Source organism: Rhinoraja longicauda, chromosome 22 (genome assembly GCF_053455715.1).
Source record: "Rhinoraja longicauda isolate Sanriku21f chromosome 22, sRhiLon1.1, whole genome shotgun sequence".
Taxonomy (NCBI): domain Eukaryota; kingdom Metazoa; phylum Chordata; class Chondrichthyes; order Rajiformes; family Arhynchobatidae; genus Rhinoraja; species Rhinoraja longicauda.
The window spans coordinates 6,422,492-6,481,433 of record NC_135974.1 but is presented as its reverse complement, the minus strand read 5'-3'; the positions used below and the strand labels follow the sequence as shown (position 1 = coordinate 6,481,433).

Genomic DNA, 58,942 nt, shown 5'->3' with positions numbered 1-58,942 from the left:
GTTGCCGGACACTTTAATTCTCCTTCCCATTCCCACACAGACCTTTCCATCCTAGGTCTCCTCCATTGTCAGAGTGAGGCTAAACGCAAATTGGAGGAACAGCATCTCATATTTCGCCTGGGCTGCTTACAGCCCAGTGGTAGGATTGTATTGATTTCTCTAACTTCAAGTAACCCTGGCATTCCCACTCCCTCCTTCACCCAAGTCGCACCAGTTTCTCGGTTTCACCCAACAAATAGCTGACAATGGCCTGTTTCCTTTATCATCGTTACTTTTTTTGCATATCTTTCATTCATTGTTCTTTATCACTCTACACCGTCTATATCTCGTTTCACTCATCCCTAACGTCGGAAGAAGGAAGTGTCTCGATCCTAAACGTCACCCATTCCTTCTCTCCAGAGATGCTGCCTGTCCCACTGAGTTACTCCAGCACTTTGTGTCGACCAAAGATACTAGAGGAACAAGATGGACCACTCCGTTGAAATCGCCTATACTGAAGTGTAGTACGCAAAGGAGCGTAACGTACGCCATTTTAGTAGGCAAACCCGCCGTTCGCCATGCCTCTCGCAGTGTTTTGGGGGAACAGTACGTGTGATGATACCATTAAAATGCAGAATATATCTCATCTATCAATTCACAGATTTTTGTTAATTTTCTGCAAATTTCTGCCTACTAAAATGGCGCCATGACATACCACGGTTTTTAGGGTGGAGTGGTCTATCTTGCTCCTCTAGTATCTTTGGTGTCGACCTTCTCAAGGCGCCTGGGTCCAGGTGCGCGCGCGCGCAGGGCGGCTGACGTCACGCAGCGGCGGAGGGGGTCACGAGGGGAGCGGGCACGCGGGTGGGAGACGTCAGCGCCGCCGCGAAGGTTCTGGCGCCGGTGTGGTCGCCGGTGGAGAGGATGAAGATCTGGACCTCGGAGCACGTCTTTAAGTGAGTGCGCGGAGCTCGTCGGGCCGCGCCCGCCCGCCTGCGCCTTTGGTCAGGCCTGGTTCGGAAGCCACAGCACAGGGCAGCAACGGCGGCGGGATCACCCGGCCATAGGGCAGGGGAGCGCCGGTCACCCGGCCAAGGGGCAGCGGCGGGCCGGTCACCCGGCCATGGGGCAGCGGCGGGCCGGTCATCCGGCCATAGGGCAGGGCCGGGCCGGGCTCGAGAGTGCTAATGACTGGTAGAGTCGAGGTAGAGGACGGTGTCCTGGCGCTTGTGGAGAGCGAGGCTGGGTTGAAGTTGCCCTCCTTGGGTGCTCACCCTGTGGCTGTGGTGAAGGTGAACGCGGCCTCTCCACCCCCCCCCCCCCCCATCCCCGTCTCCTGCTCCCCCCCCCCCCCCCCCCATCCCCGTCTCCTGCTGCCCTCTACAGAGGACGAGCCATGCATACAGTCGGTGTTTGACACACGTTGCGGTTTGAGATTGCTGGGCAGTTGAGTTATTTTTTCACTGTCAGGGGGAAAAAAACACGGGTCAGAATGTCCTACTCTTCGAGGCTACCCCATATTTCTGTTAAATTTGCCTGCACAGAAGTGCATCATATTATCGAGAGTACATTCATAACATAGGTCGTCCTGGTCTCCAATTGGCATAGCCCTTTCGAATACAGCCTCAACGCTCCTTTCACCTGAGAAATCCAGCACTTGTTAACACGCTGTGTGCAAAACCTCTCCCTATTAGGATGTAGAAACAAGAACTGCAGATGTTGGTTAATTCCGAAAATAGATACAAAACGCTGGATTAACTCACCGGTCAGGCAGCATCTCTGGAGAAAAATGATGGGAGGCGTTTTGGGTCGATCCTTTTTCACCAGTGATGTTGCCTGTCCCGCTGAGTTACTTCAGCACTTTGCGTCTATTAGGGTATTGGATGTTGTGATGTTTTCCACAGATTAGGAACTTTGATATTCGTGCCTTGTGCATTCAATGCATATAATTTATCAAAATATATAGTTCCTGAAAATCATTCTCCATTAAGAGCTGGTGGTATTGAAACAGGAGAGATGCATTTGATTGGATATACACTTTTCCTAGTGTAGGCTGTTTTGACTTTATAGTGAATGCAAAATGTTGATTATCTTCATTGATATGGAAAATGTTTTTTTATTCTGGCACTACAAAGGCAGGTATCTCGTATCTCCAAATTGTAGTGAATATCCCATTTGTACTTACTCCAGGAGGTGTGTACAACAATTTGTGTGTTTACCTGATACAAACAAGTAGTCCTGGTGACGATTGTGGTGAAATAGATGATGTACATTGTTGTATTGAGAGATTATACCTTTCATTCTGGTATGAATGTGGAACTACTTTAGATTGTCATTCCATTTTAAAGCTTTTAAGGCCTCTGCTGTACATTTGGAATTTGAGGGTGTATGTTTAAAATTTCTAGGTGCAGGCCGATCTGCAGATTTCCTCAGCAAAACATGACTCTCCCAGTGATTGGCTTGGTTTGAAATTATTTTTCATACTTTTTGAGTGTATGAATAAATTACTTTCTAATATTGTTAATGTCATTGAATCATGGAGCCATGTTTCCATTCAAAGAGTGAACGGAAACAGGCTCTTTGACCTATTTTATCCATGCAGGACAATCCATTTTGCCTGCATTTGGCCAATATCTGTCTAAACCCTTCCTATTCATATATCTGAACAAATGCCAAATATGCATGGGATGGTGTAGATGCATATGGGCCAGCTGCAGGCAAATGGGACTAGCCCAGTTACCAACTTTGTTGGCATGGACAACGTAAACCATAGTGCCTGTTTCTGTCCTGTATCGATACTATGACATATTAACAATATTAGAACATCATTTATTCTTGCACTCGTAAGTATCAAAATAATTTCATACTGAAGCCAATCACAGATTGGTATTTCGTGTTTTGCTGAGGATAATCTGTGGATTGAAATGAGTTTAGGAATTTAAAATTATACACATGCAAAATTACAAATTTGCATTCCAAATTTTATGTAATGCACATCCAATTGCAGCTAGAAGAATTCTGAATGTAAGGAACATGTGTTTAATGATTAAAGAGTAATGTTTGTAAGAATGGGTGCACTTATTAAACAATTGTTAAGCAATCCTATGAATTCCACATTTTATTCATTTTGTGTCACAGGTATTTTCATATTCTTATGGCGATTGACATTGATGTGCAGATAGCAGTTTGGTTTTCTCTTTCCTGCTTTATATTGAGAATGGTAAATGTCTGTGGGATGTTTATTACTTCTGCATTTTTCTATCTTGCTTGGAGACAAATACTGAAAGAATAGTTATTGGTGATTTCTTACTCATTCCATGATTAATGAGAGCCAAAAGTCTCCAAAAGTAGCCAGCTCCTGTGATTAACAGATTAAATTTTTGTTTGTGTGAGGAGGAACTGCAGATACTGGTTTAAATTGAAGACAGACACAAAAGGCTGGAGTAACTCAGTGGATAAGGCAGCATCTCTAGAAACATGGAATAGGTGACATTTCGGGTCTCGACCCTTCTTCAGACTGAGAGTCAGGGGGAAAGGGGAATGAGAGATACAGATGGCATTTAGGAGAAATGAATGGAAGATATGTAAAACGCAACGATAATCAAGGAAATGTGGGGTACACAGTAGGCCATAGTTGGCTGTGGGAAAGGTGATAACGATTATACTGAGGAACTCAACAGAAGGATAGTAAACTAGTACAACTACGAGGGTGGGGGAGGGACATTGAGAGAGGGGATGCAAAGGTTACTTGAGTCATAGAAATAAATATTCACACCGCTAGGTTGTAAGCTGCCCAAACGAAATATGAGATGCTGTTCCTCCAATTTACTTTTGGCCTCACTTTGACAAAGGAGGAGGCCCAGGACAGAAAGGTCAGTATGGAAAGGGGATTTAGTGTTTGACACAGGGAAATCACGTAGGCTGAGGCTGACTGAGCAAAGGTGTTCAGTGAAGCGATTGGCAAGCGTTCAACCATTGGACAGAGATCATCACATTTCCAATCACTTTCTGTGAAGTATTTATGAACGAATGATGACAATCTGGTTAACCTAATAAAAATAATCATAGCTATTCTAAATACTAAAGGATCCTTTACATTGAACTCCCCTGAAAACAGGCTCCTTTGTTAGCAAATAACTTATTGTCTGGTTGACCTTTTGTTAGGCATTTATTGAATTTTTACATCTTCTAATGAGATGTTAGAAGTGCTACGTTATGTAACATTTATTGTTCAACTCAAAGTTCATTACTGCTTTTTTATTTTCAAGTGTGAGAATAATCTGCTTTTAGAATTTTTTTAATGTTTGGCTTGTTCCTCGTAGACTATACTATCTTGTGAGATTTTAATGTAAGATGATCAGACTTTTTTCAAGATGTTTGGCTCATTTGCTCATCCTTCAATTATGCTTTTAAAAAAACAGCAATGTTTTTGTAAAGTGGTGGCATGAACACTGAACAGTCTTGATGAGGTGAATGTGGAGATCATGTTTTCACCTATGGGAGTCAAATATTGACCACTGTTTAAACAGGGTTAACTCATTTAGGATAGAACTGATGAGTTTTTGTTTCATCTTTGAGGGTCAAGGGGCTATGAGTCTGAATTTCTTCCAAAAAGAGCAGAAAAGGAGATAATTTCACTGTTTTTTAGATAGACTATAGGCGAGAAGTTGAAAGGCTTCTGATGTAGTCAGGAATTTGGAGTTGAGGTTAAAATCTCATCAGCCTTGATCTTGGTGGCAGAGTAGGCTCTGGGCCAAGTGGCCTAGTCATAGAATTTGGAATAGGCCCTTTGGCCCAACTTGCCCGCATCAACCAACATGTCCCATCTATATGTCTCACCTGCCTGCATTTGGCCCATATCCTTCTAAATCTGTCCTATCCATGTACCTGTCTAAATGTCTCTTAAAACATTGCAATAGTACATGCCTCAGCTATGTCCACCCACCATCCCTTGTGTGAAAAAGTTACCCCTCGAGTTCCTATTAAATCATTCTCCCCTCATCTTAAACCTATGTTCTCTGTTAAATCCAAGGAAGATGCATATAAATTGGCCTTAGGAAGCAGTAAACCGGAGGACTGGGAGAAATTTAGAATTGAACTAAGGAGGACAAAGGGGTTAATTAAGGGGAAATAGAGCATGAAAGAAACCTTGCGGGAAAAAACTGGCTGTAAAAGTTTCTATAGATATGTGGAGGAAAAGATTAGTGAAGGCAAATGTAGGTCCGTTACAGTCAGAAACGGGTGAATTTATGATGGGAAACCAGGAAATGGTAGACCAGTTAAACAAGTACTTTGTGTCTTCCTTAGTGAAGACAGAATCAATCTCCCAGAAATACTTGGGGATCGAGTGGGAGGGAGGGACTGAAGGAAATCCACATTAGTCAAGAAATGGTGTTAGGTAAACTGTTGGGACTAAAGTCAGATAAATCCCCAGGGCCTGATGGTCTACATCTTAGAGTACTCAAGGAGATGGCCCTAGAAATTGTGGATGCATTGGTGATCATTTTCCAATGTTCTATAGACTCAGGATCAGTTCCTGTGGACTAGAGGGTAGCTAATACAACCCCACTTTTTAAGAAAGGAGGGAGAGAGAAAACAGGGAATTATAGACCAGTTAGCCTGACATCGGTAGTCCTCAGCCCACCTGCCCAACCGATCAAGACCCTGCTGCAACTTTTGACAACAATTTTCAATATCTACAATACCAGCCAATTTTGTGTCATCTGCATACTTGCTAATCATGCCATGTAGGTTGTCATCCAAATCATTGGTATAGATGACAAAGAGCAATGGGCCCAGCACCGAGGCACACCACTAGTTCCAAGCCTCACACTCTGCTTCCTTCCATGATACCAATTTTCTATCCATTCAGCTATCTCATCTTGGATCCCATGGGATCTAACATCACAAGGCAGCCTACCATGCAGAACCTTGTTGAATGCTTTACTCCAGCTTCTAATTTGTATTATCCCGTTCCCCACTCCCCCACAAAATGTTGGGGGGGGGGGGGGGGGGTTGTTCTCTGACATTGAGTCCAGTTGAAGTTCGCTTTCGGTTGGTGTCGTTTTTTGTTTCATCAATTTGCTAATTTACCCTAAATATTGCACATTACTTCTACAGGAATTCTATAGTACATTGTAAAGCAAATTACTATGCCATGACTTCAATCTGTACAAAAGACAAAAGACTTGGGCCCAATTCATATTTTGGCCTTTGCTAATCTACCGTTGGAATTCTTTTTTGCCAGTTATTTTTGTTCCACTGTCATACCTATTATTGGCTAGATTTGATTTTTTGGCGAGATTATTTGCCATATTAAAGCTAATTTTTAGTTTTAATTTTGAAATTAAGTTGGTTAAATTGTGCATTTTAACGTGGTTATAAACTAATGATGTTGGTTGTATGATAACATTCATCATCTTTACTGAACCCTGTAATTTAAAGGGATTTCTGTTCTGTAATACAATACTGTACCAAAAAATCTAAAGCCAGTTTTGAAATTGGTATCCAGTAATCTGCACAATGGAAGTGAAGGGATTCTTCTCATTGTGCAATGTTACGCTTGTGCACTTAGTATTGAAACCTATCTAACAAACAGTTAGGAGGAGAAGGTAATGTATTTTTGAGTGATTTGTACTGAAATGGTGAATTAATTTGGATGAATTAACCTGTAAGAATTATGGCTCACTGGGAGGTAAAATTCCCTCCATTATTATTACACTTTTTGTTGTGTATTTAGTTTCTGAGTTTATTTGTATTTCTTTCTCCAGCCACCCATGGGAAACTGTATTTAAAGCTGCCATGCAAAAGTACCCAAATCCAATGAACCCCTGCGTTGTAGGCGTAGATGTTTTAGATCGGCATGTTGATGACCAGGGCAAATTGCATAGCCAGAGGCTGCTCAGTACAGAATGGGGGCTACCATCTGTTGTTAAATCAGTAAGTACTGTAATTCTGCTGAACCTATTATATTGTTACAGGTATTAAGGAGCAGACACTAAATTTTCCTTTTTGTTTTTAAGTATATGTTGGGTTTTGTATGTTTATTTTATGACACAGAATCAATCCATTTTTAAGGAAATTGCCTGCCTTCTCAAATGGCGCAAACATTGCTTCCAGCTAAAAGACGTTGAGCAATTTCCCATTCTGCTTTCATTGTGTTCTTTGACTGGCAAAAGATGGTGCAAACATCATTTTGAGTTATTGTCCCTCTTCTCTCTTCCAAAGCCTCCTATGGTTAGTTGTTTTTACAGCTGTTTAGGGACACAAGATCCAGAATGTTTTCTCAATGGTGGCAGAAGTTAATACAAAAAAAACAAGAATAGTTCAACTCGAGTGGTGTATTGTCATATGTCCTGAAATGGAACAATAAAATTATTACTTGTCATGACTGAAAGGGACATTCTGAACGAAGAGCTATGATTCAAATTGAGGAATTAAGTTAGGCAAAGCTTCTGCACACAAAGAGTTTGGGAGCTTGGAACTCTTCCACAAATAGAAATGATGTTAGGCTATTTATTAATTAAAAAAATTATGGTTTGTTTTTCATCAACCATAGGAATTTAGGGATCTTGAGTAAAGATCAGATGTTTATTCACTATTCAGCCATGATCTCGATGAAACTGGCTTGGAACTAAATGGCTTCCCCTATCTATGTTCTTTGGCAGATTTTTGTTTTACATTTAAATGTCTTAAATTTTTTGATAGTCTGACCACAGTTTCCTAATCTATCAAATTAGTATAACCCAGAATAGTCCAGACTTTCTCCCTGAGGTGTGCTGTAAATAGTTCTCATTCTCATCTTCCTTTACTGCTCTGGGTGGAAGATTTTTTATTATATAGTCTCAAATGGAGTACAGTGTACTTGATAATCCATTGCCATCGGGTCTTTGGTACCAGACATCAGGTTTTCCAGACTTTTGGATTTCCCTCCTGTTGAAACATGAATGTAGTTTTATTTTACTTTTTTTATGGTAGAATGATAAAATTTCTAGTCAACCCTATAATATTTAAGTAACCCCCAGTGAGTTTAAAAAGAGTTTAAAATAAATTCTAATGAGATTCAGCTTGTATGTTTCAGGTTATCAAAACTAGCTGAAACATGTAAGCACGTGGACCCCTGGCTCTGGCTACATCATTCACACTCCTGATCCCCAGCTTGTACTCTGGAGTAATCAATGAGCTACATCAGGATTTTGCAAGAATTAGATAATGGATTGAACTTGGATGAGAGGTTTTGCCATACCCCATTCTCAAAGATTCTATGATACTTTATTGTCACATGTACCTAGGTACAGTGAAATACTTTGATTTGCGTACGACCCAGTAAAATAACAATACAACAGACCACACCTAGACAATGCATGAGTGGCCGTGTTTCTGGCACCATCAAAGTAACAAAAAATCACCAAACTGTCGCATCTTCTGCCTGCCGGGTCCCCTTTCATTCTCTGCAATCTGTCCATACATTTACCTATTTCCACTCTTGAATTGTTTCACCACCTGTATAAATTTTTTCTCAACATTTTTAAACGTCTTTCTCTCATTGTTCTCGCTTTAAGAATTCAATATTCTTTTCACTTGTTCTACTATTCCTCATCTTGCCATCATTCTGTTATTATGTGGTTCAGCATAAATGTTTCTTTAGCACCTAAGATGCTGTGAGCACTCTTTCTGTGAGGTGTGCTGTGTTTACTTTAAATGTTCACTTTAATCTTTTGACACCATTTTTTGGAAGGGTTGAGAGTAGTGCATATCAAGCAGTGCTTTGTTTTACAGCAGTGCTTGTCAAATTAGTCAGTATCTTTGGATTTGGACAGAGAGTTATTTATTCACCTTAAGGATGTATTGAATTGCCACCTTTCTAAATACGGCAAATTCATACAACGAGACAGGCCAGAGATAAGCTTGGGGCAAGAATAAAAATATACCCAATAAATGTAATGTTTTCCCCAAATCTCCAGAACCATCTGCCTTTCACTTTGTACAGCTAATAGTGATTTAAAATAATGGCATCTGGACCTTACAATAGTTCCAAGATAAGCATTTCTGTCCTAGGTTTCCTCTAAATGCATATTGTAGGAATAGTGTCTTATATTTCGCTTGGACAGCATACAGCCAAGTGAAATGAGTGTTGATTTCTCTAACCAGGTAGCGTCGGCATTCCCTCTCTCTCTCTATCCCTCCCCCACCCAAGTCGCATTAGCTTCTCATTTTCACCCAACAAACAGCTAACAACAGCTGTTTCCTTTATCATCGTTACCTTTTTGCATATCTTTCATTTATTGTTCTTTATCTCTCTACATCATCGTCTATATCTCTCGTTTCCCTTCTTCCAAATCAGTCTTAAGAAGGGTCTCGACCCGAAACCTCACCCATTCCTTCCTTCCAGAGATATTGCCTGTCCCGCTGAGTTACTCCAGCCTTTTGTGTCTATCTTCGGTTTAAACCAGTGTCTGCAGTTCCTTCCTACACCAAAGAATTGAGAAGTCATTTTATTGATGGGGATGTATGTTGCATGTTAAAATCAGTAGCACAATAAAAGGTAGGATCAAAGTGAAATCCAGCAGATTTGAAAATTTAATATTTTCCTGCCTAAAGACCGAGCTTTAAATTAACTCAAAGTCTTGGCATTTGGGTTCTCCCATCTGCCATTGCCCTTCTTGCAATCCCTATGTCACTGGTTGCAGCTTGACTGTAATGAAATGTCAGTTAACAAGTTGTAAAGGAATTGTCTATAATTTACTAGGCACTTCTTGCCAAGAAACCTTGACAACCCTGCAGTTTGCTTTTATCTATCCAATTGGGTGGTCCTCGTGTTTAGGTTAATTGTGTACTTTGTATTGCTGGAACAAAGTGTTTCTGCATAAGATAGTATTATTCCTTTTACTTGTGTCTAAATTAAAACAACATTATTCTGCATTTTAGTATGGTTTGCAATGCATCAATGTATGGAAGTAAGCCACCCATCAGATACCAGTATACCATTATTAATGACTTAATACACTTTTCAGAGCAATGCATTAAGTTATCTTGAGATTTTTGATTATGGACTTTCAACCTTACCACCTTGAACTCTATAACAGAGAACCACCATGTAATGGTTATGAGGAAGATGAAAGTGTAAATGAGCTGACTGCAGTTTTGTTGCTTAGATTAATCAAACATGGAATGCATTAATCGATGTGGATTTTATTTGGTGTTTTATCTTAGCAAGAACATAGAATAGGTCAACTGTTTGTCAAACCAGCTATTGACATTGTTGGCCAAACCTGCCTGGTGGGGATAGTCACAAAAGGAATAAAAATGTTGATGAACTTAGTTTCTACTGCGGAATGCTTGTTGAAGGTTGCAATCACTGATATTGTCGGTTATGAAAGACCTCAGTTGTGCAACTCTGTTCAATTACACAATCCTTGACACGTGGAACAGCCAGCAAGAAATGGCACATGGTCATAATTCAGAGCCTTCAATGCTGCTCATTGACAGGGAGGACAGATCAGGTAACAAACACCAAGTCATTTGAAAATTCAGTTTCATGATAGGCAAAGGAAGAGGTGGAAATGTAAACTTTGACATTATCCTGCCCTGTGAAATATTTGATTTCTTATTATTGACGTTGCATTCCATGTTTGATCCAGAGACCAGAATCTAGTTCATTGCTCTAGTTCCAGACAAGAATTGAACCCAGTTGAATGTTATATTTCGAAATATAAGTTCATTGTCATATGCACAAGTCCAGTGAGGCATAGGTACAATGATAAATCTCACTTCCAGCAGCATCACAGGCACAGACTCAGAAAAACACAAACTAATTATATATAAATTACACAAAATTTTAAAGAAAAGGACTGGGCAAAAAAAACAAGACATTAGTGTAACACATAATTAGAAATAAAAAGTCCATCGTAATACAAGAGGTGGGATGTAATGATCTTTTGTCTGGGTTCCGTCAGGGTTGTGTAGGTCGGATCAAGAACTTGATAGTTGTAGGAAAGTAGTTATTCCTGAACCTGATGGTGTGGGACTTCAGGCTTCTGTACCTCCTCCATGGTAACAGTGAGAAGAAGGCATGGCCTGGGTGGTGAGGGTTCTTGATAAATGCTGCCTTCTTGAGGCAGTTTCAATGGAAGCGAGGTTGGAGGAGGTGCAAATGAACCTGCCTCACCTGAAAAGACTGTCGGGGTCCTTGGATGGAGTTGTGGGGGGAGGTAAAGGGACAGGTGTTGTATCTCCTGCGGTTGCAGGGGAAAGTACCTGGGGAGGGGGTGGTTTGGATGGGAAGGGATGAGTTGACCAGGGAGTTGCGGAGGGAAAGGTCTCTGCGGAAAGCAGAAAGGAGTGGAGATGGGAAGATGTGGCCAGTAGTGGGATCCCATTGGAAGTGGTGAAAGATTATATGCTATATGCGACGGTGGATGAGGTGGGGAAGATGAGGACCAGGGGGCTCCGTCCGTCTTGCGAATGGGGGGAGGGGGAGCAAGAGCGGAGCTGCGGGATATTGAGGAGACCCTAGTGAGAGCCTCATCTATAATGGAAGCGGGGAACCCCCATTTCCTAAAGAATGAGGACATCTCCAATGATCTAATATGGAAAACCTCATCCTGGGCGCAGATGCGGTGCAGACAGAGTAATTCGGAGTAGGGGATAGAATCTTTACAGCAAGCAGGGTGGGAAGAAGTGTATTCTAGATAGCTATGGGAGTCAGTAGGTTTGTAGTAGATGTTGCTCAATAGTCTGTATTATGTATGTGCTGAGCCCAGGGCAGGTCATCCAAAGTGTTAACACCCAGGAATTTTAAGCTGCTAGCGCACTCCAACATCGACCCATCAATAAAAACTGCCACGTTGTCTCCGTCCTGCCTCTTCCTGAAGTTCATCCATTTTTTAATTGGTTGTTGTTAATATACTACTTAGCATTTTATCAGATCATCTAATCATGTTTATGCATGGGTTGATTTATGTCAAATGATATGTTATTGTAGATGAAATTGAAATATGTACATCTGTAGAATGTGTCAAGGTTTTGGGTGAAGCAGAGGCGGTGTCAATGTTTAGATTTGTCGTTACACCCGTGGTGGAAAAGCTATACACTGTCACCCTTTTTAGCATGCATGTAGGAGATCAGGTTGACCAATTTCTTCAGTATGACTGGCATTGTGTTTACGATATAATCAGAATATAAACACAGCATTAAAAAACCCTTCTAATATATATTAATGATATTTCCGAGGGAGATTGAGGGAGTGGAGAGTCAGCGACTTCCCATATATCTTTTCCCAATATCATGTGTCTTTGAATTTACTGGGGAGCAAGATGTTTTGTGGTGCTGAGTGAGGGAATCAGTGCATTGATTTTTATGGGTGTCTTTAACTGCTGTGGAAGAAGGTCTGATTTTAAGGATCTGAAGAATTTAATAACAAAACAAAAGGTTAGAAATTCTGGCTTTCCACACCAAATCAATGGTCTTCTCTGCTTTGGCAAGTTAATGGTCAGCAACGATAGATCAACTGTGCCATGAATTCTGACTCTGGATCATGATTCCTTATAGCGTGGCTAATTTTACAGACTGCACTGTGTCATTTGGATCAAACCTGGATAATTCCAAAGGTCCCAGGAGTGAATAACTTGCTGCTTTGATTTTATGGTGTTATAACTACAAGATTGACTGGTGCTACTTCTGATTTTCCAGTTTATCGGTGCAACGAGGACACGGACGTACGTACAGGAACACTCCGTCGTAGATCCCTTGGAAAGGACCATGGAGCTTAGATCTGCAAATGTTAGTAAATCAGTCATTGTAGAAATGGCACAATATGCCTGTACATGTAATGAATGAGGAATAATTGAAATCGGGTCATCTGATATAGTCTGGTTTCAGAACCTCGGTTTATCTGTAATCAGTTCAAATCTTTACTATTCCAAATTACACCATGGGCTGCACTGAGTTTACAAGATGTAACATTTCGAGAACTCCTTTTAAAGGCTCAACAGAAATAATTTCTCAAATAATTTCTAATTTTCTTTTAAATCTTGCTTCTCGAACTCTGGCCTGTGAAATTGGTAGTACTGTGAAATTGCTAGGTTTCTTTTTCCATTAAAGATCGTAGATCTCTAGAGCACTAAGCAATTAGTCATAAATCATATTTTAAATACATTAGCTTGAAAAGATTGGGGATATATTTTCAAGCTAGGGTGGTGCACAACTTGGAGTAGAATCTACAGGCGTTTATGTTACCATGCACTAACTGCTGTTGTCTTAATATAAATACTGGGTTAGGACATTGTTATTGGTGTAGCCCAGGTAAATAACTGCAATGCCTTTTGTAGATGATGCACACAGGAGCCAAGATGTATCATTGTATTATTGGAGGAAATTAATTTTGGATGGCGGCTTTGTCGTGGATGGTTGCAAACTTTAGTGGAGTTGTGGTGACTAGTCTATTTGAGTTTCAACTCTGGCAAACTCCCAGCATGTTGTTAGAGGATTTGATGATGTCAGTGCCATCAAATAACATCGGTAGCTGGTTCAATGGTCTCATGTGAAGATGGTCAATGCCAGGCATGTCTGTGGCAACCATCTACTTTTTAGCCTGTACCTGAATGCCATCTAGGACTGCTTCATTTGCTATGGAGAGGTGAATGGAAGTTAACGTTCTAATTTCTGACTTCATGATGGAAAGAAGATTATTGATTGAGTAGATGAAGATTTTGGATTTTGTAGATGAAGATGGTTGGACCGAGGACTAAGGAACCCTAACAGTAATCTCCAGGGGCTGGTATGATTTGTAACCAGCATCCGTCTTCCTTTGTGCTGGAAATTATTCCAATGACTGTTATTATTCCAGTTGATGCTCATTGACTTCAGTTTTAACAGAACTCCTTGTCAGATTTAATCTAATAAATCTAATACTCCATTGAGGGCATTCACTTTGATGTAACCTCTTGAATTCAGTTGGTGGTGATGAGGTCTGGAGCTGAGTGATCCTGATGAAGCCCAAACTAAGCTTTGGTGAGCAGTTTATTGGTGAATAAGTGCTACTTGTTAGTGCTCAACAGGTCCTGCCATCGCTGAGAATAGTCTGCCTGGCCAGTTATTTGCCAGATTGAATTCTTTCTGTTTTCGTAAACAGGCAATACCTGCATCGTTTTTCAGATTGCCTGGTGGGTATACTGGTGTTATAACTGAATCTGAGTAGTCGGTTCCTAGCATGGCTGATTCTTTGTGCAAAGTTTCAACACTACATGTGGGATGTTTTCTGATCCTTTGCCCAGGCTGTATAGTACATTCAGCCATTTTTACCGTCAATTGAAGCAAATTGCATTGGCTGAAAGTAATTTCCTGTGATAGTGGCGATTTCAAGAAGATGGATTATATGCTCGGCACTTCTAGCTGAATGCGAATGCAAATCTTCAGCTTAGAGGATGGTAATGTAGTTGTAGTCACTGTTCATGACTAGAAGGAACAGATTAGCAGACTCCAAGCCGATCTAGTGTTTGTGAGATCACGTGGTTCTGTCCATTGCATTCTGGTTTTGCTGTTTTATACTTCGTCCTGTGTTTCAGCTTCACTAGGTTCATCCTTATTAGAACCCCTGGTGCTGCATGTGGTGTGATCTCTTCCTCGAGCCAGGATTGATCTCTTAGTAGAATGAGGGATATGCCAGTCCACATAGCTATAGTTTATGATGGTGTATGTCAGCTGATGGTGTACAACTCCATGGTGCTTGGTAAATGCCTAATTTTAAGGTGCAGTATCTGTTCCATTTAGCTGAAGTGTGTGCCACGTAGTATCATGCAAAATATCGATCCATTGTGAAGCTAGACAAGAGGATTGCAATTATTATTTCTGGTTTTGTTCACTACTTACAGCACACCCAATCTGTCAGTTATGTCCTTCAGGACTCGGCCAACTCACTTAGTGGTGTTGCTACCGATCATGTTTTCAAGATGAACTCTTGCTTCTCTGTGATTCCAAACAATATTCAATATGGAGGATTGCTGTTCAACATGGAGTATGACTGGCTGTTATTTGACTAAAGGTTGGACATTAGCTTTTCAATGGTTAAAAAAGGATGTTGCAAGCTCGACTCAGCTGAGAACGACCTTGTTATATTGCATTCAGTGTCCGGACCACTAAGTGTTCACTATGTGTATAGTTTGTATTTTGACCTGTTGGTCTTGATAAAACTGAGACATTTCAATGAGCATTTAAAAAACAACCACATTGGAGGGTGTCCCTGGAGCCTTACATAGGTAAGGTGAGGTAAATCCATCAAATTTCCCACTCCTGACAGTGCAGATCGCTGTTCTAGCAATTTAACTACACCATGGGCGGCATGGTGGCGCAGCGGTAGAGTTGCTGCTTTACAGTGCTTGCAGCCCCACAGCCCCGGGTTCAATCTCGACTATGGGTGCTGCCTGTACGGTGTTTGTATGTTCTCCCCGTGACCGCATGGTTTTTTTTCGAGATCTTCAGTTTCCTCCCACACTCCAAAGAGGTACAGGTTTGTAGGTTAATTGGCTTGGGTTTGTATACTTGGTATAAGTGTAAATTGTCCCTAATGTGTGTAGGATTGTGTTAATGTGCGGGGATCGCTAGTCGGTGCGTCCTAGGTGGGCCAAAGGGCCTGTATCCACGCTATATCTCTAAACTAAAAACTAAACCATCACCCTACTTTAATAATGTGTAGTATAGCATCAGTACGACATCTATGTGGCACAGTTTGATATGTATGGCTCACCTGAGCATTGCATTCTGATTTCTAATTTAAGGCTAGCAACCCCTGCTGTACGAGTCCTCCTTACATGGCATCGTGTCTATGCTTGTAAAGAATGGATTTGTAACTGTCTCTGCTGGCACACTAAAGCCCGCTTACATACAGTTGGGTGTAATGTGAACTATCAATAGACAATAGAAAATAGGTGCAGGAGAAGGCCATTCGGCCCTTCGAGCCAGCACCGCCATTCAATGTGATCATGGCTGATCATTCTCAATCAGTACCCCGTTCCTGCCTTCTCCCCATACCCCCTGACTCCGCTATCCTTAAGAGCTCTATCTAGCTCTCTCTTGAATGTATTCAGAGAATTGGCCTCCACTGCCCTCTGAGGCAGAGAATTCCACAGATTCACAACTCTCTGACTAAAAAAGTTTTTCCTCATCTCTGTTCTAAATGGCCTACCCCTTATTCTTAAAATGTGGCCCCTGGTTCTGGACTCCCCCAACATTGGGAACATGTTTCCTGCCTCTAACGTGTCCAACCCCTTAATAATTTTATACGTTTCGATAAGATCCCCTCTCATCCTTCTAAATTCCAGTGTATACAAACCTAGTCGCTCCAGTCTTTCAACATATGACAGTCCCGCCATTCCGGGAATTAACCTAGTAAACCTACGCTGCACGCCAGGGTCAGCGAAGTGTTTTGCTCATTGAATATTCAGTTTCTCAACTTTCAATGGGGTATTAATGGTGCTCAATAAGAAAGGAAAACTGAAGCAATCAGTAGTTTACGCAGGAACTACATAAAGGGAAACACTCTAATGTTTCCAATCAAAGACTATTCGACCTATATTTTACAATTCCAGCTTCTACAGATTTTTAAATTTCACTTATTAGTGACCATGTAACTTGAGACCAATGCTACTTAATTATGGTTGCAGAACAAATGCATGTTCTGTAAAGCATTTCAATCCTGTTTCTTATTTTGCAGATAACACTAACAAATTTGGTGTCAGTAGATGAGCGGTTGGAGTATAAACCGCACCCACAGGATCCTGAAAAGTAGGTAGAAATATTTCTGTAAAGATTATACATGTGTGTAACCCTTGCAAAAGATTAATCTTGGGCTACCTCTCTGTTAGCAGCAATCTGCCTGCTGTGCTTTGCAGACACCATGTGTACTTTTGCAACAACTTGGTAGAGGGCATGAATTGGATCTAATTATCAACCTGTGGTATTGATAACTGGTATTACATTTCATACTGGTCACTGTTGTGTAGGAAAATAACTGCAGATGCTGGTTCAAATCGAAGGTTTCACAAAATGCTGGAGTGATGGAATGGGTGACGTTTCGGGTCAAGACCCTTCTTCAGACTGATGTCAGGGGAGGGTGCGGGACAAAGATAGGATGTAGTGGGAGACAGGAAGACAGTAGGAAAACTGGGAAAGGGAGGGACAGAGGAACAATCTGAAGTTAGAGAAATCAATGTTCATACCGCTGGGGTGTAAGCTGCCCAAGCAAAATATGAGATGCTGTTCCTCCAATTTGCGGTGGGCCACAATATGACAATGGAGGAGGCCCATGACAGAAAGGTCATACTGGGAGTGGGAGGGGGAGTTGAAGTGCTGAGCCACCAGGAGATCAGGTTGGTTAAGGCGGACTGAGCGAAGGTATTGAGGGAAACGATTGCCGAGCCTGCGTTTGTTCTCGCCGATGTAGAGAAGTTGATATCTGGAACTCGACTCCATCCAAGGACCCAAACAGTCTTTCATTCCCCCCTCGACTCCATCCAAGGACCCAAACAGTCTTTCATCCACAAACAGAACTGTCCTGGCAGACCCATTGTTTTAGCCTGTTCATTTCACACCAAATTAATTTTCCACCTACCCCGACTCCATCCTATCCCCCCCGGTCAAATCCCTCCCTACCTATGTCCAAGACATCTCACATGCTCTCCGTCTCCTCAATAACTTCCGGTTCCCCACTCCCTCATCTTTACCATGGATACCATGTATTTAACAGCATCTCATATTTCGCTTGGGCAGCTTACACTCCAGCGGTATGAACATTGATTTCTCTAACTTCAGATCATTCCTCTGTCCCTCCTTTTCCCCTCCCCCTTCCCAGTTCTCCCACTATCTTCCTGTCTCCCACTACATCCTATCTTTGTCCCGCCCCCTCCCCTGACATCAGTCTGAAGAAGGGTCTCTACCCGAAACGTCACCCATTCCCTCTCTCCTTAGATGCTGCCTGACCCACTGAGTTACTCCAGCATTTTGGGATACCTTCATACTGGTCACTGGTCTTTTTTTCTAATAGGCCTAGTAATTCACAAATGCAGTTAGACAGGCAGTTTGCAAATCTATTGTGCTGATTCCTTTTGTTCCGCTGTGTTTTTGCTGTGTTTGAATTTGTTAATCACATTTTCACCAAAGACTAGAAATGCCTGGTTCCTGGTGGTTTGTCTTTGGTAGAAAGAACTCAAGGGGAGCCATAATGTGTGTGAACAAGAATAAATTGCAGAACAAAGGATATGGGTTTGACGGGATTACTGATCAGAATGGGCCAAGTGGGCTAAATGGTTCCTCCTACGTCATTAAAAAAAAAGAAAGAACAGCAGGTTGCTTTGGTGTGCGATGGGAATATCACAAGACCTGCAAATGACACGAGCCACAAATTGTGCATTACTTGGTGTGAATAGGTTTAATTCCATTATCATTACTACATCTGACAGCTCGGCTTATATCCATCCTGTTTTTCCAGGACCATCCTAACCCAAGAAGCTATAATCAGTGTAAAAGGGGTCAGTCTAAGCAGCTACATGGAAGGAATGATGGAAAACAGCATTTCTGCTAATGCAAATAAAGTAAGTGCAATTGTAAAAATTGTAAGTCAATTACAAAAAAGGATGGTTTCAATATTAGCAGTTGCCTTGGAAATTTCTAATTTATTTTTTGAAATATGTTTGCAGTATAATTTATCCCTGCTCTGATTTCCTGCCCCTACTCTTCCCTTTCTTTAAGTATGGTGCTATATAGACTCAGTACTTTGATCTCTCCCTACCTACCTCCCTCCCTTTCCATCTCTCTCCCCTGATAGCCACTTTTTCTCCTGCATCTTGAGACATTTGAAAGAATGAATATTGATGCTCCATAAAAAAACAGCTAACTGAACCACATAACAAGATATGGAATGAACTTTCCACCACCTTAGTTTGTAAGACGACCAGCAGAATGCACCTGTTGGAGTTTTTCTGCCCCAATATAGCTATGTTTTTCCATTGACAGTTAATAAGCATGTCTGTAGCTACTATTTATACACAAATCTTTGTTTTCCTACACAGGGCCGAGAAGCCATGGAGTGGGTAATTCGCAAGTTAAATGCTGAGATTGAAGAGTTGGCAGCATCTGCACGAAGTATCAAGATTCCAATGGCTGCGTCATCAGTAGAATAACAGATGAGAATTGTACAGAAACACGTCTGCCTCTGGGCCATATTAGCCTGTGGCTTCCCACTGTGCATTTTCCCCCTTGTTCACTGGGGCTCCAGATCTAAGCAGACTAAAGAAGCTTGGATTCAATTGACTACTATTTGTGGGACGGGGTGGGGATGCGTGGGTGGTGAGAGACTGTACTTGAAAGAACCTTTGACTGTGTCTCCCAGAGGTCTTGTAAATGAAAATGAATTGGAGCAGATGCACAGAGGGAAGCATGGGTTTTAATATTAATATGTAAAGTATAATGTTGGCAGAAGAATTGAGAGATGACAAAGACTTGGCAATGATAAGTGATTCATTTTTGTGGTCCACAAGGCTGCACAGATTAAGGACCTAAACAATAGTGCCAGTTATTTGAATAGATCAGAAAGTGATCATTTGAATGGATTAATTGCAAAATGAACAATTGGCCGAGTTTCCACTCCTGATTATTATCCAGTTGTTCCTACAAGAAAACGTTTATATATGTGTGCACATTATATCCAGTCTACTGCGTGGTGTTACCTGGAATCACAACTTACAAATTGCCACCTGCATGTTGCATTCGATGATTGCGAACACCTTGTGGTAACCAAGCAGGACTTGGCACCTCGCAAGTTCAGGGAGAGGCTGAGGTGCAGGACACACTTCACCTGCAACTTGGAGAAGCATTTGCAATTTAAGCTTGGAGGAAACGGCTAACTTGATTTTTTTCAAAGTGATCAAAACTAGAAGAAAAATATATTTAAACCTCTAGTATATATCTAACAATCCAACTGTTAGTTCCAGCCATGAAGTATTGATGAATATTTTAAACTTCACTATGAAAATTAAATAGTCAATTGCAACAGTTCTGTAAATCGATGAAATATATAATTAATGGGCACCTGCTGTAGAAAGATATCCTCAGAAGAATTGGTGCATTTTTCTGTGATGATAGGAAGTCCCTGATGGGAACCCAAGGGTATTCAGGAAGTCCATATATAAACTTTGCAATCATGGCTTTGTAGTGTATCAACATTTTTGAACATCTGGTTCACTTCGTTTTGATAATCTAGTTGTTTTTGTCAGCATTTGATACTTAAATATGAAAGAACTAAACCACATAATTGCCATATATTTTCTATATCGAGGTGTTAACATTCCTAAAGCATTGATGTTACTGATTTTTTTCTGTATGTTGAGGTACTAGGCTCTAGTTCTTTTAAATTTAACACATAACATACTTCCCCTTTAGTTTTGTTATGTACAGGTACGTCCTCTGTTTTGGCAGTAAATTAGTCCAAGGAAATGGACTGTCTTTTTTTTCCCAGTCTGCAATTTTTGTAAACTGTGGAGCCTTGGAATATCATTGACTGTCTTCAGTAACCAGCTAGGAGCTGGGTGTTATGGATACGAGGGACATTATGACTGAATTTATTAAAAATACTTCAGTCACTAGCTGAAAACATTATTTATGCCATGTTCCAATTAAAATGGGATAATTGTGAATGAAACAATTCCTGGATCAGGCTGTGTCGAAAGAAGAGCCTTTGTATTCTGAATGGCTAAAGCTGACACTTGAAAAGTTCTTGAGCTGAACTGTGTTCTTTGCAATTTGTTTCACATCAAATGTGCTTTGAATTTTTGAAAGCAGTTACAAGTTTAAAATTTCCTGTTTGCAAGTTTCTGATTCTGAAGCAATTGCAGTCATTTGCTGAATTGCCATGAAGTCAGCTTGGCACAGTTGGGAACAAGCTCATCTTTGGACCAGGTAGTCCTGATAGAGGAGTGAGTCCCACCCCAGCACTAAATATCAGCCCAACAGTTTCTATGTTTGTGCTATTCGGGCATGAAGGATCTTGACAAAGATAAGGAGATTTTGGCTCCCATTCATCTCACCAGTTTATGCTCACTTGTCATGTATAGGTTCTTGCTGTATGCAGATTGCAAAGTTTCCTAAATAAGTCACTCCATGGAAATGTAAGTGTTTTAGAAGTGTATTTATTGAATACAACCCTTTCTTTAATATTAGAATTTCTAAATCTTACCCACAATAGGATTTGAGAATCCTATCTGAACTGCTGGAAGCTGCCTTAACATATGTAACCTCTCTTTGTGTAACTTTCTTGGGATACCAAGTTCTGAGGAGATTTAATCTTTACAACCACTGATCTGGCACATAGATTTAATCTATACTACCAACTGATATAGATTTAATCTATACTACCAACTGATATAGATTTAATCTATACTACCAACTGTTCCATTGACTATATATTAATATATGCATGTTTTGTTTGCCCTGACTGCTGTCTGTCCTCTGTTATATTTACTGGTAGTGCAAACTTAGCTGTGCTGCTAACTTACTTTGCTGGAACAAATTGGAGTATAATATGGAATGTGTGTCCTTTGTTCCAGTACCCTGATGAAAAAATCAGTACCTGATGCAGAGACCTATGTAGGGTACCCTTGGAACCTGCTGTGCCACGCAGGATAAGCTCCACATCTCACCAAACCTCACTTTTTTAATGTTCAGTACATTCAGGATTTAGTCTGGAAGTTTGCACCTGTCTCAGCAGAGTGGAGTTGCTCAGTGAAGTTGCACACTTGGTGATTATATTTTAAACAATTAGGCTTTTAAGTTAATGCAGTATTCAGAATTCCACTTTCAGATGGTAAGTTTGTTATTCTGCTGTAGTTTGGATCATTCTATAGCTGAGAAGTCAGACTTGGGGAAATGGAAGAGAAGGGTAGTTAATATTTAGGGTCCACTAATTTTCAAGTGGTAGTTATAAAAGACCACTGTGCCACCTGCAGAGATTCTGATTGTTGCCTTCTTTTTCTGTTTGTATTTGACTTCCAATGTCTGTCACATCGTTTCATATTTAATAGTTCCACATAAAGTTAGGGATAGTTCAAAACTGCCTGTGTTGGTTTTGAGATTATCTCTACATTCGATTAGTTTTCTGTGGGAGTCAGTGTTATGAACAAGTTAAAGTGCAGGGTTAGAACCAGAATTCTGAATGGCAAAGCACGCCTAACAGCTCATACTATGAAAGGTGGAATTCAGAAAGGAGAAAATGTATTATGGTCACACAATATTGTGATGAGAGTAAAATAGGTGATTGGTATGGGGTCCTCTGCATTTTTAGTGGATTTTGAATGGAATTGGGACTCTTGGGTTTCATGGCTTTACTCTTGTACCTATTTGATTGGTTTTGTTCTGACACAATGGACATTGCTCTCCCAGCCAGTCTGGATCTGCTTGTGTGATTATATTTCTTTTCTACACAAAATGATCTGTGATCTGGAACTTTTTACAACAAATGTAAAGGCAAAAGTGGATTGTGTATGTTGCTGGTAACATTTATTGAATGTTTTCGTAGGTGAAGATTTGCTAACTTAATGTGACCAATATGAAAAGAATAAGTTGGAATTAGGTTTGTTCAATTGAACCACAATGCACAGTATTTTAGTTTTTTTAATTTTATTTTCCTGTGCAATACCTGTTAACTTGCATATCCATGAAGGGTTTTTTGTATGGAATATTTATTTTAATAGCACTGAACTGTATTTCAAACTTCAGCCAAGTTTAATATTTTTAACAAAACTACTGTCAATAAAATTGTCTTAAAGTATTCTATCTAAACTTTTTGTGTTTGAAGATATGTTTGAATAAAGTTCAATGTCAGGTGGTTTTCTCTGAGAGCATAAAATTGTTCAGATTTGGACAAAATTAACTTGGAAATAGGAGTCCTTGAATATGTTCTGTCTGTTCTGATAAGGAAGGACATCCCATTTATCAACTTGCGCTCCAAATGCCTTATAACCGTAACCAATAGCCACCATTGTAATTTTAAAAATTCAATTAACTAAACATCCAGAATCTGAGGAATTAATTCAAGATTTCTCCTTCCCTTTAAGAAGACGCATGTGTTTCATGTTTTTCTTGCAGACGCTAATCTAAGATTAAATTATCTGTGCTCGATTCTCCACCACAAGATGACAGTTTTGTTTATGTTAAAAGGAAAACATTTTAAAAAATCAAGTAGAACTTCTCTCAACCTTCTGTATAAACTAGAGTCATGCACCACCTTGTAATTTATAGTTTCAACAATTTATGTTGTTCCTACAGTGTACTCATTCTGAGGCTAATATCTAAGATGTAATGCTGGTTTTAGGTTTTGCATGTTTGAAGCATGGACCATTACTTTGAATTGGAGTTCAATAACAAGTCAGCAACTTCTACAGCACAGAAATTGGCCCTTCTGCCCTACTCGTCCACTCTGATCAAGTTGTCCAGATGAGATAGTCCCATTTGCCTGCTTTTGGCCCAGATCTTTCTTAGCCTTTATTATCCATATATCTGTCTAAATGACTTTGTCTGAATTGACTTTAATCGTATCCTTTCCGGATATGCAATTTGTTCCATATACCCAACGCCCTCTGTGGAAAAAGTTGCATCCCTTTTTAAATCTTAACCCAGCTATGTCCCATGACTTTATAGAACATAAAGGGCCCCCCTCAGCCTCCTATGCTCCCGGGAAGATAGTCGCAGCCGGTGCAGCCTATTAAGTCAGTCCAAATACCAACTTCAAATTAGACTGCAACACTATAAATATATTCCTGTTATACTCCCTGCCACCTATGCACACAGAAATAACATTTACTGGACCAAATTTATCTAGATAAAACCTGGATATATCACTGTTGCAACAATGCCAAGCAAAGCTATAACAGTGATCAACAATCACACAGTAAAGGATTGTTACCAGAATAGGAAGTACAAAGTGTAACACAACTAGATGAGGCTCTGAGGCATTTCTGATGGGCTGACCAGTTGTTGGTGGTAGTAACCTGTGGATCGTGTTAAAACACTCACCATTAGCAGTCACCCCCTGATATGATAAATATCAGTATGGATTGGGAAATGTGCATTTTGCAAACCTGACAAAATGAGTTCATAAGATCATTGGAGCAGAATTAAGCCATTTGGCCTTTGGAGTCTGTTCTGCCATTTGATCGTGGCTGATCTCCTTTTCTCTTTCAACAACATTCTCCAGCTTCCTCCCTGAGCCTTTAACACCCTTAATAATTGAGAACATATTAATCTCCCCATTAAAAGGTACCCAATGGGCTGGCCTCCACAGCTATCTGTGGCAATGAATTCCACGGATTCGGCACCCTCTGGCTTAAGAAACGCCTCTTCAATTCCATTCTAAAGGTACGTCCTTTTATTCTAAGACTGTGCCCCCTGGTCCGAGACTCTCCCACTACTGGAAACGTGATTAAAGTGAAAGTTTCAATGATAAAAATTAGTGTTGCTGTGGGAAAGTATGATTTAGCTTCAGTGCAAGAGCCATAGAAGCACAATGCTGTAGTATGATAGAGTTCTGGTGACATATCACTGAAAAAATACAAGGATAGGAGAAAGCCCTCCAGTTGCACCTGACCCTTAACCTCTGATCCACTTTACCTTCTGATTCATGCACATCCTTTGACTTCTCCCATATCCAAAGGAGAATCTCAATTTAGGAAATACTCAATAATTGTTTGTTAGAATAAATAAATACCAAAGCTAACAATCCTCTAGGGAGGAAAAACATCTCCCATCATCTCAGGTCAAAATGGCCAATGCCTTGTTATTGCACCCTGTTTCTACTTTATCTAGCCATCTCAAACTGTCAGCATCAAACCCTCTCAAAATGGCACATTGCAATTGAGTATGTTGTGTTAAACTGGAGTTTACTTTTACTTTTCGGGATATCAGTATTACTGGATTCTTGGTTTATTTGAAGAAGATGACCAATTTCCATTAACTATTGCAATCCTTCTGGTGAAGCTGATCCAACAGTGCTATTGAGAGGGAGTTCCAAGATTTATACCCAAGCTAAAACCACCAGCTAATGGATTTTCATTGTACCACCCTTTGTGTGACAAAGTTACCCCTCTGATTTCTCGTAAATCTTTTCACCTTAAACCTATGTACTCTGGTCCTCGATTCACCCACTCTGGGCAAGAGACTGTGCATCTACCCGATCTATTCCTCTCATGATTTTATACATCTCTATAAGATCACCGGTAGACACAAAATGCTGGAGTAACTCGGCGGGTTAGGCAGCATCTCGGGAGAGAAGGAATGGGTGACGTTTCAGGTCAAGACCCTTTTTCAGACTGATGTCAGGGGAGGGGGCGGAACAAAGATTGAATGTAGTTGGAGACAGGAAGATTGGTGGGAGGAAGGGGAAGGGGATAGAGAGGGAAAGCAGGGACGATCTGAAGTTAGAGAAGTCAATGTTTATACCACTGGGTAAACCCAAGCGAAATATGAGGTGCTGTTCCTCCAATTTGCGCTGGGCCTCACTCTGACAATGGAGGAGGCCCAGGACAGAAGGGTCAGATTAGAAATGGGAGGGGGAGTTGAAGTGCTGAGCCACCAGGAGATCAAGTAGGTTAAGACAGACTGAGCGGAGGTGTTCAGCGAAACGATCGCTGATCCTGCGTTTGGTCTCGCCGATGTAGAGAAGTTGACACCTGGAACAGCAGATACAGTAGATGAGGTTGGAGGATGTGCAGGTGAACCTCTGCCTCACCTGGAAAGATTGTTTGGGTCCATGGATGGAGTTTAGGCGGGAGGTAAAGGAACAGGTATTACATCTGTGGTTGCAGGGGAAAGTACCTGGGGAGGGGGTGGTTTAGGTGGGAAGGGATTATTGACCAGGGAGTTGCGGAGGGAACGGTCTCAGCGGAAAGCAAAAAAGGGTGGAGATGGGAAGATGTGACTAGTAGTGGGATCCTATTGGAGGTGGCAAAAATGTTGGAGGATTATATGTTGTGTGCGACGGCTGATGGGGTGGAAGGTTAGGACAAGGGGGACTCTGTCCTTGTTACGAATGGGGGGAGGGGGAACAAGAGCGGAGCTGTGGGATATTGAGGAAACTAGTGAGAACCTCATCTATAATGGAAGAGGGGAACCCCAGTTTCCTAAAGAATGAGGATCTATAGGATCACCCCTCATCCTCTTGCGCTCCAAGGAATAGAGTCCCAGCCTACTCGACCTCTCCCTATAGCTCAGACCCTCTAGTTCTGGAAACATCCTCGTAAATCTTCTCTGTACCCTTTCCAGCTTGATAACATCTTCCCTATAACATGGTGCCCAGAACTGAACACAATACTCTAAATGCGGTCTCACTAACATCTCACCAACATGACCTCCCAACTTCTATACTCAATACTCTGACTGATGAAGGCTAATGTGCTAAAAGACTTTTTAACCACTCTACCTGCAACTCGACCTTCAATGAACCATGCACCTGCACTCCTAGATCCCTCTGCTCTACACCACTCCCCGGAGCCCAACCATTTACTGTGTAGGTCCTGCCCATGTTAGACTTCCCAAAGTACAACTTACATTTCTCTGTATTAAATTCCATCAACCATTCTTCAGCCCACCTGGCCAATTGATCAAGATCCTGCTGCAATTTTTCACAGCCATCTTCACTATCTGCAAAACCACCTACTTTTGTATCATCAGCTAATCTTGCCATGTATGTTCTCATCCAAATCATTGATGTAGATGACAAACAGTAACAGGCCCAGCACCGAACCCTGAGGCACACCACTAGTCACAGGCCTCCAGTCCAAGAAGCTACCTTCTACCATCACCCTCTGCTTCCTTCTATGAAGCCAATATTCTATCCATTTAGCTATCTCTCCTTCGATCCCATGCGATCTAACCTTCCAGAGCAGCCTACCATGCCGAATTCCTTACTGAAATTAATTTATACAACATCTACAGCTCTGCCCTCATTGACCTTTTTGGTCACGACTACAAAAAAACTCAAATCAGATTTGTGAGACGCAACCCTCCATGGACAAAACCATATTGACTATCCCTAATCAGCCCTTGTCCATCCAAATGCCTGTATATTCTATCCCTCAGAATACTCTAGTAACTTTCCGACAGCAGATGTTAAGCTCACTTGCCTATAGTTCTCTGCATTTTCCCTGCAGCCCGTTCTTGAATAGAGGCACATTTGTCACCCTCCAGTCTTCCAGCACCTCTCCTGTATTTGAAGATGACATAAATTTCCCCTCTAGTTCCCCACAATGTCCTCTGATATATCTGATTAGACCCTGGAGATTTGTGAGGGTTAGCACTATATTGCACCGACCCCCTCAATTATATGTTAAATTCAAAACTAAACTATGGTAGTAATGTACATTATTCATGTCTAAAGCTAGCACTTCTGTATCAGTGTAGGTATGTATGCAATACATTTTATTACACTAATATAAAATGAAAAGAATGAAAACATATCTTGACATGTGTTCATAGTTATTTTATTCACAATATTAGGATTTCTGGAAATAAGTTTGATGTCACTGATCGCAAATGTGTATGGGTAGGCCCTAATGAAATGTATGTGAGAGAACAGTGATGATAGGGAAAACTATGCTGAGAAGTATGTGCATGACTAATTATTTATATATATATATATATATATATATATATATATATATATATAGAGAGAGAGAGATTGAAAGAAAAAGGTTGCTAAACAAATAATTAGAGGAAATCACAAGAAATAAACTAGAGATATGTATGTATATATATATATATATATTTATATGTGTGTGTGTGTTATATGTATGCATATACATAAACCATAAAGGCAATTCGACCTTTATGGTTTAGGTACATCATGTGAAAAATAAGATGATGAGAGAAATAGAGCGTTGCGTTAAATCAGTTGCTTCTGATCCAGTTCGCAGCAAAGATACTAGAGGAGCAAGATGAACCACTCCGTCGAAATCGCGTATACTGAAGTGTAGGACGCAAAGGAGCGGAACGTCTGCCATTTTAGTAGGCAAAACCCGCTGTTCGCTATGTCGAAGTGTAATTAATGTGGGAGAACAATATGTGATGATACCATTAAAATGCAGAAAATATCTATCAATTCACATTTTTTGTCATTTTTATTTTTAAATGTTTTCTCTGCTTAATTTCTCTGATTTTATTATTTCTTACTGTTTCTGCCCATTTCCTCCCATCCTTCCTCCCCAGCCCCCTCTTTTGTGCAGTTTCCCTTGTATTGCTCAAACGCACACTCTGTACAGATTTAACTTATTATCTATATATATATATATATATATATATAAATGAATGTGATTGCGTGCGTGTGTGTGTGTGTGTATTTGTGTGTGAGAAGCAAGATAGAGATAAATAGATCTCAAACTTCCTTCTCATGGATCAGAAGCAACTTTGATTTAAAGCAGTATATTGCAGCAACCCCTTCAATTTTACATCATTCAAAAATGAACATAAACAAGGATAACACTTTTTATTTCTGTCATTCATGGTAAGATTTTCATCATTTTGTGTGCGAGATATACCGGGTTGCACTGTTTCGCATATCAGCTAACCAGTGAAAAGATCAGGTCCTGATTTATACCAGCTCTTTACCTAACCCCCCTTGTCTGAAGAAGGGTCCCAACCTTCTTTTCATGGGTCATCACCCATCCTTTTTCTCCAGAGATGCTGCCTGACCCGGTGATTTACTCCACCACTGTGTCTATTTGAATTGGATTCATGCTTCTGTACCACGTCAGGCAGCATTGGCCATTTTAGTGGCTGTCAAGGGTTTTTAACTAATCAATTCACCAATTCAAATTTTCTTGGCTCTAAGTATAAAGTTAAATATCTTTTCAATTATATTGTGATTACAGTAGAGTTTTATTATTTGCAAATGCCTAATCTCTGCTTCCATGACCTTTTAAAATAAAACAAAAAGAGATAATAATAATAATAATAATAATAATAATGCATTACATTTGTATAGCGCTTTTCTAAAAACTCAAAGACGCTTTACAGGGTTTACTAAAGCATAGAAAAAAATAAATAGATAAAAAAATAAATAAATAAGTAGACGAACAGAAAAGGAAGAGTAAGGTGAGGTGACGGTTAGTGGTTGAAGGCAGTGTTGAAAAGGTGAGACTTCAGTGATGTTTTGAATGTGGTGAGTGAGGGGGAGTCTCTGATGGTTTGAGGTAGTGAGTTCCAGAGGGTGGGAGCAGCGATGGAGAAAGCCCTGTCCCCCCAGGATCTGAGTTTGGTCCGGGTGGGGGGGGGGGGACAGGAGGTTAGCAGCAGCAGAGCGGAGGGTACGGGTGGGAGTGTGTCTGTGGAGGAGGTCAGTCAGGTAGGATGGGGGCCAGGTTATGGAGGGCTTTGTAGGTCATGAGGAGGATTTTGTACTGGACTCTCTGGGGGATGGGGAGCCAGTGGAGCTTGTAAAGGAAGGGTGATATGGTTACGGGTCGGGGAGTGGGTGAGTAGACGGGCAGCGGAGTTCTGGATGTATTGGAGTTTATTGATGATTTTTTAGGGTGAACCATAGAGGAGGCTGTTACAGTGGTCCAGACGGGAGGTGATGAAGGCGTGGATGAGGGTTTCTGCAGCTGTGGAGGAGAGTGACGGACAGAGACGGGCGATGTTTTTGAGGTGGAAGAAGGCTGTCTTGGTGATGTGTTTGATGTGTTTGTCGAAGGAGAGGGTTTGATCAAAGATGATTCCAAGATTCCGGATGTGAGGGGAGGTGGATACTGGGAAACCATCAATGTTAAGGGTGAAGTTGTGGGTGGATTTGGTGAGCGTTTTTGGTCCAATGATGATGATTTCAGATTTGTTGCAGTTGAGTTTGAGGAAATTGATTTGAAGCCAGGATTTTATTTCAGTGATGCAGTTTGTCAGGGTAGAGTGTGTGGTGGTGGAGATTGACTTGGTGGAGATGAGGAACTGGATGTCATCAGCGAAGCAGTGGAAATTGAGACCATGACGGCGGATTAATTGACCAAGGGGGAACAGGTACAGGATGAAGAGGAGGGGGCCGAGAACTGAACCTTGGGGGACACCTTGGGGGAGGGGAGCGGTGGGGGATTTGCAGTTATTAATGGAGATGAACTGGTGCCTGTCGAGGAGGTATGATTTGATCCAGGATAGGGCAGTGCCGGTGATGTTAAAGGTGGTTTCAAGTCGGGTGAGGAGGATGGAGTGATTGATGGTGTCAAAGGCGGCGCTGAGGTCGAGTAGGATGAGAATGTTGAGGTTGCCAGCGTCAGAGGAGAGGAAAAGGTCGTTGGTGATTTTGAGGAGTGCGGTTTCAGTACTGTGGTTGGAGCGGAATCCAGATTGGAATGTTTCATACAGGTTATTGGTAGAGAGGTGATGTTTGAGTTGAGAAGCTACAGCGCGTTCCAGAATTTTGGACAGAAAGGGTAGGTTGGAAATTGGTCTGAAGTTGTTTGGGGTGTCAGGGTTGAGTCCAGGTTTTTTCAGAATAGGGGTGACAGCAGCGATTTTGAGGGATGGAGGGACGATGCCAGTGGACAGGGAGGAGTTTATTGTTGCAGTGATAAGTGGAGAGAGAGCAGGAAGGCAGGCCTTGACAAAGCTGGAGGGGATGGGGTCCAGAGAGCAGGTGGCAGTTTTCATTCCAATGAGGAGTTCAGAGAGGTCGGTGGTGGAGACTGGGGAGAACTGAGACAGGGGTTGACAGGATAAGGGGGAGCAGGTGGTTTGAGGGGGAGCAGGTGCGTTGGTGGTTAAGGTGCTGTAGATGTTGTCTATTTTGCTTTGGAAGAATGAAAGGAAAGAGGTGCATTTGTCGACTGTGAATAACTGGGAGATGGTGTCCAGGGGGCTGAGGAGTTTGTTTATTGTAGAGAAGAGTGCTTTTGGGTTTCCGGAGCCAGAGTGAATTATTTGAGAGTAGTAGGTGGAGTGGGCGCGGGAAAGGGCATCTTTGTAGTGCTGCAGGTGGTCGTGTAGAGCTCGTGGAGGTGAAATTAAAATTAACAGAGAAAGCAAAGAAGAACAGTTCATTAAATATGATTAATTGGCCTGATACAGAGTGGATCTCTAGTGCAAATATTTTTTTCATATTATTATTTTTTTTTCATATTTCAGATATAGCGCAGAAACAGGCCTTTTCGGCCCACCAAGTCCGCATCGCCCAGCGATCCCCGCACATTAACACTATCCTACACACACTAGGGACAATTTTTTTTACATTTACCCAGTCAATTAACCTACATACCTGTACGTCTTTGGAGTGTGGGAGGAAACCAATATTCTTGCTATTGAGGGCGTGCAGCGTAGGTTCACTAGGTTAATTCCCGGAATGGCGGGACTGTCATATGTTGAAAGACAGGAGCGACTAGGCTTGTATATGCTGGAATTTAGAAGGATGAGAGGGGATCCTATCGAAACATATAAGATTATTAAGGGGGTTGACACGTTAGAGGCAGGAAACATGTTCCGAATGTTGGGGGAGTCCAGAACCACGGGCCACAGTTTAAGAATAAGGGGCAGGCCATTTAGAACGGAGACGAGAAAAACCTTTTTCAGTCAGAGAGTTGTAAATCTATGGAATTCTCTGCCTTAGAAGGCAATTCTCTGAATGCATTCAAGAGAGAGCTAGATAGAGCTCTTAAGGATAGCGGAGTCAGGGGGTATGGGGAGAAGGCAGGAACGGGGTACTGATTGAGAATGATCAGCCATGATCACATTGAATGGTGGTGCTGGCTCGAAGGGCCGAATGGCCTACTCCTGCACCTATTATCTATTGTTAAAGTTTAAAGATCACGAAGCAGCAACTCTTCAAGAAACAGTTATAAATGGCAACTATCAACTTATCCAAGAAGTTGAACAAAAATAATTGTTTGCAAACATTTTATATATGAAGAAATCGCAGAGTTGTGAACACTGCCCAGTCCAGCACACAGAATCTGCCTACTAAAATGGCGCTGAAATGTACCTATGACTTACTACGGTTTTTATAGTCGAGTGGTCTATCTTGCTCCTCTGGTATCTTTGGTTCGCAGACTGATAGCCGCCGGTGACAATGTCTTTCCCCCGGGTTCAGCGCTGAGCCGAATAGCCTGATTGGTGCAATGCCTCCAATGCTGCTCTGTGATTGGTTTAAACAATTACTGGTTTTCTTGTTACAAAGAAGCTGATTGGATGTATGTCTGCGAGTGCTGCTTTGTGATTAGTTGTATCTGACCAGCTTTGGTTTCCTATTGGTCGCTGCCCGAGCCCGCCGTTGATTGGCTGGATGGTGCCGGCCGCGCTCCACCCGCCGCCGCCGCCATCTTTACTGCGGAACCGGAGCGAAAATGGTGGCGTACTGGAGACAGGCGGGGCTCAGGTAGACCACAGGGCACTGGCACTGGCGCGGACGTCTGTCCGTCCCTCGTTGTTCGCGGGACTGGGCCGTGCCGGAGGTCGGAGCGGCGCTCGCTTCCACCTTGACCGGAGCGTCTGGAGGTCACGGCGGTCAGCGGCCGCCCCGGCGGTGGGTGCAGCGCCCCTGGGTGGCTGTGCCCTTGGGTGCGGTTGTAGTGTCTCTGGGAGGGCCGTGTGTACATGGCATTGCCCCAGTATGCTCTTGGGGCAGGGGGTGCAGTGTCCTTGAGGGGAGAGGGGTGCAGTATATTTGGGGGAGGAAGCTTGGGATGTAGTGAATGTGATGACATTTGACACTTGCCATCAGTCCTACCTGCAAAAAAATTGTGTTCATTAAAATGGTCAACAATTATTTAGAGACGCAAGAGACTGCAGATGTTGGAATTTTGAGCAAAAACAAACCGCTTGAGAAACTTAGCAGGTCAGACAGCATTCGTGGAGTGAATGAATGAATACGTTTATTGGCCAAGTATGTGCATATATAAAGAATGTGCCTTGGTGCATGGGACAGACCTTCTTTAGACAATTGGGGCAGTGTGTTGGTGCAGCGTTGGAGCTGCTGCCTTACTGCTCCAGAGACCCGGGTTTGATTCTGATTATGGGTGCTGTCTGTATGGAGTTTGTACGTTCTCCCCATGAGGTTTTTTTCCAGGCGCTCTGGTTTCTTTCCACACTCCAAAGACGTAGAGGTTTGTAGGTTAATTGGCTTCAGTAAAAATGGTAAATTGCCCCTAGTGTGTAGGGGAATCGCTGGCAGGCGTGGATCTGATAGGTCAAAGGACCTGTTTCCGCACTGTATCTCTAAACTAAAGTGAAAGGAGAGATCGCTGGTAGATAGAGGTTGGGGATGTTTGGGGCAAGAATTCGCAAGTGATAGATTCTCCGGAACACCCAGAGAAAACCCACGCGGTCATGGGAAGAACATACAAACTCTGCCCAGACAGCACCCATGGTCAGGATCGAACTTGGGTCTCTGGCACTGTAAGACAGCAACTCTACCGCTGCGTCACTGTTCTGATGGAGAGGTACTGTAATTTTTCTGAGTATTGTGGCAGTTTTGTTCTGACTGAAAATACTCCCTTTCCTCTGTAGTTCAGTATCCATCTGAGCTCAATAGTGAATAGTGCTTTATTTGTCACACATTCAACTGCACAGTGAAATTCTTTCGCATCTTATTATCTGAATGGTGTCAAGTTAGGAAAAGGGGACGTACAACGAGATCTGGGTGTCCTAGTGCATCAGTCATTGCAGGTACAGCAGGCAGTGAAGAAAGCCAATGGAATGTTGGCCTTCATAACAAGAGGAGTTGAGTGTAGGAGCAAAGAGGTCCTTCTGCAGTTGTACAGGGCCCTAGTGAAACTGCACCTGGAGTACTGTGTGCAGTTTTGGTCTCCAAATTTGAGGAAGGGTATTCTTGCTATTGAGGTCATGCAGCGTAGGTTCACTAGGTTAATTCCTGGAATGGCGGGACTGTCGTATATTGAAAGATTGGAGCAACTAGGCTTCTATACGCTGGAATTTAGAAGGATGAGAGGGGATCTTATTGAAACATATAAGATTATTAAGGGATTGGACACGTTAGAGGCAGGAAACATGTTCCCAATGTTGGGGGAGTCCAGAACCAGAGGCTACAGTTTAAGAATAAGGGATAGGCCATTTAGAACGGAGATGAGGAAAAACTTTTTCATTCAGAGAGTTGTAAATCTGTGGAATTCTCTGCCTCAGAAGGCAATGAAGGCCAATTCCCTGGATGCTTTCAAGAGAGAGATAGATAGAGCTCTTAAAGATAGCAGAATCAGGGGGTATGGGGAGAAGGCAGGAACGAGGTACTGATTGTTAATAAGTAGTATAAGAAAATAACTGCAGATGCTGGTACAAATCGAAGGTATTTATTCACAAAATGCTGGAGTAACTCAGCAGGTCAGGCAGCATCTCGGGAGAGAAGGAATGGGTGACGTTTTGGTTCGAGACCCTTCAGACTGATGTCAGGGGGCGGGACAAAGGAAGGATATAGGTGGAGACAGGAAGATAGAGGGAGATCTGGGAAGGAGATGGGGAAGAGAGGGACAGAGGAACTACCTAAAGTTGGAGAAGTCAATGTTCATACCACTGGGCTGCAAGCTGATTGTGAATGATCAGCCATGATCACATTGAATTGTGGTGCTGGCTCAAAGGGCTGAACGGCCTACTCTTGCACCTATTGTCTATTGTCTATCTGTTGTACATGAGGGCGCTGTAATTATTTGCGCCATTACTCAAAGTCCAGTCGTCCCGCTTGTTCAATGTACTGACGCAGTTCCCGCAAACCAATGCCCCTCTCTTCCCCTCGTTCAGCCATCTTTGTGTCCCGGGGTCACCTCCTTGCTCCTCGCGTCTGACTTCTCCAGCTCCATCCCAGTTATGAAACCTGCCGAGCCTTCGGGCCCGCTGACCGCAGGCCTTTGGTTCGATCCCGACTACGGGTGCTGTCTGGACGAAGTTTGTATGTTCTCCCCATGTCCATTGTGTCTTCGGGTGGGTTCCTAGTCCTGTTGGAGCCCGAGCCGGGCTTGCCCACTGGGAGTGTCCCACCCGCTGCTAGCCAGGAGCTCTTCGGACGGTTTAGCACTCCCTTGGGGTTGTGAGCTTGGATTCTGCATTTGTTTCCAGTGTGGACTTGATCCAGAAGTTTGTGACTTGAAGAATCTGTTACAACAACTGGGGATGTTGCTGCAAACTGCATCCAGTAAAATGCCGCTTTTTGGTTTGAATATATTAAAACAAGATCAGTGATAAGTTTGCTTGCAAATAAGATTAGACAATAGGTGCATGAGGAGGCCATTCGGCCCTTCGAGCCAGCACCACTATTCAATGTGATCATGGCTGATCATCTCAATCAGTACCCCGTTCCTGCCTTCTCCCCATACCCCCTGACTCCGCTATCCTTAAGAGCTCTATCCAGCTCTCTCTTGAATGCATTCAGAGAATTGGCCTCCACTGCCTTCTGAGGCAGAGAATTCCACAGATTCACAACTCTCTGACTGAAAATTAGCTACCCAAATGCAAGGATATCATGCTTGTCAATTTACAATCAAAATCTACTTTTAATACAATCACCTCTGGTACTTGTTCACTAAAGTTTACAAAACAACTCTGTCATTGATGTTTTCAGAACTGCCTCTAGTGCAGGTACATTCCAGCTTAATGCAGGCCATAACAGTATGCGGTGGTCTTAGTGTGGTCTTGTCAATGTCCCATACAACTGCAGCAAAACCTCTCTACCTTTATTTTGTACATTCTTTGCCATAAAAGAGAAAAGTTCATTTTTCTTGCTAATTAATTAAATAGGCTTTGGAATTTGCCATTCAGCCGCTTTTAACCTGCTCTGCCACTAATCAAGATGCTGTCTGATCTCCCTCCCTTTTTCTCCACTATCCCCATATCCCTTGATTCCCATAATACCCAGAACCTATTGATCTGTTTTGAAGGAACTCATTAAATGTTGCAACAACCCTTTGGGGCAGAGAATTACAAAGATTAATTACCTTTTAAATTAATTTCTCCCCATTTTGGTCCTAAATGATCTACTTTTTATTCTAAGACTTTGACTCCTGATTCTGGGCCCTCATCCTGGGGAAACATCTACTCTGCATTCTGTCAACCCATGTAAGAATATTTGTGCAGGAAGGAACTGCAGATGCTGGTTTAAACCGAAGATTGGCACAAAAAGCTGGAGTAATTCGGAGGGACAAGCAGCATCTCTGGAGAAAAGGAATAGGTGACGTTTTGGGTCGAGACCCTTCTTCAGACTGAGAGTCAGGGGAAAGGGGAACGAGAGATGTAGACGGTGATATAGATGAAAGAAATTAAAGATATGCAAAAAAGTAACGATGATCAAGGAAATGGTCCATTGTTAGCTGTGGGCTAGGTGAAAACGAGTTATACAGACAATGAAACTCGCCAGGACAACAGTAAAACAAATAAATGACTAGGGTGGAGGAGGGATCGAGAGAGAAGGGCTACATGGGGCACCTGTAAGTTTTAAAGGCATTTCCTCTCATTCTGCTAAAGTCCCAATCTACTTGAAAATCACATGGCAAACCTGCTACTCCTGTAACCAACCGATCCTTCACTGCTTATTCAATGGCATGCTTTTTTTTTCTTGGTCAAAAAGATTTAAATAATACACTCTAGATGTGGACTCACCAGAAATAACTGCAGTGAGAGAAATTCCATTGACCTGCTAAGTTCTTCCAGCAGTAATTACAGTATGACTGATACTACTGTTAATGATTTGGATCAAATCACTTTGATCTTTTTTGTAAAATTCTATCCAGTGTGTGGTTACCTTTTCTGTGTACAAGTGGCACAGGATGAAAAAGGGATCAAAGTAATTAAACAGGCACCTAAAAAAGCACCATCTTCCTGTTTGGTAGCTTCAGCATAATTAACAAAGATGTACAGGTATGTAGGCTAATTGGCTGGGCAAATGTTTTTAAAAAAATGTTCCTAGTGGGTGTAGGATAGTGTTAGTGTGCGGGGATCGCTGGACAAAGCGGACCCGGTGGGCCGAAGGGCCTGTTTCTGCGCTGTATCTCTAAATCTAAACAATTTTTTTTTAAAAACACTTCAAAATGGTTGTTAGATTCGCCACTTCTTTGACTACGCCTTAGTTATTATCCTTGAGCCAACAATTAATAATAATAATAATAATAATAATATTCATTTATTGTCATTGCAACGAGTACAACGAAATTAAAAAATAGCCAATCCTGACGGTGCGTACAAACATATATGCAATAAATGCAAAAACAAATAAATACATAAATACAATTATATTAAGTACAAGATTTTTTAACGGTGTTGCCTAGTGCAAAGGTAGTGTTCAGTTCTCGTATGGCCCTGGCGTAAAAACTGTTCTTAAGTCTGTTTGTTCGGGATTTGATCGACCTGAAACGTCGACCAGAGGGCAGATGAACAAACAGACGGTGGCCGGGGTGGGATGGATCTTTTATTATTTTGCCTGCTCTACTGAGGCAGCGTAGGCTGAACAGGTGCTCCAGGGAGGGCAGTGAGCAGCCGATGATCTTTTGGGCCGTCGTGATGACCCTCTGAAGGGCCTTCCTGTCCTTTTCTGAGCAGCTGGCATACCATGTGGTTATACAGTATGCCAGCACACTCTCGATGGAGCAGCGATAGAAGGACAACATGAGCTTCTCCTGCAGGTTGGTTTTCCTGAGGATCCTCAGGAAGTGGAGTCTCTGCTGTGCCTTCTTTACTGTGGTGATGGTGTTGGTAGACCAGGTAAGATCCTCTGCGATGTGCGTACCCAGGAACCTGAAAGCGGGTACCCTTTCCACACAGACCCCATTGATGTAGAGTGGGTCGTAATCTACACTGGTTTTTCTAAAGTCAATTATAAGTTCCTTTGTTTTGGAGGAGTTCAGGACCAGATTGTTCACTGAACACCATGCTGCCAGCCTTTGGATTTCATCCCTATAGGCTGTCTCATCTCCTCCTGAGATGAGTCCAACCACAGTCGTGTCATCCGCGAACTTGATGATGGTGTTGGTGGGATGGGTGGGGGCGCAGTCGTGAGTGTAGAGGGAGTAAAGGATGGGGCTCAACACACAGCCCTGTGGTGAGCCGGTGCTCAGTGTAATGGTGGAGGAGAGGTGAGGGCCTATTTTGACGGTCTGGGGGCGGTTGGTCAGGAAGTCCTTGATCCATTGCTATGATATTTTTTTTGTATGTTTTCTTCCAGTTACATTCGTTATTCTCGGATTTGTGCAGTGGCTCTGCGGGCTGCTCTGAAACCGCAGTTCCAAGCAGAGGCCAAGAAAGTAGGAGATGTAAATGTAAAAATCAACAAGCCAAAAGAGTAACATGTAAGTACTGCAGTTTGCTGATCTGCTTGGAGATGCTTAGATTATTTTAAAGCAAACAGCAGCAAATTATTTTGTGGTGCAGTTTATTTGTGAAAAGATTTTAACCTTAGAAAATAGTTTCATAGAAACATAGAAAATAGGTGCAAGAGTAGGCCATTCGGCCCTTCGAGCCTGCACCGCCATTCAATATGATCATGGCTGATCATCCAGCTCAGTAACCTGTACCGGCCTTCTCTCCATACCCCCTGATCCCTTTAGCCACAAGGGCCACATCTAACTCCCTCTTAAATATAGCCAATGAACTGGCCTCTGTGTGAAGAAATGTTTTCTCATCTCGGTCCTAAAAGACTTCCCCCTTATCCTTAAGCTGTGACCCCTGGTTCTGGACTTCCCCAACATCGGGAATAATCTTACCGCATCTAGCCTCTCCAACCCCTTAAGAATTTTATATGTTTCAATAAGATCCCCCCTCAGTCTTCTAAATTCCAGCGAGTATCAGCCTACTCTATCCAGTCTTTCTTTCCAGAAAGAAATGTAAAGTTATTCAGATTTTATTTTTTTCTGTTCTGAGAACACTCCCTCTAGTCTCGTAACTCTCAGTTCTATTTTAGTTAATCTCTGTATCCTCTCTCAAGGTCTTGCCAACCTTCCTAAAGTGTGTTGCCCGAATCGCACATAATGTTCCAGCTGGAATTTAAACAATGTATTTTGAATGTTTGCTCTTTCAACACTGCCTCTGCTATACAATTAAGGGTATGCATACTTTAAATCTTCTCAACTTATCCTGTCAACTTCAAAATTTCTTCATGTACACCACTGGGTAGCTCTGTTCCTGCACTCTTATGAATGCATTGATAAAACCCCACACGACTGCTTCTTGTCAATAATGATAAAATATAAGAACTAGAGGCAGGAGTAGGACATAATACCGGCTCTATAATTTTCTAGAATTGTGGCTGATCTTACCTTAATGCCACTTTTAATCTATTTTTTAATATCCAAATATTTATCAATCTGTCTTGAATATACTAAATGACTGGGTTGCTGTCAGCCCTTATGAATAGAGAGCTGCAAAGATTTACTTTCCCCATGTGAAGAAACTTATGACTTGCTTAGAATGGCAGACCTTTTATTTTGGGACTGAACCGTAGCTCTAGACATCACAGCCAGGCGCATATCGTCCATGAATGTATTCAGTCAAGCCCTGAATGCAAAGTCTGTGTCAATAAGTCTGCCTTTCATTCTTCTAAGTCTGTGGAAGGTAATGGGCTAAGTTTGCATGATTCTTTTTTAAGTGTGACTCCCTTGTCTTTGCCCCTCTTTTCAATCAATCTGTTGAAATTCTGTTGGACCCTCTATCCCAATTATATCTAATTTCCTTGGACAGGGAGACTTGCCAACTATTCCAGTTGAGGTGTACAAGAACTCTGTATAATTGAAGACTCGCGTTTTGACTCGTGTCTGAAATTCCCTTGGAATAAATGCCAAATTAGTTCTTAATTGCTTCCTGTATCTGAATGTTAACTTTGAGTCTTTTTTGTATGTGAGGCACGCAGCTCCCTATGAATTCCATTTCTCTATTTTAATCAAAAATGGGTGTCCTCATTTTTTACACATATTCCATCTGCCTTGTCCTCCTGGATTACTTTGCCAGACTAGAATGTCATGAAGTCTGTCCGCATCATTGTAATTCACCATGCTACTCTGTTTAGCAGATTGCATCAAGCCCCACAAGTAACGCACTGAATACCTGAGGCCTCCACTGTTGATCCCAGTGACACCCCACAAGTCACCGCCTTCCAAACTGAATTGAATATTCATTTATACTGTTTTCAGTTAGCCAGTGCTCAATCCAATACAATATATTGTACCCAATGCAATTTGCATTAATCTTGTGTTGCATTCCTTTGGCCTTAAAATCCCATTCCACTAGGTCTTGTCTTTCCACCCAACTCTCCTTATCTACTTTGGAAGTGACAATCCCAAACAAAAACCTCGATTGTTTTTGTAAATTCATGTTCTCTCTGCTTAATACTTTTACACTGGTATCTTCTTAACACCTAGATTGTGTTTCCAGGAACAATAGCCATACTGGAATTGGTACTAAAAGGGTTGATTACAGTAAAGTTGCATTATTGACAATACTGCTGTATCTAATGCAAATCGAGCAGCAGGGGCTTCCATTGGCAGGTGCAATGAGTATTGGCTATTGTGAGTTTTGCATTAATTCTTTAGAAGTTGGCCATTATTTTGTTGCTGTCATGCACATCATTGTAGTTTTCTCCTCCATCAGAACCAACTTGCAATTCATTCCTTCATAGTTTGATTTGATTAGATTTTAACTGACTAAAGCTCTTACTTTTTATATGAAATTACATTAAATTATTGTTTTCCTCAATTTCTAATGAGATTTTCTTTTGGTATTGTGGCAATTTTGACTCGCTACTGGCTAACTGCTCTAAAATTCATTGTAAAATTGAAAGAAATAGCATATTAATTACTATTTATTACTTGTGTTTAATTTTCTCCAGGATTTGAGGAGCCTCCATTGCCCTGAACGTTTGAAGATGAGAACTTGTACGACCTATCATCCTAATAGTTGGAACGTTTAACCTATTTGAAGACTGTAAAACTGACCAAATGTTGTTTCAAAATACAGAGATTATTTAAACATACATTCTTTACTGGATAATTGAGTTTTTTCTTGTATTGAGTGAGCTAGCACATCTGTTGGGGGTTATTGTTTGTTTAAAATCTGATGTTATTTGTCCCTCAGTATTCCACACTCTAAACTCTTGGTGCATAGTTGAAGATGCCACCCACTTTATCTGTTGCAATATTGGCAAGGAGTATTCAAATCGGGGCAATGGGAAATATTGTTCCCCACCTCCCCAAAAAAATAATGGTTGAGGGAATGGTGGTGCATGAAGGAATTCTGTACATAGTTCATTAAAAAAACTCAGATCAAAGATTACCAGACTATTGATCCATAACTCAGTTGTTATTAGTACATCTAGAGTTGCTGATTTTGATTAGTGCATTCATTGTTCATGTATTGTTGATTGTGAAGTTTGCAATTGGCATTGCTTCTTGGATGGACAGGCAAATACAAAAGCTTGTATTTTTAATTAAAAGGCAAAAATCCAACATCATTTGGTACATAGTTTCGAAGTCTTGCTTCATCTCATTCATCGCTGAGTCTGAATCTGCAGAAGCTGCCTCTAGTTGCTGTTCTACGCAGTCTATTAACTTAGTAGAAATATTCCCTGTGGCCACACTTCTGTTAAACTAGCAGTTAAAAAACCAGGCTAATGTTTTATTGTGGCCTGGTCAGAAGGAAACCTTCCATCTTGCTTAAATGGAGACTGGGTGTTGTTTAATAAATGCAATAGGAGTGGTTGGTGTTCATTTGGAAAAAGGTGGATTTAACACCTAAAATCCTGGTATCTCAAGGCAATACACATTATTGTTCTTGTTCAATATCAAGGAAAGGGCACCAAATCCAAAGTGATATACTTTAGGGGTGAGTTCAGAGATCTGATGAAAAGCAGCAAGTAAGCAGAAACATTTTCAGAGGCAATAGCCATGAATACACAGTGAAGCCTAATTTATTCTAGATTGTACAAAATTGAATTGGAGTTTTGTACTGGTCTCATTTGCCAAATATTTAATTGAGCAACTTATTTGTTATATCTTAAAGGGTGTACTGCATTTATATCTCACATCTTGCACTGATGCATATCATTTTGTGCATTATCTTCAAGTCTTGCATCACCTTATTCTGTGCCCTGTCGTGAAGAACATTATTTCAGCTGACTTTTATTTCATCAGACAGCTTTTGTAGTGATACCAGGTTCATGACCTTGATGCACACGCTATCATTATTAAAGATCTCAACTAAATTGAGCCTTTGTACAAAATGCATGGCATTAATAGGAGGATGCTGAAAATAAGCCAAGTCTTGATTAGATTGCCCCCCCCCCCCCCCAAAAGCATATACCGACCTTGACAGACTGTTCTTTCAGTACCTTGATTTAACACATTTGATATTAATAATGACATCTTCTGCACTGGGGCAGGAAAAAGCATGGCAGGTAATGTGTGAACACAGACAAGAGGTTTTGAGAGGCAGCTGTTTTGACAAAGGCTAGAGATTAAAAAAAGATGTGAAGCAGAAGGATTGAAGAGTTGTGAATTGTGAAGCCAGAGGAAAGAATGTAGGGGAGGGGAGAAATAGGTGCACCTCCTCTAATCTCATCTGCATCTAATGTTCCCAATGAGGCCTCCTGTACCAAGCGTAGACTCACCAACCACTTGCGCTTGGTCAGCCAAGGCCTACCGGATCTCCTGGTTGCTAATTATTTTAACCCCTTCCCATGCCCATACTGACCTTTTTGTCCTGGGACTCCTCCGTTACCAGTGTGAGGTCACACACAAACTGGAGGAACAGCACCTTGTAATTTGCTTGGGTAGCTGAGAACTTCATTGTATGAACATTGAGTTCTCCAATTTTAGGTTACCTCTAACAAACATCTTCCCCTCCTCCCTAACACCCCCCTTTCTCTCCCCCTTCCCTGTGCCACACCTGGGCTCACACACCGATTTCTCCTTACTCCATCAATCCAAAGAAGGGTCCCAACTCGAAATATCGCCTACCTGTGTCCTGAGATGGTGCCTGCCCCACAGAATTACTCCAGCACTTTGTGGTCGGACTTAAAATATGGGGTCAACCATTCAGGATAGGTCAGGGGGATTCTTCACCAAGTGGGTAGTGGATCCTTGGAATCACCAGTCCAAAATAGCTGTTGAGATTGGTAGATTTTGGGATATTAAAAAAAATCTAGAATGTGGTGTTAGTGCAGGAAGTGGTGCTGAGGTAAGATCTGTCAAGATCTTATTGAATGGCTGACCAAGCTTTGAATGAAGTCTGAAGACGGGTCTCGACCCAAAACGTCACCCATTCCTTCTCTCTTGAGATGCTGCCTGACCTGCTGAGTTACTGCACCATTTTGTGAATAAATACCTAGGCTTTGAATGATGGAGATTTACCAGCTGAGTTTTTGGGATATCCTAATGATCACTTTTATTGATACTTTATTCATTTTTTCTCACAAACCAATTTAACATTCCTGGTGTGCTGTGGATTTGGAATTATTTATCCTGGTTTTAGTCCAGGCTATTGCACTATTAGTCCATTGGCACAACCACCATCCTATCAGTGAGCTACCAGTGGAATGTGTCCTTCATCATTGCTTGATTCAGCCATTGATATAAGTGATGCACATTTATTGATGTAAGATAAATCATATTTATAATAAGACTAAACATGGCCCTAAAAAAATCCTCACTGTAACACACAGCACCTTGTACAATAGCATAAATGATTTAAACCTTTTTTCAGTAACATATTGTGCAGATGGGCATGGTTTTTATTGCACAAGCCATCCCAATCCAATTTGTCAGTGCTTTAATTGAACGACCTCATACATTCACAAACTCCATCTTGCATATCCTATTCTTTTGGCAGGTGCTTGTTTGGTTTTCCCTTGAAAGTATTGTAGTCCATCACAATTTTTCTATAGCATTCGCGACAATTAAGCCAGCATTTACACCAAGAAATAAAATGCTTAATTTCAGTGCTGAGGAAATGTAATTCTTTGAGGCTGGTGGCAATGGGGAGGATATGGAGTATTTGTATGGTGTGGGGCAATGTGGGAGGGTTTTTTGGGGGAAGGTGAGAAAATTAAGATCCAATTCTCTAAATTCTGCTTATGGCTTGTACTTTGCAATGAGACAGTATATGAGTATTTAGGCACAATTAGGCATTTACTGTGGGGGTTAACAGATTTATGAAGTCTATGCTGCCCCATGATTCCAAAACCAAGGTCCCCCTCTAAAAATGTTTCATTTTAAGAATGCAAAATAATTTTACATCTAATGTGGGTTGCTAGTTGGAGTTTTGATATAATTAAATCGAAAAATATCTACTCCAGTTGATAGAAGTTACTGACAAAGGGGAGACTGGTTGTCTGTGAAGTGTTGGTGCGATTTCTTGAATCAATACAGACTAAGTGGAGCTGCCAGATAGGGAGTTCCACGATGTTGGGATCGTGCGCCACCTGGAGGGGAGCTGAGGTGATGCTCTCAGATACCTGCTGCGTTTTCCAATAGACCCAATCAATGGGAGATCCAAGAACACGAGGAACACACACAAAATCTTTTATTATTTTCCTATCATTTGTTGGATATCGTAATCATTAAGAAAATGAGAACTGATCTGTCTCGTTGCAGTTGTTTATAAGTTGGCACTGTACAACTGGGTTTTGTATTTAACATGCAAACATCGACATATCCAAGCAAACGAGCAAGTTTTAAATAATTAGAGCAATGCTGAAAATCATAACCAAAATATTGCAAACACTCATCAGGTCAGGCAGCATCCGTTGGGAGGGAATCAAAGTCAACCTTTCCCTGAGGATGGGTATGCAAGCACACTTTCAGTTGTGAGGGAGGAAATGGAGAGGACAAAGGGAATATCTGAGAGTGTAGACCACAGTGGTCAAGGTACAAATTATTTGAAAAAACAATTGTTGGAAACAAGAAAATAGACTCAAAGTGAACCTGAAAGGCAGAGTTGCAGCTGGAGCAAAATATATGTGAGATTACCTTTAATTGTGAATTTCAGTATGAAGTCTGAAGGTTGTACTTTGGCCTTCAGAAAATGGAAGATGAGGTGGTGAGCTATTGTTGGGCAGTGGAGAGACAGGTCAGAGTGGAGTGACTTCTAGTCTCGGGTGACTGGAGTCTCACGGTCATCATTGTGACTGAATGGAAGTGTTTTAATTTATATTCATTTGACAGCATTTTTTGTGCTGCTATTGTTGTTCTTGGAACCTCTCATTCAGCATCTTCTTTTCCAGTTATGGTAACGCCCATAGTATTTGCATCATTACCGTGACCACTTCCAAATACATTAGTCTGGTTATATTAAATATTGCAAGCAAGGCAAATAAAATGTGATCACTTTGTCAAGCTCCGTAACATTCTAATGAATCAGTTTTCTTCGTTGTATAAAATAGTCTTACAAAATAATCAACGTCACATATTATAGCACATTGTTGTGAGATTGCTGCTCAACCTACTCTTGAGCCTGCGGTGTTTAGCCTCTCTCGGCCTATCCTAGCCAGTCGGTTAGTTGGCAGGTCAAGTAGATTTCATTCTGCAGGTAGTGGTGTGAAATTAAAACAAAAGTTGCTGCAAAGACTCAGCAAGTTGGGCCGTATCTGTGCAGAGAGAAAATGTTAATGTTTCAGGCATATGACTGAAGTTCTGTTAAGGATCTGAACATTAACTGTTTCTCATTCCATAGATGCTGCCTGATCTGTTGGATATTTGCAACATTTTCAGGTTATATTTCAGATTTCCAGAATCTGCAGTATTTTGATATTGGGTTTCCTTCTCTATCTTAAGTATGTTTTGCATCACAGCAAAGCGTGGGGTGTGGGATCTGGATTGTGCCATCTATGTGCAACTTTTGAAATGTGATCAAATTCTGCTAGATAAGCTTTAGCATTTGCCAATTAAAACATTTGATAGATTCCTTTTTAATGAGCATTGGCATAATGCCACTCTTAGTATATTTTGGTTCAGTTAAGGAAATAATATTTTCTCTTTCCAAAACATATATTTTGTACAGCCAATCTCATGTCAAGTTCATACTGCTGGAGGCATCTGTTCCTGCTGTGAATACATCTCATAGAATTAAAAAAAATATTTGTCAATATTACTATTTATCCCCTCCCCCCCCCCATCCATTCCACTATTGCATTATTTGACTGCCCAGATTATTCAAAATATGTTTATGTTCAGTATGCAAACACCCAATATTTCCATGTGATGCTTCAAATTTAGTCTGTAATGATGGAAGGGTAATATATAAATGCATGAATCTCTATGAAGATGAAAGTCGCTTTGAGATTTCAATTACACACCTCCAGGCCAGCAAAGGTATGTAGGTTAATTGACTGGGTAAATGTAAAAATTGTCCCTAGTGTGTGTAGGATAGTGTTAATGTGCGGGGATCGCTGGGCGGCGCGGACTTGGTGGGCCGAAAAGGCCTGTTTCCGCGCTGTATCTGAAATATGAAGGAAAAAAAAAAAGTTATTTTCTGGTCTGTCCATTTAAAATAAAATCATTGTTCCTGTAGATGTTCTGATATATTTTGCTGTTGTATTCATTGTTCGTTTGAATGGTAATATACCTGATTGTTCTAGTTACTCAAATTGCCACCAGTTCAGCTTCTTCCACTTCATACTCTTCATCTTCAACCTCAATTGTAGCATCTTGGTACTGTTGGTACTCAGACACCAAATCGTTGATGTTGCATTCGGCTTCTGTGAACTCCATCTCATCCATGCCTTCTCCTGTGTACCAGTGGAGAAAAGCCTTCCTTCTGAACATGGCTGAGAATTGCTCGGAAATGCGCTTGAAGATCTCTTGGATTGCAGTGTTGTTTCCGATGAAGGTGGAAGACATTTTGAGTCCACACGGTGGGATGTTACACACGGCCACTTTGACATTATTTGGGATCCACTCCACAAAATTATTGCTGTTCTTGGTTTGGACAGCTAACATCTGCTCCTCCACCTGCTTGGTGGACATCTTGCCTCTGAAGATTGCCGCCACAGTCATGTATTTTCCATGTTGTGGGTCGCAGGCTGCCATCATGTTCCTAGCATCGAACATCTGCTGAGTGAGCTCTGGCACAGTCAGTGAGCAATACTGTTGGCTCCCACGGGCCATCAATGGAGCAAAACCAGGCAAGAAGAAATGTAGGCGTGGAAATGGAATCATATTGACCGCCAGCTTTCTCAGGTCCGCATTGAGCTGACCAGGGAAACGCAGGGAGGTGGTGACACCACTCATCGTCATGGCGACTAGGTGATTCAGGTCACCATAGGTTGGCGTGGCCAGCTTCAAGGTCCGAAAACAAATGTCGTACAAAGCCTCGTTGTCGATGCAGAAAGTCGCATCTGTGTTCTCGATCAGCTGATGGATGGACAAGGTGGCATTGTACGGTTCAACCACAGTGTCGGAGACCTTTGGCGAAGGTATCACACTGAAGCTGTTCATGATTCTATCGGGGTACTCCTCTCGGATCTTGCCCATGATGAGGGTGCCCATGCCGGAGCCGGTGCCTCCTCCCAGTGAGTGCACCAGCTGGAAGCCCTGGAGGCAGTCGCAGCTCTCACACTCGTGCCTCATCACATCCAGTACGTTTTCCATCAGCTCTGCACCCTCCGTGTAATGGCCTTTGGCCCAGTTGTTTCCAGCACCGGAATTTCCTACAGCCGGGCAGACAGGATGTGAGGAGAAGAAGGAGACAGAAGAGGCCAGTTATGATGCATCTTCAATGGACCTGACAATGGACCTAAGCTGTAATAAGGATTTATACTAGTCACTTCTTCATGATTCTAAACCATGGCTGTCACCTTATTGAAGGTCTGTGGGATAAATGTTCATTCTAATATTTTACTGATTTTGCAACTACTCAAGAGAAATCAGAAAGGTCTGCTCAGTATTTCTATCCCCATTATTAAAAATGCCTGCTGGGTAACACTAACCGTGGTATCTGATCTTGCCCTGTGTCTACAGAGTCTTGTCCATTGTGCGCTGTGACAACACGTCCTCCCTTAGGGCCACTCCAATCCCCATCATCGGCAGACAGGCCAGAGGAAGCCTACAATCAGCACCACAGACAATGACCAGCACCAGCACTGAGGCCACAGACAAACGGGACACAGCTAGGTCTAATTAATGGTTATTGGACCAATTCACCTGCACTTTGTCAGCCCCACTTCTTTAGGAACACCTCCAGGAGTACCAGGTGAGATGGGGTACATCAATCCCCTTATTAATTGTGCCTCCTCAGTGAGGATGAAGGACTATGCCCCTGTGCAGACCTTGGCCTTCCTATCACTATTATCTGTCTTTGGGAATAAACCACATCACGTGAGTTCATCCTACTATGAGTGTCAGTGTGGTCATTGTCAACTTGGTGTCATGACCAACACCACAGCATCTATTAATTAAAGTCTTACTGACTATGACTGGCCTTCACTGGAACAGACTAATGTGATGGCCATTCTGTTATCTTTTATTCACTGATCAGACTGTTGAAACTGGTATCCAATGGATAAGACTCTTACATCCATTTTCTTTTGTGTTTCTTACTTTAAGGTTCTCGTTAATATTGTTCTATGACCCAACAAATGGAGCGCACATCAGAAATGTGCACCTAGAGCCAAGACTAAAAATCACTGCATTCAGGATAACTTGAGTTTTTACAATGAAAATGTTTCAGTTCAAAAAGAGCTTTGCTTTGCTACTCTATGAGAGAAAGCTGTACCATAGATGAAGTTATCTGGTCTGAAGAGATGTCCAATGCGGCCATTTCGGACACTGTCCATGGTTCCAGGCTCCAAGTCCACCAGTATTGCTCTGGGCACGTATTTGTTACCTGGAGGTAAAGATATATTAGTCTCACAGTACACGATGTTAACATACTTTTGAATGCTGATCAAGGTGAACAAGGCCTTACAATTAAATCCATCTATTTCATGTTTCTCTGCACTGAGCAACTCTTTGATATTCTTACAACAGGTCAGTCTGGATGCTATAACACCTCCCATCAAACATTTTCTGACCTGGAACAGATTAGATTCAGACAAAAACATGCTCTACACTGTCCCAGGGCATACTTCCAGATGACATAGATTCTGGGTTGATTTTAGAGTGAACTTCTCTTGCACTGTCCCTTTTAACAATCCAAGTGCAGCATAAGCACAGGGCAAAGCAGCATCTAGAGACTCATGAGTCTTTAACAAGAAATAAAGTGCAGGCAGCATCTGTGGAGGGAATGGGCAGATGAAGTTTTGGGATGAGACCCTTCCTCAGACTCTTTATCTACACTGTTGCAACACTGTCCTAATCACATATTCAGGGAAGCACCCTCTATTGGACAAGAGTAAGGGCGCAGCGGTAGAGTTGCTGCCTTACAGCGCTTGCAGCACCGGAGACCCGAGTTCGAACCCGATTATGGGTGCTGCCTGAACGGAGTTTGTACGTTCTTCCCGTGACCGCGTGGGTTTTCTCCGAGATCTTCGATTTCCTCCCACACTCCAAAGACGTACAGGTATGCAGGTAAATTGGCTTGGTATAAATGTAAAAATTGTCCCTAGTGTGTGTAAGATAGTGTTAGTGTGCGGGGATCGCTGGTTGGCACGGACCTGGTGGGCCGAAGGGCCTGTTTCTGCGCTGTATCTCTAAACTAAACAAAACTAAAGTAGTATTTCTTCCATTTCTCATTCAGCTGTGTGTGTGTAAAGTTTTCTTTCAGTTTTACATTTGTATTATGCACATTGGGGAAAAAAATGAGGTAAAGTTTACAATCCTGTGGCCAGCATACCGTAGAGATCATCTACCAACTTTGGTTCCATTACTGAAAGGACTGAGAATGACTCCCACATCCAATTCCCTGGAACATATGCTTTCAAAATATTTATGGTGCCTGTTTTGGAAAATAATTTTGAATTCTGTATAGGATTCACTCTTTGTGTTGTAGAACTTTGCAGATTTTTAATTTGCTACAAAACTAGTTTGATAAATGGTTGCATACAGTGCATGTACATAAATACGATACGTTTGATGCTCCTTATCTAAGTGACTTTCCTCACCATGTGCTTCCTTGAAGTACACGTTGACTCTTTCAAGTTGGACATCTGATTCTCCATTGTAATTCCCATTGGAGTTAATTCCATGTTCTTCACTAATTACTTCCCAGAACTGTCAATAGAAAATGTGAAGTATTTTGTTAAGATTAATAAGCAAATCCTAAATATGGTACCATCAAGAAGATCAAGATCAATGTTAATTGTTTTATTCATTTTACAATGTATGGGTGGACTAACAAGGCCAGCATTTATTGCCTACACTTAATTCCCTCAAGGCCTGCTTGATCCAATACAGTCCTAATGGTGATGGTATATGAGGGACTTGCAGAATTTAAGTCCTTTAATTATGAAATAGGGCACCGAGTATAGACACTGGATCATTACGTTGCTGTACAAGACATTGCTGAGGCTACACTTCATAAATTCATGTGACAGGAGCAGAATTAGATAATTCAGCCCATCGTCTACTCTGGCATTCACTCATGGCTGATCTATCTTCCCCTCTTAACCCCATTCTCATGCCTTCTCTCCATAACCCCTGACACTTGTTCTAATCAATAATCTATCTCTGTCTTAAAAATTCCACAGATTCACCACTCTCCGATTAAAGAAATTCCTCCTCATCTCCTTCCTAAAAGAACGTCCTTCAGTTCTGGGACTATGACCTCTAGTCCTAGACTCTCCCACTTGAAGTATAGTGTTCAGTTTTGGTCAACCTGCTACAAGAAATATACCCATTAACCTCAAAAGAGAGGCAGAGAGAATTTATGAGGATGACTCAGACTTTATTCCTTGGAACATAGGGAGCTGAGTTGTGATCTTATGGAGGTGTTGGGGAATCAAGAACTAGAAGGCAAAATGTAAGGTGAGAGGTGAAATTTTTAATAAGAACCTGAGGAGCAACTTTTTCACACAGAGAATGTGCATAAATGGAATAAGCTGACAGAGGAAGTTGTTGGTACAGATACAATAACAATATTTAAAAGTCACTTGGACAGATAAATGAATAGGAAAGGTTTAGGATTTGGATCAAATGCGGATAATTAGGACTAGGTTAGATGGGCATCTTGGTTGGCATGCACAAGTTAGGCTGAATGTCCTGTTTCCATACTGTATAACTGATGCTAAATCAGTATGGTGTACAGCTTTGAACAACTGGCAGGTGGTGATGTTCCTGGTACCTTTGTCCGTGGTTGTGGAGCACATAGTTTTGGAAGGTGCTGTCAGAGTAGTCTATATAAATAACACACTGCAGTCATTGTTCATCAGTGGTGGGGGGAAAAAATACTTACAATGGGGATAGGGTGCAATCAATTGGGCTGCCTTGTGCTAAATATTGTTGAGCTTGAGTGTTTTCCGATCTGCTTTTATCCAGACAAGTGCAGGGTTCCATCACACTTTTGACTTATTCCTTGTTGATAATGGAAAGGTTGGAGAATCAGGAGGTGAGTCACTTTCTGCTGGACATCCAGCCTCTGACCTGCTGTGTGTGCTAGCCGCACACATATGGTTTTTGATTGCTTGTGAATCCCATGATGTTGATGGTTGAGGACTCGGTGGTGGTCGTGTCAATGAATGTCAGGAGTGGTGAGTTAGATCTTTGTTGCACATGGTCATGACCTGGCACATGTGTGTCATGAGTATTACTTGCCTCACTGGCCCATGTCCAAACGCTGAATCTTGATGCGCACAGCCATAGGTTGCTCCATTTGCTGAGGAATCGTGAATGGAATTGGACATTGTGCAATCTTCACAAACATCCCTATTTCAGATTTTATGATGGATGGAAGGTCATTGATGAAGCAGATGAAGATGGTTGGGCCCAGGATACTGATCTGAGGATCTCCTGCAGTGTTGTCTTGGGACTGGGATGCTGGACTTCTGACAACCACTGCCATTTTCCTTTATGCAAGGTATTTTGTCCAGTCTTTTCTGCTTGATCTCCATTGACTTCAGACAGACAGTGGTAGAGCATTAATTTACTGGGACAGCACAGACTGCATGGGAACCTTTACCAGAAAGAACAAGCTGTGAATCTATCCATTTACAAATGGAGGCCAATCAATGTTCCCTTTGTACATGTAAATTCCACTTCTGTTGGCAGGGAGTTACTGGAACAACTCTATGACGCGTAAACAAGACTGACAGGCATTTCGGAGTAATTCCCCCACACCCATCTCTGTTCTTATCTGGTTACTCTCAGCACATTACCACTCATTTTAACCACATGCATGACATTGCCATTTTAGACTGGATTATTCAATGTAATATTAAGATCCACAATTATACAGAAATTAACCACATGACAATTAATTTTATCTGAGCTTTATAACATTAACTGTTGGTATTTTTGTTATTTTTTTTCTCTATCTAAATCAAAATGCATATGGAGAAATTGCAGATGTTGGTATACACCGGAGATAGACACAAAATGCTGGAGCAACTCAGCTGGACAGGCAGCTTCACAGGAGAGAAGCAATAGGTGATGTTTCGGGTTGAGACCCGTCTTCAGCCTCAGAATGTTAATAGACAATGGACAATAGGTGCAGGAGTAGGCCATTCAGCCCTTCGAGCCAGCACCGCCATTCAATGCGATCATGGCTGATCACTCTCAATCAGTACCCCGTTCCTGCCTTCTCCCCATACCCCCTCACTCCGCTATCCTTAAGAGCTCTATCCAGCTCTCTCTTGAAAGCATCCAACGAACTGGCCTCCACTGCCTTCTAAGGCAGAGAATTCCACACCTTCACCACTCTCTGACTGAAAAAGTTCTTCCTCATCTCCGTTCTAAATGGCCTACCCCTTATTCTTAAACTGTGGCCCCTTGTTCTGGACTCCCCCAACATTGGGAACATGTTTCCTGCCTCTAATGTGTCCAATCCCCTAATTATCTTATATGTTTCAATAAGATCCCCCCTCATCCTTCTAAATTCCAGTGTATACAAAATGAATTTTGTTTGTACAAACTGTTATTTTTATTTTAAGTACTTTTTGAGATGTATTGTTATTGAGATGTATAGTTTATCTCTCAGATCCATGCCAACATAATTCACAGACTACGTTCTCACTCTGTCTTCCATTGAGCATGGAATATTGGGCTTGCACCAACTGACATGGGAGATGTTACAATCAACAACTGATATGCGGGCTTGCTCAACATCTCACATGAAGGCAGTGTCACTGAAAGCGAGAGCATTGTGTTGTCAGCCTAGATTATGCACTGAAGTCTCTGGACTGCGTAACATAACAATGACCATCAGACCGACAGGTTGATGTGCTCTTGCGGTGATGGTTAACACATGGACAATTGTCATTGACTGTCGACCAGACAAACCCCTGCAGCACAATTCCAATGCACAAATTTAAAAAAGGAAAACCATAGTAATCGTTAAACCAAAGTCCACTTACCTTGCTCCCAACTTGGTTGCCACATTGGCCAATCTGGAAGTGCACTATCTCACGCATGTTGGCGAGTCTATTCTCAAATTGTTGCCGATTTAAAGTCCCAACTGCCCCGTACCTTGTCAGCAACAGCTGTTTGTCACAGTTCTCGGAAAAGCCGGAATACCCGTCAAGTGTCACATGGCAACGGGGGCAGTCAGTGCAGGAAACTTAATGATGCTCCCTTGCCTGCCCTATCCCTCGCACACACGCGTGCCAGAGTCCTCACTAAGGATAAGCATAAGCATTGCAGAGAGAGATAAGAGAAACCGAGTGTAGGGACTCTCACATTATTGAAGAGCAAAACAGCTAATCAGGAATTTAAAGCCTTCACAATCCCATGAATCAGCAATGTTCTACTTTCACCAGGCTTAAGGGTTTAACTACCAGGCCAAGTTGGACAAACTGTTTGTATTGCCATACGTTTGGAATTTTGAAGTGTGAGCTAATCGAGGCTTTTAAATGATTATCGGGAATTGATGGGGTACGTATTGAACTAATTCCTCTGGCCTGGGTGACCCAGAAAAAAGACACAGTCTTAAATTGAGAGGTATCCTGTTCATGAGTGAAATCAGGAATGATTGCTTCACATCATGGAAACTGGTATATATCTAAACCTCTCACCCAAAAGCTCCCAGATCTAAGGAATGGAGGCAGCACCAGACCATTCAGCCCCTCGTTCCTGTTCTGTCATTCAATAAGTTTATGACTGATCTTGTACCTCAGCACCATCGCGTTTAAGAAACATTTAGACAGGTACATGGACAGGGCAGGTTTAGAGGAATATGGGTCAAATGCAGGCAGGTGGCACTAGTGGAGATGGGACATGTTGGTCAGTGTGGACAAGTTGGGCCGAGGGGCCTGTTTCCACACTGTATGACGCTATTACTCTCTAAGACCACTTTCCTGCACTAACTCCATACTCTTTTGATTCCCTTAATATATACAAACCTATCAATCTCTTTCTTGAATATATTCAGCAACTGAACCTCTAAAGGCTTCTTTCCTCTTTCCTCAGTGAAGATATTTCACATTCTATCCTGAATGGTCAAACTTTCTGTGAGACTGTAGCCTTTGCTTCTAGATTCCCTCAGCCCGGAAAAACAACATCCTATCAATTACCCTGTGAAGTCTCATAAGGATTTTGTACATTTTTAATAAACCCATCTCTCATTCTTCATCTCTGTCCTGAACCACGACTCTTGAGTTTGAGATATGGTGTCCTGGTCCCAGTCACTGGAGCAGGTGAAACATCAACTGCATGTGGAGGCAAATAAGAGTTGGGCTTGGCATTATGTGCGGCACAAACATGTGGGTCGCAGGGCCTGTACTTGTGCCGTGCTCTTCTATGTTCAATATGTTCTATCTAATTCAAAACTGCATCGGGAGGCTCGTGTTTCCGAACCTTACAGCCGTGCAGTTTGGAAGCAGTTCCCATGTTCCAACTGAAGGCCAGGCTGGTTTCAATGCTGCCTGTGTCAGTCTTGTGAAGACGAAGGCTGGAAACCATTGTACTTCTCCTTGGCTCTTGGCAGCAGCAGAACCTGACTCATAGGAGTTCATGCAGTCAATTAGTAAGTGTGGCCTCTTACCAGCAGAGATTCAGCATGCCACCAGAGTAATGGGATAGTGACCACTGGGCATTTTGTTGTTATGTCAAATCAAGGTTATTGTCATGTGCACAAGTACAGTGAGGTACAGGTGCAATGAAAAACTTGCGTCCAGCAGCATCACAAGCACATAGATCAGGCAGCACACAAAACGGGAAGTACCTGGAGTAGGAAGGGTTGAGTGAACTACCGAGTTGGGGAGGGAGTGATCTCTGTGGAAGGTGGAAAGGTATGGGAAGATGTGACTAGTGATGGGATTACGTTGGAGGTGCCAGAAATGCTAGAGAATGATGTGTTGGATGTGGAGTCTCGGATGGTGGGGAGGGGGGTTAAAAGTGAGCACCAGGGAACTCTATCCTTGTTCTGTCCGAGGGGAGGGAGAGCTGAGCAGAACTACAGGACAAAGCGAAGACGTGAGGGATCCATCTACGACAACCGAGGGGGGGGGGGGGGCAGGTAATTGGAATCCACGTTTGCTAAAGAACGAGCATCTTGCATGTTCAGATTGGGTCCCATTTCCCCTTGACTCCCTTTATGACTGAGTTAGGATCAGGGTCAGAATGGACTGAAATACATTCCATCCCCTGTAACACGAGGTCAGCTCTTGGGTCCCTGATGCTGGCTGGAAACGTCTATATTGTTAACTTTAATGCATTATGCACCAAATTCTGCTTCTTGTGATTTTACCAGGGGCATGAATCAGTTCAAGGTAAGAGGGCTAGTAACCCTTCACAAAATGCAGTCGAGACCAGTTTGGGGCGAGTGTATAAAGTGTTGGTTCTGTGCCTAGTCCCTGAAATCTGGAAATCACTCCTTAAATCCTTTTACCTCCCATCCTCTTTAAATGCTGCTCCTGTTCTCCTCTTCGATCAGGCTTTTGTGAGCCAGTCCTAATATCTGCCAACCCGCTTGGTCGGAGTCTGGCCCAGAATGCTCCCTTGAAGTTGTGGCGAATAATTGACTATTTTAGATGCATTGTTCCACAGTAGCATTCCAAAATATAACCTTTAACTTAATGTACATTACAAAAATTCCTCAGCAGAGGCCTTACCTTTGTTCCCCTCCGCCCCCACATCAACGAGTTCCGCATCCGCCATGACGTGGAGCTCTTCTTCCGCCGCCTCCGAGCCTTTTTCCATGGGAAGGAGTCCTCACCCCCCACTGATGACCCCTTCTTCCGTCTCCAACGGACCCCCTCCTCTTGGACCCCCCGGTTGGCCAATTACCCTCACTAGAACTTTTCATCTCCAACTGCCGTCGTGACATTAACTGCCTCAAATTCTCTACTCCCCTGACTAACTCTAACCTCTCCCCTCCTGAACGTGCAGCCCTCCACTCACTCCGCAACAACCCGGACTTAATCATCAAACTCACTGACAAGTGAGGTGCTGTGGTAGTCTGGCGTGCTGACCTCTACCGGACCGAGGCCAGACGACAACTCTCAGACACCTCTTCCTACTTATCCCTGGACTATGACCCCACCGACAAACACCAGACCTTTATCATCAGCACCATCCCGGATCTCACCATTTCCGGCAATCTACCCCCCCCAGTGCCTCCAAACTTATAGTTTCCCAGCCCCGCACGGCCCAATTCTACCTCCTACCCAAAATCCATAAACAAATCTGTCCCGGCAGACCCATTGTCTCTGCCTGCTCATGTCCCACCGAACTTATTTCCACCTACCTCGACTCCATCCTATCCCCCCTGGTTAAATCCCTCCCCACCTACGTCCAAGACACCTCACACGCTCTCCATCTCCTCGATAACTTCCGGTTCCCAGGCCCCCACTCCCTCATCTTTACCATGGATGTCCAGTCACTCGACACTTCCATCCCCCACAAGGATGGTCTCGAAGCCCTCCGTTTCTTCCTCGACCGTAGAACCAGCCAATCCCCATCTACCAACACTATCCTCCGCCTAGCAGAGCTGGTTCTTACCCTTAACAACTTCTCCTTTGACTCCTCCCACTTCCTCCAAACCAGAGGCGTAGCTATGGGCACTCGCATGAGCCCCAGCTACGCCTGCCTCTTTGTCAGGTACGTCGAACAATCCCTGTTCCAGACGTACACCGACCCCATCCCTGAACTCTACCTCTGCTACATCGACGACTGCATTGGTGCTACCTCTTGTACCCATGCAGAACTCACTGACTTCATACACTTCACCTCCAATTTCCATCCTGCCCTTAAATATACCTGGACTATCTCCGACATCTCCCTCCCGTTTCTGGACCTCACCATCTCCATCACAGGAGACAGACTAGTGACGGACATTTACTATAAACCCACTGACTCACACAGCTATCTGGACTATACTTCTTCCCACCCGGTCCTCTGCAAAAAGTCTATCCCCTACTCCCAATTCCTCCGTCTACGCTGCATCTGCCCCCGGGATGAGGTGTTTCACACTAGTGCGTCAGAGATGTCCTCATTCTTCAGGAAACGGGGCTTCCCCTCTTCCATTATAGATGAGGCTCTCATTAGGGTCTCTTCTATATCCCGCAGCTCCGCTCTTACTCCCCCTCCCCCCACTCGTAACAAGGACAGAATCCCCCTCATTCTCACCTTCCACCCCACCAGCCAGCGGATCCAACAAATCATCCGCCAACATTTCCGTCACCTACAACGGGACCCCACTACTGGCCATATCTTCCCATCCCCTCCCCTCTCTGCGTTCCGCAGAGACTATTCCCTCCGTAACTCCCTGGTCCACTCGTCCCTTCCTACCCAAACCACCCCATCCCCGGGCACTTTCCCCTGCAACCGCACGAGATGCAACACCTGTCCCTTTACCTCCCCCCTCAACTCCATCCAAGGACCCAAACAGTCTTTCCAGGTGAGACAAAGGTTCACCTGCACCTCCAACCTCATCTATTGCATCCGCTGCTCTAGATGTCAACTTATTTACATCGGCGAAACCAATCGCAGGCTCGGCGATCACCTCGCTCAACACCTGCGCTCGGTCCCCATTGGCCAAACTAAGCTCCCGGTGGCCGAGCACTTCAACTCCCCCTCCCATTCCCACTCTGACCTTTCTGTCATGGGCCTCCTCCAGTGCCATAGTGAGGCCCACCAGAAATTGGAGGAACAGCACCTCATATTTTGCCTGGGAGCTTGCAGCCCAGTGGTATGAACATCGACTTCTCCAACTTTAGATAGTTCCTCTGTCCCTCTCTTTCCCCTCCTCCTTCCCAGATCTCCCTCTATCTTCCTGTCTCCACCTATATCCTTCCTTTGTCCCGCCCCCCTGACATCAGTCTGAAGAAGGGTCTCGACCTGAAACGTCACCCATTCCTTCTCTCCTGAGATGCTGCCTGACCTGCTGAGTTACTCCAGCATTTTGTGAACAAAAATTCCAATCATCATTTTCATGTGCTAGCAACAAAGACTAAAATATTATTTCTCAGGAAGTTATCAGGTTTAGTTTAGTTTAGAGATACAGCACGGAAACAGGCCCTTCGGCCCACCGAGTCCGCACTGACCAGCAATCCCCGCAAATTAACACAACCCTACACACACTAGGGACAATTTTACATTTATACCAAGCCAGTTCACCTACAAACCTGTACGTCTTTGGAGTGTGGGAGGAAACTGAAGATTTCGGAGAAAACCCACGCGGTCATGGGGAGAACCTACAAACTCCTTACAGACAGCACCTGTGGTCAGGATCGAACCCGGGTCTCTGGCTCTGTGGGAAACTTTTTCACTCAGAGTTGTGAAGCTGTGGAATTCTCTGCCTCAGAAGGCAGTGGAGACCAATTCTCTGGATGCTTTCAAGAGAGAGTTAGATAGAACTCTTAATGAATCGGAGTCAGGGGATATGGGGAGAAGGCAGGAACGGGTACTGATTGTTCATGATCAGCCATGATCACGGTGAATGGCGATGC

At 42.5% G+C, this 58,942-nt stretch overlaps 3 protein-coding genes across 5 annotated transcripts; 2 read left to right on the top strand and 1 right to left on the bottom strand.

Annotated features, from left to right (window-relative positions):
* Positions 1–817: 817 nt before the first annotated feature.
* LOC144604365 (PRELI domain containing protein 3B-like) lies at positions 818–22,791 on the top strand. 2 transcript variants are annotated; one of them, XM_078418671.1, is made up of 6 exons: positions 818–935; positions 6,750–6,918; positions 12,670–12,759; positions 16,688–16,758; positions 18,461–18,563; positions 19,041–22,791. In XM_078418671.1, the coding sequence occupies exons 1-6, from the start codon at positions 904–906 to the stop codon at positions 19,149–19,151; spliced, it is 576 nt and encodes a 191-aa protein (XP_078274797.1). In that variant the 5' UTR covers positions 818–903; the 3' UTR covers positions 19,152–22,791. The 2 variants fall into 2 exon arrangements, with proteins under 2 accessions (XP_078274797.1, XP_078274798.1); XM_078418672.1 differs by lacking the exon at positions 818–935 and adding an exon at positions 1,010–1,271.
* Positions 22,792–32,247: 9,456 nt separating this feature from the next.
* On the top strand, positions 32,248–40,945 carry atp5f1e (ATP synthase F1 subunit epsilon). Its single transcript, XM_078418670.1, has 3 exons — positions 32,248–32,365; positions 38,147–38,270; positions 40,802–40,945. Exons 1-2 carry the CDS (start codon positions 32,334–32,336, stop codon positions 38,265–38,267), a joined length of 153 nt encoding a protein of 50 aa, XP_078274796.1. The 5' UTR covers positions 32,248–32,333; the 3' UTR covers positions 38,268–38,270; positions 40,802–40,945.
* Positions 40,946–43,235: 2,290 nt separating this feature from the next.
* On the bottom strand, positions 43,236–53,548 carry LOC144604363 (tubulin beta-3 chain-like). Of its 2 annotated transcripts, XM_078418668.1 has the most exons (5): positions 53,411–53,548; positions 50,006–50,114; positions 48,679–48,789; positions 46,531–47,614; positions 43,236–46,404 (listed from the first exon to the last, which is right to left on the bottom strand). In XM_078418668.1, exons 1-4 carry the CDS (start codon positions 53,465–53,467, stop codon positions 46,548–46,550), a joined length of 1,344 nt encoding a protein of 447 aa, XP_078274794.1. In that variant the 5' UTR covers positions 53,468–53,548; the 3' UTR covers positions 43,236–46,404; positions 46,531–46,547. The 2 variants fall into 2 exon arrangements, with proteins under 2 accessions (XP_078274794.1, XP_078274793.1); XM_078418667.1 differs by having other exon boundaries at positions 43,237–47,614.
* Between the last annotated feature and the right edge of the window lie 5,394 nt (positions 53,549–58,942).

Excerpts from the sequence above, each read along its gene's own strand:
- LOC144604365 (XM_078418671.1), top strand. The coding sequence starts at position 904 with ATGAAGATCTGGACCTCGGAGCACGTCTTTAA. Across the intron at positions 6,919-12,669 it reads TACCATCTGTTGTTAAATCA|TTTATCGGTGCAACGAGGAC; the intron begins GTAAGTACTGTA and ends CTGATTTTCCAG. Across the intron at positions 18,564-19,040 it reads TTTCTGCTAATGCAAATAAA|GGCCGAGAAGCCATGGAGTG; the intron begins GTAAGTGCAATT and ends TTTCCTACACAG.
- atp5f1e (XM_078418670.1), top strand. The coding sequence starts at position 32,334 with ATGGTGGCGTACTGGAGACAGGCGGGGCTCAG. Across the intron at positions 32,366-38,146 it reads TGGAGACAGGCGGGGCTCAG|TTACATTCGTTATTCTCGGA; the intron begins GTAGACCACAGG and ends GTTTTCTTCCAG.
- LOC144604363 (XM_078418668.1), bottom strand. The coding sequence starts at position 53,467 with ATGCGTGAGATAGTGCACTTCCAGATTGGCCAATGTGGCAACCAAGTT. Across the intron at positions 50,115-53,410 it reads GCAACCAAGTTGGGAGCAAG|TTCTGGGAAGTAATTAGTGA; the intron begins GTAAGTGGACTT and ends TTCTATTGACAG. Across the intron at positions 47,615-48,678 it reads ACCAGATAACTTCATCTATG|GAAATTCCGGTGCTGGAAAC; the intron begins GTACAGCTTTCT and ends GCCCGGCTGTAG.